The sequence below is a fragment of the Silene latifolia genome, chromosome 11, assembly GCF_048544455.1.
Source record: "Silene latifolia isolate original U9 population chromosome 11, ASM4854445v1, whole genome shotgun sequence".
NCBI lineage: Eukaryota > Viridiplantae > Streptophyta > Magnoliopsida > Caryophyllales > Caryophyllaceae > Silene > Silene latifolia.
Genome location: NC_133536.1, coordinates 200,411,240 through 200,483,328, shown reverse-complemented (window position 1 = coordinate 200,483,328; position 72,089 = coordinate 200,411,240). Strand labels below are relative to the sequence as shown.

The 72,089-nt window shown below is 37.5% G+C and overlaps 2 protein-coding genes and 1 non-coding gene across 3 annotated transcripts; all 3 read left to right on the top strand.

Annotated features, from left to right (window-relative positions):
- The first annotated feature begins 8,235 nt into the window (after positions 1-8,235).
- LOC141616674 (small nucleolar RNA R71) lies at positions 8,236-8,342 on the top strand. Its single transcript, XR_012531007.1, has one exon. It is a non-coding gene; the product is annotated as a small nucleolar RNA R71 (small nucleolar RNA).
- Positions 8,343-33,362: 25,020 nt separating this feature from the next.
- Positions 33,363-35,064, top strand: LOC141612308 (peroxidase 4-like). Its single transcript, XM_074431050.1, has 4 exons — positions 33,363-33,639; positions 33,852-34,043; positions 34,163-34,328; positions 34,492-35,064. Exons 1-4 carry the CDS (start codon positions 33,406-33,408, stop codon positions 34,881-34,883), a joined length of 984 nt encoding a protein of 327 aa, XP_074287151.1. The 5' UTR covers positions 33,363-33,405; the 3' UTR covers positions 34,884-35,064.
- Positions 35,065-38,275: 3,211 nt separating this feature from the next.
- LOC141614663 (uncharacterized) lies at positions 38,276-59,947 on the top strand. Its single transcript, XM_074433409.1, has 5 exons — positions 38,276-38,627; positions 57,730-57,896; positions 57,985-58,213; positions 58,652-58,963; positions 59,196-59,947. Exons 1-5 carry the CDS (start codon positions 38,276-38,278, stop codon positions 59,945-59,947), a joined length of 1,812 nt encoding a protein of 603 aa, XP_074289510.1.
- Positions 59,948-72,089: the final 12,142 nt, after the last annotated feature.

Sequence of the window (72,089 nt, the reverse complement as noted above, 5' to 3'; positions counted from 1 at the left end):
CAAATATAAACAAATATTCACAAGAGTGGATATTTCCCTCCCCACACTTGAGATGTACATTGTCCTCAATGGACAAAAGCATAGGGAGTGAATAACAAAAAGAAATGAACATATTTTTTTGGTTTTTTTTATTTTTCAAAAGAAAAATGACATATTTTTGAGATTTTTGTTTTCGAAAAATTAAAAAGACATATTTTGGGGTTTTTGATATAAGAATTCCCTCCCTACACTTATTTATTTACATTACTTCCAAATGGAAATAAATGTGTGGAGGGGATTCAAATGAAAAGACATGTTTTTGTTTTTTTTTAGGCCCTCCCCACACTTATTTATAGACATGGGAGGGCATATTAGGGAAAGAAAGTAACATGTTTTTGGTGGTTTTAGTCATTTTTCAAATTTTTAGTTGTTTTTTTTTTTTGAAAATGCAATGCATGCTCTATTTTATATGCAATATTCAAATGACAATGCAATTTATGCTAAGTGAATGTAATTACTAAATGCAACAATATATTACAAATTGAAATCTAATGCAATCCTATATGAATGCAACTAAATGAGCTAGCAACTAAATGCATGCGGAAAATTAAACGTGAAAGAGAGAATTTGGATAAAAGGGAGAGATCGTACTTGTCATTTGGATTGAATATGGGGAGCATACCGAAGGCTTTGGATTGAAAAGGGAAGAAGAAGTGGAGCCCTCATTACTAGGCTCTACTCATACTCGTCATCACCATCACCGTCTCCATCACCATCTCCATCATCATCATTACCATCACCATCACCTTGAATCGCCCCGAACTCGGACTCACGGATGAAATCGTCCGTGTTCAAGTGGGCATCCGAGCTAAAATCCTCCATCCCCGAGCTCATGCCGACAAACATCTCCGGGTGCCCTCCGGCACCACTAGACCCGCCCTCGGTGAAGAAAGAAGGGGCACCCCCGAACCACCTCGTGTCATGTCCCTCCCCTTGAGTGGTAGGCGGGGTGGGAAAGACCGGGGCGCTAAAGTAGTCGGGCCGCAAATTAATATCTCCGTAACGGATGGTCCCATCTTCCGGATGTCCGCCATCCGGGAATAAATAGTAAGAGGGGTGAAGCTTGGAGGGGTGTTTGTATTGGTGCCTCATCATATCATCATAAACCGGGAATTGACCAAGGGAATGGTCATAGTAAATCCGGTCAAGCCGCTGTTGAAGCCCATGCCGCTCACTCGCGGCGCGTGCCATATTAAGTTTCATATCCTCCATGAAGGAAATGAGGTCGGCGTGGAGAGGGGGCGATTGTTGTTGTTGGTGACTAGAGGACCCCTCCCCTTGTTGGAAGGGCCCGGGAACGAAGGGAGTAGATGGTGTAGCATACCGCAAAGTAGACCTCGCGGGAATGATAGATCGGCCACGAGTATACCGAAGATTTGGGTTAATTTGTTGGGGAATAGAGGGGTCTTCAAGATTTTCAATTTCAAGCAAATAATAGTCCGAGTTAGGCACTACTTTCATCTTGTCGGGGTTGGGAAGAGGGATAGAATTTCTGTCAACATCATCCACCCGAATTTGCCAATAGTCAAGGCCATCATTCGGGTTGGTCTTCAACCAACCGAGGTTGTGGTGGATATAATTCTTGAACAACATCGTATCACCAATCATATACCGCATCCCACTCAAGTTGACTCTCCGATTGAGCCTCTTTATCAAATGGGTGATGAGTCCACGCACGACCACCGCCGTTGAAGAGGCCGGAGAGTTGCTAAGTCTTTGTAAAGTAAGGGCCAAGTGGTGGGCAATGTCAATTTTGAAGGTAGTGGGGTTGGAACGAAGATAAGAGCCGAGAATTTCCAACTCCTCCGTTCGGAAATTGTGATTTTCCTCACGGCCAAAAACAGTCCACCTCATAAACCGATGCCAAAACCGAATAGCCACGTTATGGACAGTGTTAGCGGCTCTCTTGACCCCCGGAACATCATCTAAACCCGTAATAGCCTTCCATAAGGCCCCATGGTCAAAGGTCTCGGGTGCCTTGTGAGGAGGGCTTGTGTCAAGCCCGAAATGGGAAGCAAAGGTCGCAAGGGTCAAGGAGTAGTCCTTGTTCATCAACCGGAAATGCAAAAAGGCAACCTTTTGGGATTGGCGATGCTTGTCAAGACGAAGGGAACTCAAAAACTCCCAAGTGAGACGGGCATAGGTTTTCTCATGTATCCCGTACATCAATTTCATTCCCACCCCCTCAAGCAAGTCAAGGGTAACTTGGTCTAGCCCTAACTCCCGCATGGATTGTCTATCAATAAATCGGGTGGGGGCAATGGGGCGTCTCTTGAATAAAAAAAATTTACCTTTCATTGTGATGGAAGTGAATTGGACATCCGGGAAGTCGGGATCGGTGCTCATGTCGGTCGCCGCCGCCGCTACCGCCTCCGCTTGTTGAAGTGCCAAATCCCCTTTCTTACTCTTTTCTTTGGGGCCATTTTTTGTGATTTGATGGAGGGTTAAAGGTAGGAAAGAGGTTGATTTGGGTTAGTGGGTGGTAGGGTGGTGGTAGGGGGTGGTGGGAGTGGTTCTTGGTGGGATTGAGGGATGGGGGTTAGGGTTAGAGTGAGAGAGGAGAGAAGAGGAGTGTCGAAAAAATGAGGAGGTTTTGGGTGATTTTGTGATAAAAACACGATCAGAATACTCCCAGCCGGTCAGGAGACCGGCCGCCGGTCACCCGGCTGGGAGGTCGGGTGATTTTCAAAATCCTTAAAAATGTATCAGAATACTCCCAGCCGGTCGGGAAGACCGCCGCCCGATCACCCCTACCGGGAGGTCACCCAATCTCCAATTTCTTCATATATGCATTCCCAGCCGGTGGGCCGGCTGCCGGCCTGCCGGCTGGGACTTCTCTCCCTTGTGAATTCGTCAAAATTCCTTTGATTTTACAGGAACTTCCCAGCCGGTCAGAAGACCGGCCGCCGGTCACCCGGCTGGGACTACGCTCCATCACATTTTCTCCAATATGCCCCTATTCCATTTCCCATCACCTATTGGCCTCGACTTCCGTGTTTTCGACTTTCAAACCCGACTCAAGATGTCGGATAAAGGCCAATAAATGGTCAAACGCTTGTTCATCATACAAAAACCCCAAATCTTCAACAATTGTGGCCGACACCAACCAAAATGACAAGTAGCATCCGTCCAAAATTCCTCAATTTCTACCTAAATGCATGATATTTACAAAGTTGCATGGGTTGCCTCTCATGTAGCGCCCTTGTTTTATGTCGTAGGCTCGACGGAGTTAAGAATCACAATCAATAATTTGGAAGATAGGTGGCGATGGAGCTCACATTCTTGATGATAGGGGTTCCGGCAACGTAGTGCTTGAGCCTTTGCCCGTTCACCTTGAAGGATTGATCTCCATCGGATATTTCAATCGCGCCATGTGGAAAGACTCGGACCACGGTGAAGGGTCCCGACCACTTAGACTTGAGCTTCCCCGCAAACAACTTGAACCTTGAGTTAAAGAGGAGAACCAACTCTCCCTCCTTGAACTCTCTCCGAATTATGGCCTTGTCATGGAATCTTTTGGTCCTCTCCTTATACAATCTAGAGCTCTCATAAGCCTCTAGTCTAAATTCTTCAAGTTCATTGATGTCAAGTAGCCGCTTCTCTCCGGCGCTCTTCAAGTCAAAGTTAAGGAGCCGGATTGCCCAATGCGCCTTGTGCTCCAACTCGACCGGCAAATGACAAGGCTTCCCGTACACCAACCGGAACGGTGAAGTTCCTATTGGTGTTTTGAAAGCGGTCCGGTAAGCCCACAATGCATCATTGAGCTTGGTTGACCAATCTTTCCTTGACCGGCTCACGGTCTTCTGAAGGATCATTTTGATCTCGCGGTTAGAGATTTCGGCTTGGCCGTTAGCTTGTGGGTGGTAGGCAAGACTCCGCCTATGTTGCACCCCATGTTTCTTAAGTAGAGCATCAAGAGTCCTTTCCCGGAAATGAGTTCCACGATCACTAATCACAATTCGTGGAACCCCAAACCTTGGGAATATGATCGTCTCCATAAGTTTGGTCACCGATTTTGCGTCACAAGTCTTTGTTGGGATGGCTTCAACCCATTTGCTCACGTAGTCCACCGCAACAAGGATATATTCATTCCCATTTGATGAGGGAAAAGGACCTTGATAGTCAATGCCCCATACATCGAATACCTCCACTTCAAGTATGTAGTTCATTGGCATTTCATGCCTCTTTGAAATGTTACCACTTCTTTGGCATTTGTCACACCCCTTGACGTAGGTTGCCACATCATGAAATAGGGAAGGCCAAAAGAAACCACATTGGAGTACCCTTGCGGCTGTTTTTCGTGAACTACCATGCCCTCCACTTGGCATGTCATGGCAATGAGAGATTATGGGTTTTACCTCTTCATTCGGGATGCATATTCTAATTATCCCATCCGCACAAGACTTGTAAAGGCATGGTTCCTCCCAAAAATATTGCTTTAGATCGTGAAAGAATTTCTTCTTTTTATGGGAGTCATAACCATGTGGGATGACCCCGGATACCAAGTAATTGACATAATCCGCGTACCAAGGGACATCCATCAAAGCAAGCGCGAATAATTGATCATCCGGCAAGGAGTCATCAATTGGCAATCCATCCTTACCCTTCACATGTAATAGCCGAGAAAGATGATCGGCTACCACATTTTCCACACCCTTCTTGTCTCTAATTTCAATATCAAACTCTTGTAGCAAAAGTATCCACCGAATCAAGCATGGTTTTGACTCCTTCTTGATTAGCAAGTGCCTCAAAGCCGTGTGGTCGGTGTGCAAAATTACCTTAGAGCCCACCAAGTAAGAACGAAACTTGTTCATGGCATATATGACCGCCAAAAGCTCCTTTTCGGTGGTAGTGTAGTGTGATTGAGCTTCATCCAAGGTCTTGCTTGCATAATATATGGCATGAAGTTTACCATTCTTCCTTTGTCCAAGCACCGCTCCCACCGCTACATCACTAGCATCGCACATCAACTCAAAAGGTTCTCCCCAAGTGGGAGGTTGCATAATTGGAGCGGTGATGAGAGCTTCCTTCAACCTATTGAAAGCATCCAAACACTCATTAGTAAATTCAAATGGCACATCTTTTCCAAGCAACAATGTTAAGGGTCGGGCAATCAAAGAAAAATCCTTGATAAATCTCCGGTAAAAACCGGCATGCCCAAGAAAACTTCTAATTCCTTTAACATTAGTGGGAGGGGGTAAAGTTTTAATCACTTCTATCTTGGCTTTATCAACTTCCAAGCCTTTACTTGACACTACATGACCCAAAACAACCCCGGATGTCACCATGAAGTGACATTTCTCCCAATTCAAGACTAGACCGCTCTCTTGACACCTTTTCAAGACCTTACTAAAATTGGCTAGACATCCATCAAATGAGGTGCCTACGACGGAGAAATCGTCCATAAACACCTCCATGATATTCTCAACATATTCGGAAAATATAGCTAGCATGCATCTTTGAAATGTGGCCGGCGCATTGCAAAGCCCAAAGGGCATGCGCCTATAAGCAAAGGTGCCAAACGGGCACGTGAAGGTGGTCTTTTCTTGGTCATTAGGGTGAATCGGGATTTGGAAAAATCCCGAAAACCCATCAAGGTAGCAAAAATGAGAGTGTTGGGCAAGTCTTTCCAACATTTGGTCAAGGAAAGGGAGGGGGAAATGGTCTTTCCTAGTTGCCTTGTTGAGGCGTCTATAGTCTATACACATTCTCCACCCGGTTGTGACTCTTGTTGGAATTAGCTCATTCTTGTCATTGGTGACTACCGTGACCCCGCCCTTCTTTGGCACAACATGCACCGGGCTCACCCATGCACTATCGGAGATAGGGTAAATTATGCTTGCATCATAGAGCTTCAACACCTCCTTCCTAACCACTTCTTTCATAGCGGGGTTAAGGCGGCAATGAGGCTCAATGGAAGATGCACTCTCATCCTCCAAATGAATGCGATGGGTGCAAAAAGAAGGGCTAATCCCCTTGATATCATCAATTGAGTACCCAATGACATCCTTGTATTTTCTCACAACATCAAGTAGCTTTTGAAATTCGGTGTCATTGAGTGCACTATTGACAATAATAGGGTAAGTGTCATTAGGGCCAAGGAAAGCATGTTTAAGAGTAGAGGGAAGAGGTTTCAACTCCACTTGAGGAGGCGTGGATCTCTCCTCCTTTTTACCATCTCCTCTCAAGCTTTCAAGTTCTTTGTCCGGGTCTTCTTCAATTGTTGCTTCCATGGCTAAAGCATACTCCCGGTGTTCCTTGCAATCCTTTACCTTGCCCTCAAGGAACCCTTGCAAACCCTTGTCTTCATCAAATTTCTTCATATCAACCCATTCTTCTACCACATCAATCATATAACAAGACTTTTCTTCCGAAGGCTCTTTCATAGCCTTGTTCAAGGAGAATTCAACCTTATCTTCACCCACTTGCAAAGAAAGATTCCCATTCTTCACATCAATCATGGCACCCCCCGTAGCAAGGCATGGGCGCCCCAATATGATGGGAATATTTGAGTCTTCGGGGATGTCCATAACATAGAAATCACATGGGAATGCAAGTTTCCCCACCTTGAGTGGGACATCCTCCACAAGACCAATTGGGTATCTTACCGACCTATCCGCAAGTTGGAGAGAAACCCTTGTTGGTGAAAGCTCATAACCTTTCAATTTCTTGAAAATTTTGAGGGGCATAAGACTAATGCTTGCCCCCAAATCACACAAGGCCCTCTCAATATGCACGGTCCCAATCTTACAAGGTATGGAAAAGCTCCCCGGGTCTTCAAGCTTTTGAGGAGCCTCATTCATGAGAATTGCACTACACTCCTTGGATAAGTTCACCGTAGTTGTCGGGCTCAAGGAGTTTTTGTTTGAGATGAGCTCCTTCAAGAACTTTCCATAGCTTGAAATCTCCTTTACGGCATCAATGAAAGGCATGGTAATGTTGATACCCTTCATCATATACATGAACTTTCCATACTTTTGTTCAAGTTTGGCTCTTGCCAACCTTTGTGGAAAAGGGATTGGTGGCACATAAGTTCTTATAACTTGTTGTTGAGGCTCTTCAACCACCCTAGTTGGTTCATCAATCACTCTTGGAGTTTCCACAACAACTTCCACAAGCTCATCTTCTCCCTCCTTTTCTTCAATTACCTTAGGAGGTTCAACCACAATTTGAGGTTCAACGACATCACCCGGTCTACTACTCTTCCTCTTCTTGACAAATTCCCGGTCTTCCAAATCTCTACCACTCCTCAAGTGGATAACATTCATGGTTTTCGGATTTTCCTCGGTTTTACCCGGGAATTTCCCTTGGGAGGCTTGTAGTTGGCTCATTTGAGTAGCCAATTGGGAGATTTGGTTGTCCGTCATTCGTTGAGAAGCTTGCATTTGGGTTCTTAGTTGGTTTATGGATGTGGTTGTCTCTTCTTGTTTTTGAGTGGTGTGGTTGATGAATAGCGTTTGAGATGTCATCATTTGTTCCATCATGAGTTCCATGTTTGACTTTGGTTGGGTGGGTTGTTGGAATGGTTGGAAATTTTGTTGGAAGGGTTGGGTGGTTGGTGGGTTAAGTGGTTGAAATTGTTGTCTTGGTTGGAAGGTTCTTCCTTGGAAACCCGGTGGACCTTGGTTGAATGTAGTGTTTTGTTTTTGAGTTTGAAAGTTTGGTTGTTGTGACTTTTGTTGGAAGGTTGGGTTTTGGACATTTTGAGAGCCATAGGAGAAGTTTGGGTGGGCTCTCATTCCGGGGTGATATTGGTTGTTGTTAAATGCTTGCTTGGCCGGACTAGACTCCCATATCCCGTTTACTTGCTCCATACAATTGCCATCTCCAACCACCAAAGGACACTCATTGGGTGGGTGTCCTTGGTCTCCACAAAGCTCACAATTATAGACTTGGTTCCTCATAGAAGAATTGCTATATGTTTTGCTTGAGCTCATCAAAGCAACTTGTTGCTTAAGCTCTTCTATCATCTCTTTTACCTCCACATTGTTGGCCGATTCGACCGTTGACTTCCCTTTCCTCTTGTGCCTATCATTGTTCCAATGAAAGGTACTAGAAGCCATTTCTTTAATAAGCTCTTTCGCCGTCTTGTGATCTATCTTATCCAAAGCTCCCTTCCCCGAGCCGGAATCAAGGTTCATCTTCATCTCATTGTTTAACCCTTCATAGAAATTGTTGATGAGTTCATCATCCCCAATACCGTGGTGAGGACATAGCCTTTGGAGGCCCTTGTACCTCTCCCATGCTTCATAAAGGGTCTCATCTTCTTGTTGGGTGAAGCCTTGGAGCTCACTCTTGATTCTTGCGGTTCGTTGGGGTGGGAAATACTTGTTTAGGAAATCCTTAGAGACATCGTCCCAAGTCCGAAGAGAGTCGGTTTCACAACTTTTAAGCCATTCCTTGGCACTTCCCCTCAAAGAGTAAGGGAAAAGCCTAAGGCGTACGGCATCCTCCGTCACCCCATTGGCCTTGAACATGTCACAACTATCCAAGAACTCGTTGAGATGCTCGTTGGGGTTTTCGGTGGCTCCCCCTCCGAATTGGTTCCCTTGGACAAGTTGAAGCAAGGTGGCTTTCACATCAAAATTGTTGGCTTGAATAGGTGGCTTGACAATACTCGTATTCACCACCTTTTTCGGAGCCAAGTTATCTCGCATAGGAACCGCGGCCATTGTTACTTCCGCTTCCGGTGTTGCAAAGGGATTCTCGAAAGTTTCAAAAACACGTGGTTCTTCTCGAAGGTCCTCAATCACTAAATTTTCTTGAGGAATTGGTGTTTCTATAAGCCCTCTTCTACGGAGTGAATTTAGTCTTCTCGCGGTTGCTTCGATCTCGAGGTCAATCGGACGAATTGGTTGACCTCTTCGAGCTCTCCTAACCATGCAAAAAGTCCTACACACTTAAGAGAGGGATTAGTAACAAAAGACTTAGTCTAAACAAGAACGAAAACAATTAATATCTAGCCGAACTCCCCGGCAACGGCGCCAAAAACTTGATGGTATCAAGCTATACCTCGCAAGTGCACGATTTTATCGTTGTACACTATTAAGGGTCGATCCCACAAGGAGTTGAAAAGATTACTAATTATTCTAATCCTATCGTTTAGCTAAGTCGGCAACAAGGGATGAAATGGTTATACTAGAACTACCAACAACAAGAGAAATCAAACTAAATAAGGAATAGGTGAAAGAGCAAGGTAAAATGAAAAGTTGTAAATCAAATAGATTAAAAACCTAAGACTCGGTTCTTCCCAAACAATTCGTAACTCCACACAACTAAATCTCTAGGCCAATCATAAGGGTAGCTAGGTGATGAGGTGACGGCTCTAATTCGCCTAAGACCCCCCTCTCGGGTTCGAAATAGGACACTAGCACTACCCACCAACCCCCCTCTCGGGTTCGAAGGTCGGAATCCCTAACTCAATACCCGACTACCCCAAAAACATGCATTTTCCCAAGGTAGTCCAATAATTGCTAAGGTCATTAAGCCCCATCAATTCCCGGGTCATCCCACTTCCTCTCTCGAGGGTCGATTTCAAACGCTAGTTTAGAGGTGTCCTACCCCGGTTCTCCCTTTCGGTCTCAACCAAGGTTAACAATAGGGTCAAATCTCGGGTATCCAAATCACAACCTAACCAACTCTTGTTGGTGGACAAGGGTCGCAAGTCGACACTACCCGAAAATCAATCCATAAACCCAAATCATTCCTCCAAACTACCCTCACCAATTTCCCCAAATAGTTAGCCTTTATGAGATTCAATTAGTGAATTTACTCATGTTGGGTCAAACCGAGCCCTAGTGAAAGACTACTCACTAATCATGGTCCTAATTGCAAAATAAACAATAAAGATGGAAACTTTGGTCATAAACATGGTGAGGAGATGAATTTTACTACTAAACATGCAACAATCCAACAATAGTTGTAAAGAAAGGTGATTTAATCTAATAACAAGGTTGATTAAACTAAAAGACACAATTTTTAACCCAATCAACTCAAAGATTAAGTCTTTGAGGACAACTAGCACAAGATGAACAAAGGAAAGAGAATCAAAGAAAAGTTGAACAATGAAAAGATGAACAATGATGAAAATAACAACAACAAACCAACAACAACAACAATTTTAACATAAACAATCAAACAAACTTGAAGGAAGAACAAAATGTAAACAAATGAAAATAGGGAGAGAATTAATACCAACTCAATAGCAAGAGAGGAATTTGGATAGAAATAATAAAGAAGGAGAACCTTCAATCTTCTTACAAACCCAAATTCAATTACTAATTAATTGAAGAACTTCTCTAATTAAGGAAAGATTAACAAAGAGATTAACAAAGTTTTAAACTTGAAAGGAGAAATATACTGGATCTAGGGTTGTGTGTACAAAAGGGTTTAAGAGGGGGTATTTATATTTTCCACACGGATTAGGATAGAATTGGAATGGGCTTTTGAAACACGTACTCGCACTCCCGGACGGTCAACCGGCCGCCGGTCCTCTGGCCGGCTGGGAGATCTCTGGAAGTTTGAACAAACTTTGGAAGTCATCAGGTAGGCACGGCCGGTCAACCGGCTGCCCGTCCCTGACCGGCTGGGACGCCTTTGACTTTGGACTTGACTTTTAGCCTTTGGGGGACTCCCAGCCGGCTACCCGGTCATTTGACCGGCTGAGAGATTCCTGTAACTTCCTTGATTTCTTGTGTTTTTCAGCTCATGCGTTTTCCCAGCCGGCTAGCCGGCCGCCGGGCCACCGGCTGGGGATACTCCTTCCTTGCTTCTTCCTTCATTTCCATGTATATACGTACTCCCAAGCGTCTGGCCGGCTGCCGGCCTACCGGCTGGGAATACTTCTCAGCATCATTTCCTTCATCTTTCATGCGTAGCTTAGTAATCCCGTCTTCCTAGCTTCATTTCGCCTGTTCCCGCCTCAATTTCTGCAAGGGGGCCACAATGTCATAGTAAAAGGAATCGGGACAAGAAATTAGAGAAAGGGAGTACAAAACCGACTCAAATGGAGTCGAATATGCACGAAAATAGAGGGAAAAAGGGTGCAAAAGGGTCCTATATCAAGAATATAAATTGCAAACTACATTATAAGAAATGCTAAACATGGTTGTACGAATGATAGAATCTAAGTGATGAAACATAAAACAAGACTAATGATAAAATGATATGATGATCGAGCTAATGATAAATTATACGATAACTAAAGTATAAAAGTAAAATAATAAACTAGAAGTAGAAATACCGTAAAGAAATGGACTTGCAAGGAAGAACAAATAACCAAATTAACGTGAATAAGAGAAGCTTGAACAATAACTTTAGTGTAGAACAAAATGTTGAAGGATTAAACTAACACTACTACAAATCCAGGGAACTACAACGCCCCGTTAACAACGTTTATGCACGAAAATCACAATAGACGTTGTAGAATGTATGGCGCGATTTTTACTAAACATAATTACAACGGGTATGGTTATATAACCGTTGTTATAAGTTTTAACAACGGGTCAAATTTTCACAACCGTTGTTAATAATTTGGCGCAAAATTAGCGCAAAGTTAGTGAAAAGTAATCACAACGGGTATTTTTAAACCCGTTGTTAAAACTTATTTGACAACGGTTGTTGTTTAACAACCGTTGTCAATACTTTCCATACTATAAACCACACAAACACAGATCAGCTACAACCACAAAACACATACATAACCTAACACAAACACAAACACAAACACAAACACAAACACAGACAAACACAAACACAAACACAGCAAACACACTTTCTCATCGTCGCTTTATCATCTCGCCGTCACTGTTGGTTTCATCATCTCTTACTTTCTCTAATTATCAGGTAAATCTCGCCGTCACTGTTGGTTTCATCGTCTTTCATCGTCATTGTTTTCTTTTTTTAATTATTTCATTTGCATGTATATATGATGGGTTTTTATCGATCATTATTATGTTATTATTCGCTTAATTAGCTCGTAAAACAAATTAAATAAAATAAAACAAAGAAGAAGCAAGATGATAGAGAGGAATGCATGATAAACTTAATTAATAATTCATTAATATATATATATATATATATATATATATATATATATATATATAGGCCGGATCCGGTGAGGCCGTTAATTATGGCGAGGCGGCCGGCCTCACCAAATTGTTACATTGGACTGATTTCCAATTGTTCACTGGGCTGGAAATTTGGGGTCTTTCATAATCTTTTCATTTAGGCCAAAATACTTCCTCTCTCTAAACTAAAACAGGGCCAAATTCTTTACCTTCTTTAGTTTACACAAATTACCAGATTCTCTCACTACAAAAACAACAAAACAATTTCGCGCAAAGTTCCCCAAATTTTTCGTTTTCGGAGAATCAAAGCAGCGATTTTAATCAAAACAACATCGAATTAAGCAATTTCAGAAGAAGATTTCATCAAATTAAGCAATTTCAGCAAAAGATTTCGAGCAATTTTGAGGTAATTTCATAATTTTTATCAAAACTGAGCATATTCATATAATTTTGTTTGTTAATTCAATAATAAATTAATGATATAAGGCTCGATTGATCGAAAAATTCAATAATAAATTGATGATATAAGGCTCAATTGATCGAACTTGAACGATTTCGAAAAAACAAGCCAGTCTAAACTAGCAGCTGAATTGTAGACTTTTACGAATTTGTACTGCAAATTACAAATCTCACCATTGATTTCACATTTTCACGAGGTAGAAAAAGTACTCCCGCTGGTTGTTAAACCAAAACCGCAATGGTTCAAAACCTCAAGGATACTTGCCAAGTTTACAAACTTGGAAGAAAGTACGAAGTACTTGGTAGTGAACTAGTTTAAATGAACCTTGAAGTGGTAGCATTCTACTGGTCATCTTTGTCAGCTGATTGAAGCTCGGATCAACGTCTGAAAGATTAAAGGCTTAAAGCTGAGGACATGTGCATGTGCATCTGCGGGTTTATATTTTTATAGGTTGTGCTAAATGGTGGGTCAAATGTTTATATTCCCTATTCCAAAAGTTTGGAGGTATTGTATTTCCAGTAGGATGCTTTTGTAATAATGTCCATCCTTAACCCTCTCAAAGAATTCTTTAATTGGTAGAATATTATTGATGAAGTTGTGTGTTTAAAACACGATGCGGGTACTTAATGATTTCATCTTAACATTTGAGCTCATCCTAATACTAATAGTGTTGATACAATGTGAGTTAAATAAATACAGCCTCCTGATTGTAGACTTTTACGAAGAATGCATTTGAAACCTTTACCATATCAAGCCAGTCTAAACTAGCAGCTGAATTCAGTATGCGAAAATATTTCAAATGTTATCAATTGAGAATCTGTTGTGGTGGAAACTGGAAATAATCTAAGTTCAGCTGAGTCACCTGAAAGCCTTTGGTTGAACTTTCACATAATCACATAGCTTGGTTTTGTGACCTGACGTGCTACAGTTGAGAGAGTTTGGGAATGTGGCTAAACTTCAGTGTGATATTTTGTTAGCCTTTGTGTGTGCTTTAACTTTATAAAGTAAAATATGGAAGGTACGGATCTTGAAGTCGATAGTTGATTCTCCATCACTTTTAACAGTTGTCTAACATTCTCATAGGAGTTGTACTTTGTAAAAATTTGTGCTCAATTTTGCGGATTATATGTTTTGATATTGTGAACCTTGAAGGTGATTTTTTGAATCATAGAGCGTGTTTTGTGAATTTATATGGTAATTTTGTGAGACTTGGTCATAAATGGTTGAAATCAGCTATTTTGCTCTTTTGTCGGCAATTACATGATTCAATCAGAAATTCATGAAGTACTAGATACGAATCTTATTTTGCTCTTTTTCTTATTTTGTGAATCTTAGGCCTTATTTTGTGAAACTGGAAGCCAATATTGTAAAAATTCTTCACAAGTGGTTGAAATTTCCTATTTTTTTTTTTTTTTTTTGGTGAATCTCAGACCTTGTTTTGTGAATCTTAGAGCTTGTTTTGTGAACCTGTAAGTTAATATTCTGAAACTTGGTCGTAAATGGTTGAAATCACCTATTTTGCTCTTTTCCTTATTTTGTGAATCTTAGACCTTATTTTGTGAATCTCAGAGCTTATTTTGTGAACCTAGAAAATAACTTTTTTGTCGGCAATTACATGATTCAATCAGAAATTCATGAAGTACTAGATACGAATCTTATTTTGCTCTTTTTCTTATTTTGTGAATCTTAGGCCTTATTTTGTGAATTTTACAGCTTGTTTTGTGAAACTGGAAGCCAATATTGTAAAAATTCTTCCCAAGTGGTTGAAATTACCTATTTTGCTTTTTTTTTTTTTTGGTGAATCTCAGGCCTTGTTTTGTGAATGTTAGAGCTTGTTTTGTGAACCTGTAAGTTAATATTCTGAAACTTGGTCGTAAATGGTTGAAATCACTTATTTTGATCTTTTCCTTATTTTGTGAATCTTAGACCTTATTTTGTGAATCTCAGAGCTTATTTTGTGAACCTTGAAGATAATATTCTGAAACTTGGTCATAAGTGGTTTAAATCACCTATTTTGCTCTTTTTCTTATTTTGTGAATCATAGGCCTTGTTTTGTGAATTTTACAGCTTGTTTAGTGATACTAGAAGGCAATATTGTAAAAATTATTCATAAATGGTTGAAATTATGTATTTTGCTCTTTTTTTGTGAATCTTAAACCTTGTTTTGTGAATCTTAGAGCTAGTTTTGTGAACCTAGAAGACAATATTCCGAAACTTGGTCATAAGTGGTTGAAATTACCTAATTGCTCTTTTTCTTATTTTGTGAATCTCAGACATTGTTTTGTGAATCCTAGAGCTTGTTTTGTGAAACTAGAAGATAATATTCACAAGAAGGTTTAACTCTTCACATGGGATACATCGGAAGAAGAGGCAGAAGTGGAAGAAGTAGAAAATAAAGAATGATTTACCTGTGAGGATGATGACGATCGAAGACACGCAAGTTTTAAATATGTTTTATTCTTTTCTACGTTTGATTTATTTTGTTTTTTTTTGTTGTAAACTTAAGCATTTGGTCAGTTGGTTTTGTTTAGCGAAGGAATTTACGCAATTGTGTGAACTTTGAAGGTCATTTTTAATGAAACTTGGACCTTAATGTGTGTGAAATCTCGTTTACTTACGAAGTTTTTTTGTTTCTTATTTTGTGAATCCTACACCTTAATTTGTGAAACTAGAAGGTGTTTTCGTGAAGCTTGGACTTAAATAAGTGCAATTGTTTACTTACAAAGTTTTTAATTTCTTATTTTGTGAAGCGTACACCTTAATTTGTGAAACTTAGACCTTATTTTGTGAATCTTAGACCTTAATTTGTGAAACTGGAAGATGATTTCGTGAAACCTAGACTTAAATGTGTGAAATCGTTTACTTTGAACAAGGGTCTGAATTTTTGCCTTAATACAAAGATGTAGGATTCACAAATTGTGAATCTTACACCCGTTTTTTTGTAAATCCTACATATTACTTAACATCTGGTATCCGCCATTAACAAGCTATAAATGTCACTTCCTTTTCCCGTTATAAAGATGGCACGAGACAGAAAAAGTATATCCATAACTAGCTGTACTTAATTTTGTGAACCCTGGTCTTAATTTTGTTAATACATTGGACATATATTAACATTGATAAATATATTATAATCGTATATTTATATTTGTTCATCTATGTGGGAGTCGAACCCACACCTTGCGCAATAGCACAATGCTCTACCTTTTGAGCTAATAGATGATAAGTACAAATAATGCACCGACAAATAATAAACACATGAAACATGATACATCAACCTCATATAATTATTTCTTACCAAAGTCAAGTTTAGATTTCACAAAGTCAAGCTTAAGTTTGACAAAATCCAGTTTCACAATATAAGGCCTAGAATTCACGAAACAAGGTCTATGATTCACAAAATAAGAAAAAAAGCAAAATAGGTGATTTCGACCATTTTGTGACCAAATTTCACAATATTACCTTCTAGTTTCACAAAACAAGCTCTAAAATTCACAAAATAAGGTATATGATTCACAAAATAAGAAAAAGATAAAAATAGGCGATTTTGACCATTTATGACCAAGTTTCACAATATAAGGCATAGGATTCACGAAATAAGGTCTATGATTCACAAAATAATAAAAAGAGCAAAATAGGTGATTTCGACAATTTTGTGACCAAATTTCACAATATTACCTTTTATTTTCACAAAACAAGCTCTAAGATTCACAAAATAAGGTATATGATTCACAAAATAAGAAAAATAGGAAAATAAGCAATCCAAGAATAGTTATAATGACCTACCTTAGAGGTATTGAGGGCCGCAGGAAGTGGCAATTTTGCATGTAAGGCTCGACAGAACCGATCACTGACAACCTTATTTTTTTTTTAAGTGTTCCAAGAGCCATAAACTGTAAATGTATACCTTGAGATTTCCAGTGACATTCTTGACACGATCCCGTATGACAGACGGTCGTTTAGTTAGGTCAATCTTGGAGACGAGCAACAGAAAACAAAGAGGTGTGTTGCACCTGTATGCATCATAAATAAAAATGGGTCTGAGAGGGAGTATTTGAAGCCATAGTGAAGTAGATATGTTCGCAATTCTGTATACCACACTCAATGGTGGTTTGCACAAATTCAAAGAACAAATGCATTTGCCAATTGCCATTATTCGCCATTCAGTCAATTTGAGCTCTACTCAGAGCCAACGATGATAACTTTTTCAACCCATCATAGGTTGACATCAAATATTCACAATATTACCTTCTAGTTTCACAAAATAAGCTCTAAGATTCACAAAATAAGGTATATGATTCACAAAATAAGAAAAAGAGAAAAATAGGCGATTTTGACCATTTATGACCAAGTTTCACAATATAAAGCCTAAGATTCACGAAACAAGGTCTATGATTCACAAAATAAGAAAAAGAGCAAAATAGGTGATTTCGACCATTTTATGACCAAATTTCAAAATATTACCTCTAAGTTTCACAATATAAGGCCTAGGATTCACGAAACAAGGTCTATGATTCACAAAATAATAAAAAGAGCAAAACAGGTGATTTCGACCATTTTATGACCAAATTTCACAATATTACCCTCTAGTTTCACAAAACAAGCTCTAAAATTCAAAAAATAAGGTCTATGATTCACAAAATAAGAAAAAGAGGAAAATAGGCGATTTTGACCATTTATGACCTAGTATTCACGAAACAAGGCCTAGGATTCATGAAACAAGGTCTATGATTCACAAAATAAGAAAAAGAGCAAAATAGGTGATTTCAACCATTTTATGACCAAATTTCACAATATTACCTTCTAGTTTCACAAAACAAGCTCTAAAATTCACAAAATAAGGTATATGATTCACAAAATAAGAAAAAGAGGAAAATAGGCGATTTTGACCATTTATGACCAAGTTTCACAATATAAGGCCTAAGATTCACGAAACAAGGTCTATGATTCACAAAATAAGAAAAAGAGCAAAATAAGTGATTTCGACCATTTTGTGACTAAATTTCACAATATTACCTTCTAGTTTCACAAAACAAGCTCTAAGATTCACAAAATAAGGTATATGATTCACAAAATAAGAAAAGGAGAAAAATAGGCGATTTTGACCATTTATGACCAAGTTTCACAATATAAGGCCTAGGATTCACGAAACAAGGTTTATGATTCACAAAATAATAAAAAGAGCAAAATAGGTGATTTCGACAATTTTGTGACCAAATTTCACAATATTACCTTCTATTTTCACAAAACAAGCTCTAAGATTCACAAAATAAGGTATATGATTCACAAAATAAGAAAAAGAGGAAAATAGACAATCCAAGAATAGTTATAATGACCTACCTTAGAGGTATTGAGGGCCGCAATAAGTAGCAATTTTGCATGTAAGGCTCGACAGAACAACCTTATTTTTTTTTAAGAGTTCCAAGAGCCATAAACTGTAAATGTATACCTTGAGATTTCCAGTGACATTCTTGACACGATCCCGTATGACAGACGGTCGTTTAGTTAGGCCAATCTTGGAGACGAGAAACAGAAAACAAAGAGGTGTGTTGCACCTGTATGCATCGTAAATAAAAATGGGTCTGACAGGGAGTATTTGAAGCCGTAGTGAAGTAGATATGTTCGCAATTCTGTATACCACACTCAATGGCTGGCTGCACAAATTCAGCAGCAAATGCATTTGCCAATTGCCATTATTCGCCATTCAGTCAATTTGAGCTCTACTCAGAGCCAACGATGATAACTTTTTCAACACATCATAGGTTGACATCAAATATCACTGTTTTTTTCTTAATCTAATCAATCAACACAGAATTATTAACCACGCCTTAAAGTAAAGAGAAGGGAGCACAAGATGGAACACAAAATGGGACAGAGAATCCGCTCCATCTTTAACCTCTTGATTTGGTGCAGTCAGCAGCAAATGAATTTTTAACAGCTAAAGAGAATCAATTCCTTAAATTTACCCCCTTGATTAGCATGATACAACTAGAATAACAACATAAAACCAATCCTCCGACTCAATCATTTGTTCACTTTTGATTAAAATACTCCTCACAAATAGATAAACTATAAATAAATGAATGGGACAGAAGGATATAAAGCTAGCAACATTATCCCAGTGCCTCAAGGGCTCCCGCAGATTGCGAGGTAAGGGATGTCAGGTATACACAGTCTTACCCTTGTCGGTAACTAAACAAAAATTAAACACAAGCCAAGAAGAAACAAAAAGAGCACTAACCAAACGATTAAGATAGGATTCAAAATCAGAAGATTGAAAAGGAGAAGACCCATCAACCAAATTCTCTTGTTCAAGAACCCTAATATTATCCGCAAATAACTGTTCCAAATATGTATTTCATCATCGAGAAATAGTTTGTTTGTTTTTTCACAAATGCTGATAAATGAAAAACTGTAAACAATGTTCCTAACTAACCTGTTGTAGCAGGTGTAAATGGCTTAATTGTCTACACAAACAGTGAACTTAAAATCTAAATCCATGGACAGTCACACTGACCAAAACAGCAATGAGAATTATCAAAGTGCCAGTTACATATCTAACAGGTCATTTATCAGATTCGACTCATTCGAGTCCAATGACTAGTAGTTCAGTAAAGCTTAAGTTGTCAAAAACTTCGTGGTCGAAAAGGGTGGAATTTTCTATTGTGGTCAATTTTCGACTGGCTCACTTAGAGAAGGAGATAAGTCATTAGACATGTGCGGATAGCCGGATACTAATCAAATAGTAAGCACATAAACTGGTAAACAAAAGTACACACACATAAGTTAACAATTTAATGGTAAGTGGGGTTACTAAAGTTTATCTCTATTAGATGACCAAGAAGTCATCTAGAAAAGTCATGGACATATAATAGTCGGAAAGTTGGAATACCAATGTCGCAAATTTTGTACCACCAATTTCGCAAGCACATAGATAATGTAGGGTATTGCACTTCTTCCTCAGATCAATAAACATATAATGAATATTAGTATACTGGTTTTGTATACTGTATGCAAATAATGCAATTATGCATCTGTAAATGTGATGACAGTAGAAGTACTCATAGTTTACAGCGGGTCGAGCATTAATTGTGGGAAGATCCTGCAAGAAGACAATCTCAACCAAAAACTTAAGTTGATAATTGAAACCCAACTAACTGTTTTATATCCTAAAATTAACTACTGAACGAACGAACTATGAACAATCAAAATGTACCTTCATACTGAAGATCCGGCGGCTTCAGTCATACTGCAATTATTTGCACCTGAACATATTTAGCAGCTTCAATTAGGTCCAATTACTCTATTAGCACGTGTATCGTAGACGTAGACGAGTTAAGTACAATTAAAAATGCACCTTCAAATAGCAAGGAGAGACTATTATTAACCAATATCACAAATGCTCTTTTCCTACTGCATTTTTGTTAACATTCCACTCCAACATATAATCATGACAGTATCTGCGGATCGAGATCTCGAGTTTATTCCGCCTTCGTAAGATTACATCCTTTGATTTCCATCTTTTCAACAGTAGTTTTATGGTTTAAGTAATTTCGTCAAACGGTTGGTGTGCATTATCGTCCCACGCCATTTTAACTAAATGTACAAAAGCATTTTCAGAGCTGATTACCAGTAACGGCGATCAAACCGCGCAGTTCAAACTTTGATAAATACACCAGATTCATTAGCTCCGACTCTCTAGCAGCAAGCGCGGCCTCAATTTCTTCACACTTTACAATTTTGGACTCAATTTGCCTTGTAATCTGAATATTCGCTTCAATTTCATCATTAACCTAAAAAAAAGAGGAATTTCGATCATGTTTTCGAAATGATAAAATTCGGCATTAACACCGTAGGTCTTTAGCAATCAAATAAAGTTAAAATTTTGAATAATTTCTTCGATTTCATCATCTAGCAATAATGAAATAGAAACTTCGTTATTCGTTTCGATTTCATCGTTAACCTAAAACGAATTAAATGTTCGATTATTTGCAATAATTTAAGACATTCAACAACATAGGAATCGAATGAGATGAAAAATAGAGTAAACCTTGTCAAGCATATCCTTGAGACTTGAGAGTCGAAATTTGGATAAGAATTGAGCTTGAGTCGTCCATGGCGATGGTGCGCGGCAATACCTCCTGATTTCTCCTTTACTTCAAACTTCGAATCACTGGAGCTGAGTTGAAGAGAGAGAAGGAAACGCAGTAAAATGAGTAATTTGAGGTTTAATTTAGCAAATTAAATAAGTCGATCGAAAATTAATTTGATGGATACGGATGAAAGCAGGATGAATCGAAATGAAGATTAGTTGATTGAAATTACCTAAGTTCAGGATACAAATGGCGGTCGGAAAGCTCAGATATTGGCGGTCGGAAAGCTCACTGATAATGGCGAACATGGAGCTCAGTTGAAGATGAATTGTAGAGAGAGAAAGTGGACGAAGTAAATGAATTGAGAACGAAAATGTGTGCGTTAATTAATTAGAATTATATAGGGGACACGTGGCATCATCTGGTGAGTCTATAATTTTTAGATCTAATGGTTTAGGATGGGTACAGCTGCCTCACCCTAAGAAGGGTGCCTCACATGATTCGATTTCTATATATATATATATATATATATATATATATATATATATATATATATATATATATATATATATATATATATATATAAATACATAAATTAAAAAAAGAATTACATTTCTAAAAATGCAATTCTTATATTTTCATAGAGAGTCTTATTCTCTTCTATGATATCCCTTCTCTCCTCCTTAGCTATTTGGAGGTTTCGTTCAGCAGTTGTTATATCGTCATATAGCTGCAACAACTGCTGCTCTGTCAAGCCATTTCTTTTGGCGTCCTTGAGTGTGGCTTGAGCATCCACAAGATAGCTCCTAAAACTGTCCTCGATGTGGAGCAACCGGCGGATGAAGCTGTTGTTGTTCTCGGTCATAGTAAGAGTTTTAAGGATGTAATCGTTCATTTTGTTGATGAACTTTGGAGTTGTTTGAAAGATTAATTAGGGTTTGGAGATTGTTTTAGCAGTTAGGGTTTGAAGATAGTGAGATAATGGAATGGTGGTTGAGATAATGTATGTATTTATACTAAGTAATGTGTCCTTTGAGTTGTTTTTTAATTAATATAATATATGCATGTTTAGGAAGTTGTGCCATAATCATCATATCTCCCTGCTTCAAATCTTAAGTAAACTCTTCTCATTCCATATATTGTCCATTCATATGCACAGTACAGGGATGGCAGTAATAATGCATGCATCGGAATTATAACGGGCCCCGTAATTATGCATGCATCTAGTAATATTTAATTTAATTTTTTTTTTATTTTGTAAAAACAAACAACAACGGTTATGTAGAAACAACCCGTTGTCTTTAGTTATAACAACGGTTCTTTGTAAATTAACCGTTGTTATAACTTTCCCACCAAAATTGAGTCACACTTTCCACAACGGGTTTTGATACTTAAAACCGTTGTTAATAGTTTTAACAACGGGTTGCTTAAGAAAACCAACCGTTGTTAAAACCTTTTACAACGGACGCTTTAACAACGTCCGCTATTTTATATAACAACAGTTTTTAGCCGTTGTTATAGCACAATATCTGTAGTAGTGTAAGGAAAGCTTAACAATTTATAAACTAAAATGAGAAAACTAATGAGAGAAATATAATGTTTAAAGTTATTGTAAAGTAAAGTGAGACATAAAAATTGGATGCCTAAAGCCTCGGAATGCCTCTCCTATTTATAGGAGAGGGAGGAGAAACGTAAGAATTCAAGAGGGGTGCAACCCCGATCGGGGACCGGCCACCCCGATCGGGGTCGTGTGATTCCGGGTATTTTGGCTTCAATTCTTGTTTAATGCTCGAGGGAATCCAAAGTTTGCGATAAATGATCCTTAATGCACCCGGTTAATGCTTCATAAATCCTTCTAAGAGCATCCAAATGAGCATCCTAAGCTTTGATATTTTCCACATGATTTTGGACTTCTTATTGGGCTCTTTGTAGGATCATTTTGCATTTCTCACACACTCTTGCTTGGGTGTGGAAATACCTTTCATTGTCATGCTTGGTCCATCTTGTTTCCACTTAGCTTAGTGAACTTGGTGTACGCTAATGTGATAGGAAAAAGCCTCTAAATGCTTAGATTCCTACAAAAGGTAACAAAAACAAACAATACACCTAGAACACAAGATTAGCTCACAATATACTAATTAAACTATGATAAACAATAAAACACGAGCTAAAATGAGGGATAAAAGTATATATAAAATGAACATATCAGCGGGTTTCATGAATTGCTAGTTAGATCCATATAATATCGGAAAGGTTAATGAGTAATTCGGCGGGCTAATAGGTGAGTAGCAGGTTAATGGTTAATTGTAATGGTAAAGAGGTGATTTAGTAGATCAATTAACAAATGAAAAGACAATCAATAAAGTCATGGTATAGACTAATGTTGTATAAAGTTCACAGGTATACTGTAGAATTTAGAAAAGACAGGGGTACTGTTGTGCGGAAGTGTCGATACCTCTTGTCGGGCCCCTGCTACATTGATGTCCACTATCTATAGTAATATGAATTGTCCCCTTTGGGCCAAACTCTCACGAATTTACTCTTAAACTCCTTCCCAAAAGGTCTTGTAGTATTCTCTTTGGTAGACACTTATAAAACTGCTCTTTCATGTTTACACCACCGATGTGGGACATAGGTTTGAACTCGAACAATCCTCCCCTAAAACCAAGGACCGTCATATAACTCGGACCTTGACCACTATGGATAACTCCCCCACACCCAGCAGCCCTAATTTCTAGACAGTCTTAGCATCAACGAGTCTTAATAACGCCTCTTAATAGACACACCATGTGTCATCGTGGTCCATGTCACTTCACAGGACTTTATGCTACACTTGCATACCAAACTCCTCTACCATTAATATACTATGGATTGGGTCGTATCCCGCTTTGGCGTGTCATCGGACCGCCTTTCAACTTACCTTGAACCGCTTTTTGTTGCCTCCATTAAGCCTCGGCCCACCACATTGAGGTTACTGGCGCTCTTCTCTTGAAATGCCCCGTCACATCCCCGTGACTCGTGAGACCACTACTACAAATTTAGGCAACTACAACGCCCCTTTAACAACGATTATTCACGAAAATCACAATAGACGTTGTAGAATGTATGGCGCGAATTTTACTAAAATCAATTACAACGGGTATAGTTATAAAAACCGTTGTTATTATTTTTAACAACGGGTCACACATGCGGAACCGTTGTTAATAATTTGGCGCAAAATTGGCGCAAAGTTAGTGAAAAGTAATCACAACGGTTACTTTTTAAACCCGTTGTTAAAACTTATTTAACAACGGGTGTTTTGTACAACCGTTGTTAAAACATATTTCACAACGGTTGTTGTTTAATAACCGTTGTCAATACCTTCCATACTATAAACCACACAAACAGAAGTCTGCTGCAGCCACAAAACACAACCCTTAATACACAAACACAAACACAGCAGACAAACAAACACAAAACACATACACACTCTCTTTCTCTCTTTCTCTATTTCTCTCTTTCTCATCGTCGCTTTATCTTCTCGCCGTCATTGTGATTTCATCGTCTATTACGTTCTGTATTTATCAGGTAAATCTCGCCGTCATCTTTGTCATCGTCATTATTTTCTTTTTCTATTTATTTCTTTTGCATATATGTGTTTTTATCGACCATTATGTTATTTGTTTAAGTATTGTTCGCATAATTAGTTACTAAAACAATGAAGAAGCAAGATGAAGAAGTAAGATAAACATAATTAATATATATATATATATATATTTATAAATACATAAATTAAAAAAAAAAATTACATATGTAAAAATGCAATTCTTATATTTTCATGGAGGATCTTATTGTGCTCTATCGTATCCATCCTCTCCTCCTTGGCTATTTGGAGGTTCCGTTCAGCAGTTGCTATATCGTCATATAGCCGCAATCTCGCCGCTCCGTCAAGCCATCTTCTTTGGCGTGCTTGATGCGGATCGAGCTTCCGCAAGGTAGCTCTGAAACTTTCCTCAATATGGAGGAACCGGCGGATGAAGTTGTTGTTGTTCTCGATCATGGTAAGAGTCTTTAGGATGAAATCATTCATTTTCTTAGAGTTTTTTGAGTTTGATTTGAAAGATTAAGTAGAGTTTGTTTTAACAGTTAGAGTTTGGAGATGAATATATGAGATAATGGAAATGTTAGTTGAGATATGCAATGTATTTATACTAAGCAATGTGTGGGTTGAGTTAATTGCTTTTTAATTAATATATATGTTAGGAAGTTGTGCCATAATCATCATCATCTCTCTCAATAATGCTGCTTCAAATCCTATTACTAACCCTTCTCATTCCATATTATCCGTTCATATGTACAGTGAATGTCAGTAATAATGCATGCATTGGAATTCTAACAGGCCGTAATTATGCATGCATCTAGTAATATTTAATTTATTTATTTTTTATTTTTTAAGAACAAACAACAACGGTTATTTTAAAACAACCCGTTGTCTTTAGTTATAACAACGGTTTTGTATATTACAACCCGTTGTTATAACTTTCCCCCCAAGCCATTTCTTTTGGCGTCCTTGAGTGTGGCTTGAGCATCCACAAGATAGCTCCTAAAACTGTCCTCGATGTGGAGCAACCGGCGGATGAAGCTGTTGTTGTTCTCGGTCATAGTAAGAGTTTTAAGGATGTAATCGTTCATTTTGTTGATGAACTTTGGAGTTGTTTGAAAGATTAATTAGGGTTTGGAGATTGTTTTAGCAGTTAGGGTTTGAAGATAGTGAGATAATGGAATGGTGGTTGAGATAATGTATGTATTTATACTAAGTAATGTGTCCTTTGAGTTGTTTTTTAATTAATATAATATATGCATGTTTAGGAAGTTGTGCCATAATCATCATATCTCCCTGCTTCAAATCTTAAGTAAACTCTTCTCATTCCATATATTGTCCATTCATATGCACAGTACAGGGATGGCAGTAATAATGCATGCATCGGAATTATAACGGGCCCCGTAATTATGCATGCATCTAGTAATATTTAATTTATTTTTTTTTTTATTTTGTAAAAACAAACAACAACGGTTATGTAGAAACAACCCGTTGTCTTTAGTTATAACAACGGTTCTTTGTAAATTAACCGTTGTTATAACTTTCCCACCAAAATTGAGTCACACTTTCCACAACGGGTTTTGATACTTAAAACCGTTATTAATAGTTTTAACAACGGGTTGCTTAAGAAAACCAACCGTTGTTAAAACCTTTTACAACGGACGCTTTAACAACGTCCGCTATTTTATATAACAACAGTTTTTAGCCGTTGTTATAGCCTGTATCTGTAGTAGTGTAAGGAAAGCTTAACAATTTATAAACTAAAATGAGAAAACTAATGAGAGAAATATAATGTTTAAAGTTATTGTAAAGTAAAGTGAGACATAAAAATTGGATGCCTAAAGCCTCGGAATGCCTCTCCTATTTATAGGAGAGGGAGGAGAAACGTAAGAATTCAAGAGGGGTGCAACCCCGATCGGGGACCGGCCACCCCGATCGGGGTCGTGTGATTCCGGGTATTTTGGCTTCAATTCTTGTTTAATGCTCGAGGGAATCCAAAGTTTGCGATAAATGATCCTTAATGCACCCGGTTAATGCTTCATAAATCCTTCTAAGAGCATCCAAATGAGCATCCTAAGCTTTGATATTTTCCACATGATTTTGGACTTCTTATTGGGCTCTTTGTAGGATCATTTTGCATTTCTCACACACTCTTGCTTGGGTGTGGAAATACCTTTCATTGTCATGCTTGGTCCATCTTGTTTCCACTTAGCTTAGTGAACTTGGTGTACGCTAATGTGATAGGAAAAAGCCTCTAAATGCTTAGATTCCTACAAAAGGTAACAAAAACAAACAATACACCTAGAACACAAGATTAGCTCACAATATACTAATTAAACTATGATAAACAATAAAACACGAGCTAAAATGAGGGATAAAAGTATATATAAAATGAACATATCAGCGGGTTTCATGAATTGCTAGTTAGATCCATATAATATCGGAAAGGTTAATGAGTAATTCGGCAGGCTAATAGGTGAGTAGCAGGTTAATGGTTAATTGTAATGGTAAAGAGGTGATTTAGTAGATCAATTAACAAATGAAAAGACAATCAATAAAGTCATGGTATAGACTAATGTTGTATAAAGTTCACAGGTATACTGTAGAATTTAGAAAAGACAGGGGTACTGTTGTGCGGAAGTGTCGATACCTCTTGTCGGGCCCCTGCTACATTGATGTCCACTATCTATAGTAATATGAATTGTCCCCTTTGGGCCAAACTCTCACGAATTTACTCTTAAACTCCTTCCCAAAAGGTCTTGTAGTATTCTCTTTGGTAGACACTTATAAAACTGCTCTTTCATGTTTACACCACCGATGTGGGACATAGGTTTGAACTCGAACAATCCTCCCCTAAAACCAAGGACCGTCATATAACTCGGACCTTGACCACTATGGATAACTCCCCCACACCCAGCAGCCCTAATTTCTAGACAGTCTTAGCATCAACGAGTCTTAATAACGCCTCTTAATAGACACACCATGTGTCATCAGGGTCCATGTCACTTCACAGGACTTTATGCTACACTTGCATACCAAACTCCTCTACCATTAATATACTATGGATTGGGTCTGTATCCAGTGCTTCAGCGTGTCATCGGACCGCCTTTCAACTTACCTTGAACCGCTTTTTGTTGCCTCCATTAAGCCTCGGCCCACCACATTGAGGTTACTGGCGCTCTTCTCTTGAAATGCCCCGTCACATCCCCGTGACTCGTGAGACCACTACTACAAATTTAGGCAACTACAACGCCCCTTTAACAACGATTATTCACGAAAATCACAATAGACGTTGTAGAATGTATGGCGCGAATTTTACTAAAATCAATTACAACGGGTATAGTTATAAAAACCGTTGTTATTATTTTTAACAACGGGTCACACATGCGGAACCGTTGTTAATAATTTGGCGCAAAATTGGCGCAAAGTTAGTGAAAAGTAATCACAACGGTTACTTTTTAAACCCGTTGTTAAAACTTATTTAACAACGGGTGTTTTGTACAACCGTTGTTAAAACATATTTCACAACGGTTGTTGTTTAATAACCGTTGTCAATACCTTCCATACTATAAACCACACAAACAGAAGTCTGCTGTGACCACAAAACACAACCCTTAATACACAAACACAAACACAAAAACAGCAGACAAACAAACACAAAACACATACACACTCTCTTTCTCTCTTTCTCTATTTCTCTCTTTCTCATCGTCGCTTTATCTTCTCGCCGTCATTGTGATTTCATCGTCTATTACGTTCTGTATTTATCAGGTAAATCTCGCCATCCTTTGTCATCGTCATTATTTTCTTTTTCTATTTATTTCTTTTGCATATATGTGTTTTTATCGACCATTATGTTATTTGTTTAAGTATTGTTCGCATAATTAGTTACTAAAACAATGAAGAAGCAAGATGAAGAAGTAAGATAAACATAATTAATATATATATATATATATTTATAAATACATAAATTAAAAAAAAAAATTACATATGTAAAAATGCAATTCTTATATTTTCATGGAGGATCTTATTGTGCTCTATCGTATCCATCCTCTCCTCCTTGGCTATTTGGAGGTTCCGTTCGGCCAGATTGCTATATCGTCATATAGCCGCAATCGCTCTCTTTGCTCCGTCAAGCCATCTTCTTTGGCGTGCTTCGGTGCGGATCGAGCATCCGCAAGGTAGCTCCTGAAACTTTCCTCAATATGGAGGCACCGGCGGATGAAGTTGTTGTTGTTCTCGATCATGGTAAGAGTCTTTAGGATGAAATCATTCATTTTCTTAGAGTTTTTGAGTTTGATTTGAAAGATTAAGTAGAGTTTGTTTTAACAGTTAGAGTTTGGAGATGAATATATGAGATAATGGAAATGTTAGTTGAGATATGCAATGTATTTATACTAAGCAATGTGTGGGTTGAGTTAATTGCTTTTTAATTAATATATATGTTAGGAAGTTGTGCCATAATCATCATCATCTCTCTCAATAATCTTTGCTTCAAATCCTATTACTAACCCTTCTCATTCCATATTATCCGTTCATATGTACAAAGTGAATGTCGGTAATAATGCATGCATTGGAATTCTAACAGCCGTAATTATGCATGCATCTAGTAATATTTAATTTATTTATTTTTTATTTTTTAAGAACAAACAACAACGGTTATTTTAAAACAACCCGTTGTCTTTAGTTATAACAACGGTTTTGTATATTACAACCCGTTGTTATAACTTTCCCCCCAAGCCATTTCTTTTGGCGTCCTTGAGTGTGGCTTGAGCATCCACAAGATAGCTCCTAAAACTGTCCTCGATGTGGAGCAACCGGCGGATGAAGCTGTTGTTGTTCTCGGTCATAGTAAGAGTTTTAAGGATGTAATCGTTCATTTTGTTGATGAACTTTGGAGTTGTTTGAAAGATTAATTAGGGTTTGGAGATTGTTTTAGAAGTTAGGGTTTGAAGATAGTGAGATAATGGAATGGTGGTTGAGATAATGTATGTATTTATACTAAGTAATGTGTCCTTTGAGTTGTTTTTTAATTAATATAATATATGCATGTTTAGGAAGTTGTGCCATAATCATCATATCTCCTTGCTTCAAATCTTATGTAAACCCTTCTCATTCCATATATTGTCCATTCATATGCACAGATACGAGGATGGCGGTAATAATGCATGCATCGGAATTATAACGGGCCCCGTAATTATGCATGCATCTAGTAATATTTAATTTATTTTTTTTTTATTTTGTAAAAACAAACAACAACGGTTATGTAGAAACAACCCGTTGTCTTTAGTTATAACAACGGTTCTTTGTAAATTAACCGTTGTTATAACTTTCCCACCAAAATTGAGTCACACTTTCCACAACGGGTTTTGATACTTAAAACCGTTGTTAATAGTTTTAACAACGGGTTGCTTAAGAAAACCAACCGTTGTTAAAACCTTTAACAACGGACGCTTTAACAACGTCCGCTTTTTTATATAACAACAGTTTTTAACCGTTGTTATAGCTTGTATCTGTAGTAGTGTAAGGAAAGCTTAACAATTTATAAACTAAAATGAGAAAACTAATGAGAGAAATATAATGTTTAAAGTTATTGTAAAGTAAAGTGAGACATAAAAATTGGATGCCTAAAGCCTCGGAATGCCTCTCCTATTTATAGGAGAGGGAGGAGAAACGTAAGAATTCAAGAGGGGTGCAACCCCGATCGGGACCGCCACCCCGATCGGGGTCGTGTGATTCCGGTATTTTGGCTTCAATTCTTGTTTAATGCTCGAGGGAATCCAAAGTTTGCGATAAATGATCCTTAATGCACCCGGTTAATGCTTCATAAATCCTTCTAAGAGCATCCAAATGAGCATCCTAAGCTTTGATATTTTCCACATGATTTTGGACTTCTTATTGGGCTCTTTGTAGGATCATTTTGCATTTCTCACACACTCTTGCTTGGGTGTGGAAATACCTTTCATTGTCATGCTTGGTCCATCTTGTTTCCACTTAGCTTAGTGAACTTGGTGTACGCTAATGTGATAGGAAAAAGCCTCTAAATGCTTAGATTCCTACAAAAGGTAACAAAAACAAACAATACACCTAGAACACAAGATTAGCTCACAATATACTAATTAAACTATGATAAACAATAAAACACGAGCTAAAATGAGGGATAAAAGTATATATAAAATGAACATATCAGCGGGTTTCATGAATTGCTAGTTAGATCCATATAATATCGGAAAGGTTAATGAGTAATTCGGCGGGCTAATAGGTGAGTAGCAGGTTAATGGTTAATTGTAATGGTAAAGAGGTGATTTAGTAGATCAATTAACAAATGAAAAGACAATCAATAAAGTCATGGTATAGACTAATGTTGTATAAAGTTCGGGTATCTTTGTAGAATTTAGAAAAGACAGGAATCTTGTTGTGCGGAAGTGTCGATACCTCTTGTCGGCCCCTGCTACATTGATGTCCACTATCTATAGTAATATGAATTGTCCCCTTTGGGCCAAACTCTCACGAATTTACTCTTAAACTCCTTCCCAAAAGGTCTTGTAGTATTCTCTTTGGTAGACACTTATAAAACTGCTCTTTCATGTTTACACCACCGATGTGGGACATAGGTTTGAACTCGAACAATCCTCCCCTAAAACCAAGGACCGTCATATAACTCGGACCTTGACCACTATGGATAACTCCCCACACCCAAAGCTGACCCTAATTTCTAGGCAGTCTTAGCATCAACGAGTCTTAATAACGCCTCTTAATAGACACACCATGTGTCATCAGGGTCCATGTCACTTCACAGGACTTTATGCTACACTTGCATACCAAACTCCTCTACCATTAATATACTATGGATTGGGTCTGTATCCAGTGCTTCAGCGTGTCATGTCGGACCGCCTTTCAACTTACCTTGAACCGCTTTTTGTTGCCTCCATTAAGCCTCGGCCCACCACATTGAGGTTACTGGCGCTCTTCTCTTGAAATGCCCCGTCACATCCCCGTGACTCGTGAGACGACCCATATCGCCTTTCGCGAACATATACTCTCCCTTGAGCTTTTAGGAGTTTCATGCCTTATATTGTACGTCACCTTCAAGTCTTGAACCCGATGCTTCTTCTTGTGCCTAGCCCGAGGAGAGAGAGAGAGAGAGAGAGAGAGAGAGAGAGAGAGAGAGAGAGAGAGAGAGAGAGAGAGAGAGAGAGAGAGAGAGGCTTCATGAGGAATTTTATCCCATCAAACTAACCAAAAAAAGGAGATTCGGGGTTGGATAAGGACCTTCCACAGCCAACAGAGGCACGATCCTGAGAAAGAAGGAAGGGCAGAGTCGGGGCTAAGAGAGGAATACGCGAGGTTTAGAGAAAACCCTTTAGAGGTGGCAAAGAAGGAGGCATGCATATTACCATCCATCTTTTACAATTAGTCTTGCTGAAGACGGGTCGAAGCAAGTGACGGATAATGCCAATCACAAAACGAATAGGGGGACAAGGTGGGGGCACCTCCATGTGCTTCCCTCTCTCCTCTATTTGGGTCATTTGTGAGGGAAAATGGTATCCGTCACTCCAAAGTGACGGATACGTGCCGTCACAAATGAGATTTTGTGCATCTTTTAAGACAAGTCGTTTTTTTTCCAATTACGTCTACTTATAAATTTTCTTATGTTAGTTGGATATCAAGTAGTACTTTAGCGGTCTCTAATGCCCCCTTATGTTGTACTATAAATGAACGCTTTGTATACTTACTTTATTTATCAAAGTTCATTGTTGTTAAAAAAAAAAGAGCAATTATACATTTTTACTTTTGTGTTTCATTTTATGTTCAAATTAACTGGACATACACGATATACATCTGATCCATACGATTGACGTGATTTTTTATATGAGAGCGAGATAATGCTTGAAATTACAATCCTAGGATGTAATATGAGACATATAAATAGGACACATGCTGCAACATTTAGTTACAACGTCCCTAGCAGAAAAAGTGCTTAAGCCCATACCAACATTTAGTTACCACTGTCCCAATTTTGACAAATAAGTGTATGCCACTCTACTCCTATCTAATCTTTGTCCAATATCCTGTTATTGTCATACTGTAATTGCTTAAATTGCTTTAAAATTAAGATTCTTAAGGACAAATTAGGTGCTTCTTTGACTTTTTCAGCTTCGTTTGGCTATATGTGCAGCGGACTAGTAGAGACAACTGAGACCAATCAGTTCACAAATCATGTGTAGTTTCATTCTAAAATCAATTGGTGATAAAAGGACTAATCAATCAATTTATAAACTAACCTGTTCACTTATAATCTATTGATGTGTTACTCCGCTCTATCTAACTAGAGGGGAGCTTTATGGCAGTTAGTCTATGACGGTGGTTAGTCCGTCCCATATGGATCACCATCACCACATCAAGCATTGCAGTCCCAAGCTGAACCGTCGGCTTTCATATCACTTGTTGAGTCCCAAGCAACGGGATAGTAGAGACAGCTGAGGCAAACCAGTCCATAAATCAAGTCCATAGATTTTTTTTTTTTTGGAATCAAATGAGGAGCAAAGCTATTACTCCCTCTGTCCCGGTCATTTGTTTATCTTGAATTACTTTTGGCATAAAGATTAAGGAAAAGAAAGGGACCATTTGAGGGTAGTGTTATCAAATGACAAGTGGATAATAATGAAATTAGATGATTAAGTAACCAATTAGAGACAAGGTAATTAAAGAAATGAATGAGACACCCTAAAATGAAAATGATAAACAAATGACTGAAATAGAGAGAGTAATATAAGAAGAAGATAATTAAAACCTGTGATGATCTATTCCCACGATAACCCTGTTTTAACCATTAGACTTGTTGTGCGAAAGCGTGAATATCCCGTGTTGGGCCTCTGCTGCATCTGTGTCCACAACTCATAATAGTACTATATTGTCCGCTTTGGGCCAAGCCCTCACGAATTTACTCTTAGACTCTTTCCCAAAAGACCTCGTACTATTATATTTTGTAAACGCATCATGGGTTTGCCCCCTAACAAGACTAAAACTTCTTTTTGGTAGTTAAGTCAATAGATAGGGCCATACAAAACCTCGATGAAACTTTACATGCAAAACTACTATAAATAGAATGCATTTTCTCATGTTTATTTCAAGCATAAGTCATACTCTAGCAAACTCTGAACTATGGCTGCTTCATTTTATTTTTCTTCCACCTCCATGGCCATCGTCTCGGAATTAATTTTCCTTGTAGTGGTTTCCGTGGGGATCACAAATGCCCAACTTAGCGCAGACTTTTACTCGAGTACTTGTCCAAACCTCATATCCACCGTTCAACCGGTGGTGCAATCAGCTATCAACGAAGAGGCACGCATGGGTGCTTCTCTTCTTCGATTGTTCTTCCATGATTGCTTTGTTAATGTAATTTCTCATATTTCTTACATTAATTTTCTTCTATTGCCCTTATGCGAAATGCCCTTTAAGGGCTTTGATGTGACGATAAGTAGTTTCAATACAGTTGTACTCATATTTAGTACGTCATTTATCCTGAATATAGAAGTTTATGACATGTGATGACGTGAACCCATTTTTTGTAATTAGTTTGAAATGTGACATGTATGTTAATTAAACAGGGTTGTGATGGATCAATCCTACTAGACAATACATCGAGTTTCACAGGTGAGAAAACAGCAAAACCAAATAATGGTTCATTAAGAGGATTTGAAGTGATCGACGAGATTAAAGCTTCTGTAGAGCAAGCGTGCCCTGGTGTCGTCTCATGTGCCGATATTATAGCCATTACTGCAAGAGACTCTGTTGTTGCTGTGAGTAATATATCTTTTTTTTTCTTTTCTGTTGGTATCAAAGATACACTTGTGTCGTGTGACCTATTATCGCAATACCTCTAATATAACCTTACTATATTTTGTTTCTGTTGTTGCAGCTTGGCGGACCAACATGGAACGTGTTGCTCGGTAGAAGAGACGCTAAGACGGCTAGCTTATCAGCTGCTAATAACGACATACCACCACCTAGTTCCAGCCTTAGTGCTCTCATCTCTAGCTTCCAAAATCATGGCCTTTCTACCACTGATTTGGTCGCTTTATCTGGTATGGAATTAAAATATACAGTACATTTTTTCGTTATAGAAAAGTCATATCATTTTCCATCAAATTGACTATTTTGGTCAATTTAGGGTGAATGATAACGTCAAAGAGTGAATGTATTCTGCTACTCGTTTTATAACATTATTATTGTTTGTGAAATAATTAGGAGGCCACACAATTGGACAAGCAAGGTGCACGTCATTCAAGCCACACATATACAACGACACCAACATTGACGATTCATTTGCGCAAACAAGGCGTTCGAATTGCCCTGCCACGACCGGGTCAGAGGACAACAACTTAGCCCCATTGGACCTTCAAACCCCAACTCATTTCGACAACAAATACTACAACAACCTTGTTAACACGAAGGGTCTCCTACATTCGGACCAACAATTGTTTAGTGGCGGTTCCACAAACGCTCTTGTTCAAACTTATAACTCGAATCCTAGCCAGTTTACCAAGGATTTCGTGGCGGGTATGATCAACATGGGAAACATTCAGCCACTCACTGGATCCAATGGCGAGATTAGGACCAATTGCAGGAAGACCAACTAGTTTTACTAGTGTTTTACGTCATTTTGTGATGTTAATTATCTTTACTTAATTACAGAAGTAGTATCTATGGTAATTTTCAAAGCTTTTACGTTCTCAATTCAAGAAGAAGGTAAATCAAAATCAAAATACATGTAGAATTGTTGTGCCTCTACTAAAATACAAATAATTTTGTTGCGAATCATTTGCAGATTTTTGGACGTAGATTGAACCTATAACTTGTATAAAATCGATCCACAAACATAAAAATCATAACCATTTAGATTAACTAAAAAACAACACAAAAATTAACCACAAATATTATTATACAATTGGTTGTACAAGAGCATTGTACAACCATAACCAATTTAATCGACCCTATTTGTATTTTTATCGAGCTTTCATAATTTTTTATTTATATTTAAATTTTTTAATGTCAAAAATTAAAATGTAGTTAGCTCATATATATTATCTTTGAGTTTCAATATAATTTTTTAAGTTTAGTATTTTTAATAAAATTCACAATCTATAGATTTATAGGTTTAAGCTCAAATAAACACATTATGAAACTCGGGTTCTATTTTATACAACCAAAACAATTGGTTGTATGGTCAGTCTACTTGTTAAAAGGAAGTACATGTAATTAGGCTCATATTGATTTTGGGCCTTGTATAAAGTAGGGTAACCTGATTTTAGGTATGACTTAACAACTTTTTAGGCTTGTATTGGAACAGTCCCATATATGGGCCGAACTCCGAAGTTGACTTTTTATTCTCGTTATGTCCAACAACTTGAAAAGACAATTAGGTCAATGCATTAGTTCAAAACCGGATCGGGCCGGATCAAGACCAGAATCGATAAAAATCCTAGACCTGATTACCAAATTTCAGCCCGCAAAAATTCTGGGACCAAACCGGAATTTATTTTTACATACCCACTTTTTTCAAATTGTGGTCTAAAAATTCGGTCCATTGAACCGAATCGGACCAGATTAAGTAAACCTCCAATGTTTCTTACAATAATATTTTAAGAAAAAAAATTAATCAACAATAATTCGATTTTTTTAGATCTGGACCGGAAAACCGTACACGGACCAGAAACCTGAATCTTAAAAATGTTGGGGCGAGAATCGGACCAACATTTTTAATCCCGGTAGGTTCTCATCCGGACAGACCATTTTTCCGGTCCAGACCTAATATTGCACACCCCGAAAGACAACATCATTATATCGCCCTCTCGTTTTTTAGACAAAACCCATCTACTCTCTTATATGTCTGACTTATATTATATGAGGACCCCTAAAGACAACATCATTATACCTATCGGCATATTTTCAAAGATATACTCCCTCATATTCTGGATAATTCTTTTTATTCATGGAGGGCATTAGAATTAAGGAAGGGAGTATAATATGGTAAAGTATTGTAGTGGCCGGGGGTAGGTGATTGGAGAGAGGGTGTTCTGATTTAGATTGTTAATTGGAAAATTAAGAAGTTAATTACTCCCTCCCTTTTTACATACCATTTTCATTTCCCTCCCTTTTCATAAACACATATCTGCTGCATTTTTTCCCCTTAACAGTTTCGATACACGGACGGTTTGGCGTAAAATTAAAATTTCATGAAGGTAAAATTATTACAAATTCTAAATCCTAATTAAATTACACAATAAAACTACACAGCCTCTTAAAATAAAATTATCTTGAACTCTAAATCGAAAATAAATTACACAGAAAGATGGACTTCAGATAAATTTACAGAAACTAAATTAGAAAATGAAGAACAAAACAGAAAGATGGACTTCAAATTAACCATTGGTTTCCTTCATCTTATCTTGATTGGCCCATTGGAGTTGAACCATAAGCTAAGTTAACACAAAAACTCAGTGAAATGTTAGATATCCTTCACACCAAGTCTAAAATTTGGCACCAAAATTCAAATATGGAGCCAAAATACAAACAGGTTTCATTTTTGCGCCTAAACCAATAGTTCAAAAGAGTGCAAAGTTCTTTGTTCTATAAATAGAAGGAATATTTATGAGGATTCATTTATAAGCAAGTGTCCAAAAATCACCTTTCACAAAAAAAATCACCTTTCACATAAACACCTTTCAAACAAAAAAAGTAGATTCATTCAATGAAGAATCTCACAAACTTAGGAAAATAAAAAATTCTTGAAACACTTTTAGAAAACCGCACTAATGGAACACCAGACTATGATATTATGTTATCACTGGCAACAAGGTACTCAGTTTGCAGGAAAACAATAACTAAGTTGTGGAATCTAGAAAAGTCACAGAGGAAGGAATGCATACCAGTGAATGTCAGCAACAAAAAGAAAGGTAGCAGGAACATGAGAAGAGTGCGTGGTCTTAGATAATGAGAAGCTCATGTCTATTGATTTACTCAATAGGACTTCACAACACTCACTTGCTGAAAACTTAGGGGTACGTCATGCAACAATTTCAAGATGGGAGGCATCAAAACAAATCAGATCGCACACAAATGCAATCAAACTAGGTTTGACTAATAAAAACAAATCAGATCACACACAAATGCAATCAAGCGGTATTTTTGGAATGATCCCCATTTGTTCCGTAAGTGTGGGGATGGGATGTTCCGGAGGTGCGTGTCGAGAGAAGAGGGCATGGAAATCGTTGATCGAATATACAATTTAGCCTATGGAGGACACTTGGCCACTTCAAGAACCATTGCCAAGATCCTCCAAGGCGGATTCTATTGGCCCTCTATGGTCAAAGATATTCACTACTTGGTAAAATCATGTGATGCGTGTCAACGCACCAGCAACATCGGAAAGAGGAATGAGATGCCCCTTAACAACATCCTTGAAATTGAGCTATTCGATTGTTGGGGTATAGACTTTATGGGACCATTTCCCAACTCATGCGGCAATGAATACATTTTGGTCGCCGTGTACTGTGTTTCAAAGTGGATAGACGCGGTTGCATCACCAACCAATGACTCCAAGGTTGTGATGAAGTTGTTCAAAAGCACAATCTTCCCCCGGTTCGGAACTCCACGAGTTGTGATTAGTGATGGTGGCTCTCATTTCCACAAGAGCACTTTCGAGGCGTTGCTAGAGTCACACGGAGTGCGGCATAAAACCGCCCTTGCCTACCACCCTCAAACTAGTGGGCAAGTGGAGGTTTCTAATCGCTAAATTAAAGCTATCTTGGAGAACGTGACTATCAAGAGCCGGAAGGATTGGTCCCAAAAGCTCCCTGATGTATTATGGGCATTGAGAACGACGTACAAAACATCTCTTGGCACCACACCCTACAAGCTTGTGTATGGCAAAGCATGTCATTTGCCCGTTGAGCTAGAGCACAAGGCTTGGTGGGCTCTTAAAGAAATGAATTTTGACTTTGATGCTGCCGGAGAAGCTTGATTCATTCTAATGAATGAACTAGAAGAATTGAGGTTGGAAGCTTATGAGAGCTCCAAAATTTACAAGGATCAAACGAAGAAATGGCATGATGCCAAAATTGTGAAGAAAGATACCGGTGTAGGAAACCTTGTTCTCCTTTTCAATTCCAAGGTGAAAGTGTTCCCGGGTAAGCTACGATCGAGGTGGTCAGGACCTTTTAAGGTGATGGATATATCTCCTTATGACACCTTTGAACTTTGGAGTGAGGAAGGAGGAACCTTCAAAGTTAATGAGCAACGAGTGAAGCGTTACTACGACGGAGATGACAAGGGTCTGATTGAAGTGTTCTACCTCAGGAAACCACTTCCCGAGGAAGAGTCAAGTTAAAAGAATTGGACAATGATTTGGTTTGGTGGAGTTCCACAAGAACCACCACTTGTAAATAACATGCATGTAGTTAGATAATGAGAGAATTTGGAAACATCGTGCTTGGCACATATTGGGTTGTGTGACGGGACCCTTCACTTAGCCCAATTCCCGACATGATGCGTCAGCATGAGAGTGGAAAACATGAGAAAATAGGTAAGTGAAGGAGTTGGATTTATTTTAAAAATGCGAAAGTGAAGAAGAAAGAAGAGAAAAAGGAAGGACAAGGGCTGAATTTCACAAATAGTGCTCCCGTGCCGGTGGACCGGCAACCGGTGACCCCATCGGCGGCGAGCGCTATTCAACTTGAGGAAACTTTGATTGATGAAATAACAAAATGGGGGGATCTCTGCGGTAGGCCGACAGTCGGGTCACCGGCAGGGAACATCCGCATATTGAAGAAACTGAAAAAAAATTCAAAGAGAAGAGATTCTTTGCCGGCAACTGGCCCACCGGCAAGGAATCCAGCTATTGAGGAAAAATGAAGAAAAAATTGAAGGACCATGATTCTCTGCCGACAGCCGGCTCACCGGCAGAGAATCCCATTATTGGAGAAATCACGAAGAAATGAAGGAATAAGTGTTCTCTTCCGGCAAGCCGGCAGCCGGCCTACCGACAGGGAACCTGGCATTGATGAACAAAAGAAGGAAAAGGAGAAGGAGAGGAGCTCCCTGCCGGTGGACCGGCAGCCGGTGCCCCCACCGGCAGCGAGACTTTATATTTCTGGAAAAAAATTGATTTTTTTGAATTCAAGGCAAAGAGCCCCCAACCGGTGGACCGGCAGCCGGTGCCCCCGCCGGCACAGAGCCCCGTAATACCCAAATAAGACTTGAAAATCACATATCAATTCCTCATTTTTTTAGAAAATTTCCATCTCTCTAAATATACTCTCTCTCTCTCTCTCTCTCTCTCTCTCTCTCTCTCTCTCTCTCTCTCTCTCTCTCTCTCTCTTTCTCTCTCTCTCTCTCTTACCACACCCATACTCTATTAAACCCCCTCCTTACCTTCAACATTCAACCAACCACCAACCCTACATCACCACTAACCTTCCAATCCTTCATCTATGACGGGAAAGAGGATAAGGGGGGATCTCGCAAGGGCACTATAACAACAACTAGTCTAGGTGGCGGCTAACGATACAATCCCAGATCCCGACTTTCCGGAGGTTGAGTTTCTCACACAAACTCAAAAAGGTAAATTTATACTCTTTAAGCAACGCCCCCTAACCCCGACTCGATTTATTTGCCGCCCCGCTATGCGGAACCTAGGTTTAGATAAGGAGACGGAGGCCTTGTTTATGGGAGTGGGTACGAAAGGAATGTATAACATGCATGAGAGAACTTACCTCCGTATTACTTGGGAATTATTGAGTAGTTTACATCTTTATAAGGATAGACAAACCAGGATGGTGGCCCAATTGCACTTCCGTCTCATGAATCGAGACCATACAATTACCTTGCCCGACTTGCCAATATTTTCGGGTTGTAAAATGTCTCTACCCACAAGGCATCCGACACCCTCCACTTTTCATGAGTGCGGAAGGCTATTTCAGGCTTAGATGACAAGAATGGTGTGAAAGGGTCGGCTACTTCATTTCATAATGCACCCATGAGGATTTGGCACCGATTTTTGGGGTGCACTATCTTTGCCGTCGATGAACCTTGGGTATTTAGGGTTATTGAGCTTGAAATTTTAGGCTCATATTTAATCATGAAACCTAAGCCCTACAAAATCAATGTGGCTCATCACATGGCCCTGCACTTAGCCAAATTGGCCAACTCTCCGGGGCAAAAGGTTCCACTACATGTGGGTGGCATCATCACCCGCATTGACAAAAGCATGGACCGGCAGGTGGACTTCTCCGGGATGCATTGGCTACCCTGAGAGACTTACATAACAAAAGACTACATGATGAAATCTCTTGAGTGGATCAAGACAAACCCTTTTAACGGCCTTGAGTATTGGCAAATCCAAAAGCGGAACTCCATCCCGCTCCCAAATGCCAACAAAATGAAAATCAAACCCGACCAAGAAGCCTAACTCCTTGAGATTGAAGCGGAGGAAGACCCGTCCCAACCTCCCCAAAATCCACCAATCATCTATGGGAGGGACAACCCGACGGAGACCACATCTAGTCTCCGGTTCATGATGCCGACTCCATCCGCCTTCCAATCCAATCCTTGGAACCCCCAATTTGGTGAAGAAGCCTCATAAAGACGCCCTCCTTAACCAACCCCGCTCCACTCCGACTTGGTATCATTTATGAACAACATGAGATTGAGATTGCAAATGGCCGCTAGTGAGAGCTCGGTTTGCAAAAACTGTTGGATAGGATATACTTTGACCAATCGGTGGGCCAATTCCCTATTAATGATGATTATCGAAGGAGGCAATATAACCACCCCTCCGGCCTTTACCCATCTTACTACCTTGAGCCGGATGGTGGGTACCCCAAGGACGGGAGCTTTGCCTACGCCGACATGAACATTCGGCCGGACTACTTTAGCGTTCCGGTTTTCCCCACCCCGCCCTCTACTAAAGGGGAGGGGCATGATACTCAGTGGTTTGGAGGGACCCCCTCCATATTCGGTGATGCCAGCTTTCCTAGCGGCTCAGGAGCGGGCCAGGAGGTCGACATTGACTTGACCACAGGAGTAGATGACTCGACCGTGGCCATGAACACAGATGACTTCATCCGGGAGTCCCAGTTCGGGACCGGAGATGATGATGATGAGGACGACGAGTCCTAGATGGCCTAACTCCATGGCCTAATTTTGCTCTCAATTCAATCCAAAGCCGAGTATGACTCCCTTGATCCAAACTCTCTCATTCATATTTACTTTCGTATGCATTTAGATTACTTGTAATATATTTAGCCTAGTAAATCACTTAGTTGTATTCATTTCGGCTTGCATTAGATTTAAATTTTGTAAAATATTATCACATGTAGGAATTGCGCATTTAGCGTAGTTTGCATCGTAATTTCAATATTGCATATAGGATAGTTCATGCATTGCATCCACATTTCAAAATACAAAAAAAAAAAAAAAAAAAAAAATGAAAAATCGAAAACATCACAAAAACATGCAATTTAGTTTGGAATCTCCTCCATACACTATATATATATATATATATATATATATATATATATATATATATATATATATATATATATATATATATATATATATATATATATATATAAATAAATAAGTGTGGGGAGGAGATTCCTTAAAATAAAAAAAGTAAAAAAAAAACCCCCAAAAATACGTTCTTCTATTTCAAAATTCGCCTCCTATCCACACTTTCTCCGTCACCGGATATTGTATATAATAAGTGTGGGGAGGAGGCCAAAAAAAAACAAAAATATGTTATTTGATTTTAAGAAAAATACAAAAACAACAAAAATATGTGTTTTATTTTCGAAAAATTGAAAAAAAAATTCTTATTTTTCCCTTTCACTCCCTATACTGTGTTCCATTGAGGATAATATAAAATTTCAAGTGTGGGGAGGGAAATATCCACTTTGTATATATTTGTATATATATTTATAAATTTGATATAAAAATTCCAAAAATGACTAAAAATTCAAAAAAAATCCAAAAATATTGCATTGTATATACATTTGTTTGGCTAACAAAGTGGCATAGGTACATTGACTATCCAAGGTAAAAAGGAGACTAGAAGACCGCTTGGTATAGACGTTCTTATCTCTTCCTCCTTTTTCGTTCTTTCTCTTTTATATTGTTGTATAATATGGAGGAGGATGAGATTTTTGTGCCTTGGATGTTCCTTTGGGGAACTTTGGATGGTTGATGTTGAACTGTCGCTAGGATTAGCCAACTTGTTGCACGTTTAAATTCATGTTTGTTTAATTTCCGCATGCATTTGTCAAATGTATATATGTGTTGTTTTTATATATAGTCTTGCACTTAGTTTGTATATAAATGTTTCGCTTGAAATATGATCAAGGGAGGGAAGTAAATACCCCACCGATGAACATCTTCCAATAGTGCCTCCCCCCTCCCCCTGGCTCGCACCCGTGACCATTTGGTTATTCATGGGAAAAGGAGTTTGTCTATTGAGTCTAGACCACCTTGTGAGACCAAAGACCGTAGGCTACAACTAGGCCTTGACCTAGCTACTCATATGTGAAGATTAGAGCCTCCTAATGTCGGTACACTCATACCCGACCCCCGCTTAGGATTGTGAGTAGGTCTCCTCGCGAGACGTGTTATGTCTAGACGTATAAGTGTGTCATTCCGTCCTTAGATCGAGAGTTATTTTCTTTTTATGCAAATTTTATGAAATAAACTTGTTTGCACATATTTGAACCTCACATTACCTAAACAAGCCTTGTTTTGACCGTTACATTAGTGCCTTTTTTTATGCACCCCTTTTGAGCCTTAGCCTATTTCATTTGGCATAACCACAATACAAGCTACATTCCATAATGACCTTCCTTCATCAAGAATGAGTCATACTTGTAATAGTGAGCTAGGAGGTGTGTTGAGTGCTATGTTAGTGTATGACATGTGCATTCACTTGGTCGGAATTTTGGTTTCAATTCGGCATTTGCATATAAGTAAGAGGTTTTGAAAAGGAAATGAAAAACAAAAGAGAAAATAAGAAAAGTTTTGAAAAATACAAAAAAAGAGAAGTCGTGATTGTAAATACTTGTTTTAGAAAAAGAGAAAGAGCAAGCAACACCCCTACTTATCATTTAAGGGGTAGAAAAAGCCGTTGCTAGGATAAAGGGTATTTGATGTTTTTTCGAAGTGAGTCAGGTTTAAACAATTTTTGCTTGATCTTGGGAAACCGGATTCTTATTAGGTTGTAGACGTTACTCATTTGTTGAAATAAGAGGAGGATTTTCATGTTTTTCCAATTTGAGTTGGGTTTATGCAATTTTTGCATAGTTTTGGTGATCAATTCTATGTTACGGCATAGACGTGTCTCATGTGTTGCAATAAGAAGTGGGAAAAGTGGTATGTTGACCATTCTTGATTTGAACCTCACATATCCTAACGTTGTTTGCAACAATCCCGTTTCGTCCTTCTCCCTAGCCCCGTTACAACCTTTGTTTCATACTATGTGGATTTTCCCATTTTTTTGCATCTCACTTGGTCATAGGATGGTCTTATACATTAGGTTGCGTACACGTTCTCACGAGTCGTAGTAGGAGAGTGTTTTGGTTACTTTTTGTACAGAAAACACCCGTTGTTAAAATGAGTGGCAAGTGAAAACCGTGAGGATGTCGTTGACTTAGGTCCTGTTAGTCATGGGTCTTCGGTTGAATCTGGAGTCGGTCTTACAAATCTTAGAGGACTAGCTTTATTTCCCCTTTCCCCGCTCTTGAATTTGTTTCTTGGGCTTTGGTGGTCACATTAGGGTTGCATGGGCGACCCTTAGGGGATTGGCACCTACGTTGGAACTCTGAGACGGTATTTCCCGACCAAGACCATGTTTTTGAGGCGAAAACTCGACCACTTAGATGAGGAAAGTGGACCATTTTTGTTAGATGCATTCCATTACTTCCTTACGTGCTTAAATGTTGGATGTGTCTTGATTTTGCGCAAGCCCCCACTTGCCTTGCAAAGGAGTGCATACCTCATTGTATTTCTTTGCGAGTTGAAGGGACGAACGAGGCTCATTAGTTGCCACTACAAAGAAAAGGTTCCATAGCGAGGGATAAATCCGTCGCAAATACCGATATACCGTCGCAAATATAGTATTTGCGACGGACCTGCGATGAAATTTGACCGTCGCAGATAATCGTCGCAAAATAAAATTTTGCGACGGAAATTCCGTAGCAAATGAAATTCTGCGACGGATAGAGGCGTCACAGAATTCCGTCACAAAATCTTATCCTGCAACGGAATTTCCATCGCAAGACACTGTAATGGGGTCCACACTACTGTCAGGATCAAACATATAGGCAACATTTGCGACGAAAATTCCGTCGCAATATACTGTTCATATAGGCCATGTGGCTGCTAAAGTCAAACCTGTAGTCAACATTTGCGACGGAATTTCCGTCGCAATATATTGTTCATACAGGCCACATGGGTTCTAAAGTCAAACATGTAGTCAACATTTGCGACGGAATTTCCGTCACAATATACTATTCATAAAGGCCACGTGGCTGCTAAAGTCAAAGCTATAGTCAACCGTTGCGACGGATTTTCCGTCACAAATTCCGTTCCAGGGGGTTTACAGCGTTCCCAGCTCCCCCAAATTTCTTAGAAATCAATTACATACAGTTTCCTGCAAACACACAGAAAATTCCAGCACTCAACAAATTCACAACTCGTTCAAGACGAGATTTCCAAACAACGTTTTCGCATAACCTTAAAATAAAAGGTTTACATAAGTTTAGTACACAACAAACTTAAACTAAATACGTGTTCAACAAACTTAAACTAAATACGTGTTCAACAAACTTAAACTAAATACGTGTTCAACAAACAAAGCTAAATAAGTCTAAAACTAACTAATGGCTACTAATCAATGCACGGGAGTGAATGAGGCAAAAGGAGTAGAATTAGGCCTAGCATTGTCGCCACCATAATCATCAAAGTCATTTCGACCTTGAAATACACCTCCGGGGTTAAAAGTTTGAGTAGTAAAACCTTGTTGGCTCAAGAACTCCTCTATTGCCGCAATCCTTTGAGATTGTTCGGCCTCTTTTTGCTTAAGTCGGGCATTCTGTTTTGCGACTCTACCAACAAAACCCGGAGTATGAGGTGTAGAAGTGGTGTTGCCAGTCGAGTGGTGGTGGTGCTCCCAAATGAGTGGTGCTTCTGGTCCCGCGCCATATACTCTACCTTTCTCATCAAATCCTCCATGTTCTTCAAGATAAATCTCATTATCATCGATGTTCTCGACCCCTTGACTCTGAAACTGAGCTTTCTTTCAGATGATATTACCCTATATCATTAAAAAGCAAAAGATTAGATACCATCTACTAAATAACCATGATTGAAAAAATGAGTTAAATTAAATAATTATAGTAACTTACAAAGAGTTGACTGCCTTTTTTGGTTAACCATCCTTTATTGATATGCTTCTTTGTCTTCCCCAGCAAGTGCAAAGCGGATGGAATTTCTCCAACCTCATCTTTATCAACCTACAATTTTGATACTTGTTAAATATAATTACTAACTTTAAATAAAGTTAAAGAAAAAAAAAGGTAATAAATTAAAAAAGCAAGTGAAGAAATTACCATTGAGTCCATATATTGCAATGTGTTTTTTCGACCCATTAGGTGAGTACCCAACGCCTTCCCCTTCTCTTCACATCCCAACTTCTGGTTAGCCGAATACTGCTCCGATCATTCCGTAAAAGTAGGTTCTTCAACTGGTCTTTTCTTCAATTTACGGTGCAACTCAACACTAATCTAATCCGGCTTTTCATGCTCTTCCTTATGATAAGTTCGATAAATCATTTGCCGTAAACGGGTCTTCATGGCATCTTCCCAAGCCTTCTTAACCCTTGCCTTGTCGCGGTGATGGTAACTAACATGCCATTGTTCAATAAACGATAAAGTTAGAAAATAAACTTCATTGTAAATAAATATAAAATAAATGAATAAAATACCTAATATTAAAATAATGACAATTGCTAATACCTCAAACCAATTACACCAAAGAGATTTGGTGGGAAAAACCTACAAACGGTTTCCTAAAGCTAAATTTTGACGGATCGAGAATAGAAGTAATAAAGCTGCTTTAGGATATTCTATAAGAGATCACAATGGTAAAGTCGTTTTGTTGGGAGCAATAAAGTGTGGATCCAATAGTATCCTTGTTGCGGAAGCACTTGCTTTAAACGAAGGAATTTTAGCAGCTAAATACTTAGGAATTTCAAAGTTAATTGTGGAGGGTGATAACTTATGTGTTATTAACTCGATTCGAGGTACTTGGCAAATTCCGTGGGAAATTTCTAATATTATCAAAGATGTGAAATTAGACCTTCAGTTTTTCGATGAAGTGATAATTAAATATTGCTTTCGTGAAGCCAACAAGGTTGCTGACTTCATGGCTTCTGTTGGACATTCATGTCCAACTCTTTCGAGGTGGTTTGATAGTCGGTGGTTTCAACTTACCTCCCTCATTCGAAAGGATGAGATAGGTTGGTCCTACCCTAGAGGATGAACCTAGTTTTCTTACCTAATAAAAAAAAAAAAAAATCCACCAATGCTTCTTTATAGTAGATGACGCCATTTTCCAATTAGGAGCATGTTTGGTGTAGTTGCATCCAATAGTGTCCGATATCAAGTTCACAACGGATGCATCACTGAACCTGAAAAAAAATGGCAATATAATAAATATATATATATATATATATATATATATATATATATATATATATATATATATATATATATATATATATATATATAGAGAGAGAGAGAGAGAGAGAGAGAGAGAGAGAAGAGATCAACTAAGGCCAACATATGTATTTGAGTCCATAAGTTCTATTAAGGGCCCTTGGATGGTGAAGATGGATGGCCAAGATCAACCTCCAAAAAGTGTGTTTATGGACTAATATCACTCATTCTCTCCTCCTTCACTAATCCTTCTAATTAATCACTAATTCACTATAACTTCTTTTCCTCTCATCCACTTCACTCACATATCACACAACCCATCTTCTCTCTAAAACCCCAAAAAATAAAAATCCAAATAAATAAAAAACCCCAAAACCCAAATAAATAAATAAAACCCAAAAAATCCAATTAAATAAAAAAACCCAAAAAATCCAAATAAATCAAAAAACCCAAATAAATCATTCATTCTTCTCTTCCTCATTCACCACCACCCACCACTATCCCACCCGACATTACCCACCGCCCACCGCCACCCACCTCCACCACCGCCGTCGGTAAATTCTATAAACTCGTTTTTTTTTCCAGATTTTGCGTCTCGGTTATTTTCGTCACTTTTTTTTTTTTTTTTTTTTTTTTTTTTTTTTTTTAGATTTTGTGTTAAATTTGTTGTTTGGGTCGGTTTATTTTATTTGTTAATTTTTGTTGGTTTTGTTGTTACTTATTCTTTTCAAATATCTTCTTGTTATACGTTTTTTTAAAAAAAATTCGGGTTTTTTTGGGGATATACTTTTTTATTTTTACAAATGTCGTTTCTTTAAAATTCGTCTTGTTATATAAATTACTAGATCTAAAAAGAAGATATTGTCTTTATTCACTGACATTATGTATAACTTTAATTTACATTATGTACAACTTCAATGATATTGTGTGCAACTTCACCGATATTATGTATAACTTCACTGAACATTATGTATAACTTCACTGACATTATGTATAACTCCACTGACATTATGTACAACTTTAACTTACATTATGTACAACAATGACATTGTGTTAGTTTCAAATCTTAATTACATTTAGACAAAAGTTATACTATTATGGATTAAAGTTACACGATTTTTGGACTAAAGTTATACAAAAAAGGACTAAAGTTATACAAAAAAGGATTAAAGTTATACAAAAAAGGACTAAAAGTTACACAATTTTGGACTAAAGATATACAAAAAATGACTAAAGTTATACTATTATAGACTAAAGTTATACAAAATATGACTAAAGTTATACTATTATAGACTAAATTTATACAAAATGTGTACAACTTCAAAGACATTTTGTACAACTTCAATCAACATTAAGTATAACTTCACTGACATTATATATAACTTCAATCCACATTGTGTGCAACTTCAATGACATTGTGTTCAACTTCACTGTTATTATGAATAACTTTAGTGCATATTTGTATAACTTTAGTCCAAATTTGTATAACTTTAGTCCATATTTGTATAACTTTAAGTCCAAATTACTCTAGTCCATAAAGTGACATTATTTAGTCCAAAATAGCGCAACTTTAGTCCAAAAATGAAGAGAAATGAGAAGAATAAGAGATTTAATATTTTAAGCGTATAACTTTAGTCCAAAATTGTATAACTTTAGTCCAAAATTGTATAACTTTAATGCACGCAGTGTATAACTTTAATAGACAAGATGTATAACTTTAATGCACTCAGTGTATAACTTTAATAGACAAGATGTAGAACTTTAGTCCAAAATTTGTGTAACTTCAATTTATACAATGTATAACTTTAGTAGTTAATAGTATAACTTTATTTCGATTATTGTATAACTTCAGCCCAAAATATGAAACTTGAAAAATAACAAATTAGAAATTAAAAACAACAAAGATCAAAAATTAGAAAATACAATACAATAATAAATAATCTAACAAAAAAATATAGTGGACTGAAAAAAGTAGATCTGAAAAAAAAAAAAAAAAAAAAACCAAACTTTAATAAAAGAAAAAACCAAAATCCAAACCAACAATACTAGAAAAACAAAAATCCTTATCTAAAAAAAGACCATAATATGTGAACACTGAAAAAAGGCCAAAGAAATTAATGAAAAAAAAACCGAAAGACATCCCACAAACCAAATTCTCAAAAAAAAAAATAATAGTCTAACCAAATTCTCAAAAAAATTATATATCGTGTGTATAACTTTAATGCACGCAGTGTATAACTTTAATGGACAATATGTATAACTTTAGTCATAAAAATTGTAACTTTAATGTTTCAAGGGTATAACTTTAGTCATAAAATGTATAACTTTAGTCATAAAATGTATAACTTTAGTCATAAAATGTATAACTTTTGTCGTAAATAGTATAACTTTAATGTTTAAAGGGTATAACTTTAGTCGTAAATTGTATAACTTTTATGTTTTAAGGGTATAACTTTAGTCGTAAATAGTATAACTTTAATGTTTTAAGTGTATAACTTTAGTCGTAAATAGTATAACTTTAATGTTTTAAGTGTATAACTTTAGTCGTAAATAGTATAACTTTTATAAAAACCAAATAAATATGAAAAATCGTAATTAATCAACAAATATTAAATCTGAAAAAAAAAAATAACAACCATCAATAACCAACAAAAAAATTAATAACCAACAAAAATTTAAAAACCAAATAACAATAACAAAATAAAGTAAATATGACAAAAACACAAAAAAACCAATAGATCTAAAAAAACCAACAACACACAAAATTAATACCAAATCTCAAATAATAATAAAAAAAACTAAACTAAAAAAAATGAAAACTAATAGCACAAACCATATGACCGACACCAATAACTATTGTCGTAAATAGTATAACTTTAATGTTTTAAGTGTATAACTTTAGTCATAAATAGTATAACTTTAATGTTTTAAGTGTATAACCAACAAAAAATTAATAACCAACAAAAATTAAAAACCAAATAACAATAACAAAATAAAGTAAATATGACAAAAACACAAAAAAACCAATAGATCTAAAAAAAAAACACCACACAAAATTAATACCAAATCTCAAATAATAATAAAAAAAACTAAACTAAAAAAAAATACAAAACAAAGAAAAAATACAAAAACAAAGGAACGACAAAAAAAAATCAGAAAAAGAAAGAAGAAGGTGAGGGAGACGGAATTGGTGGTGCAACAACACCCACCACACGACCCACCAGCCGACAACAATAACAGCCACCACACGACCCACCGAGACCAACACCAACACCCGCATCCACCGACACAAACACCAACCCCTTTAATTTTTTAAAAAAAAATGAATCTGAAAGGAGGACGGTTGGTGGTCGGCGTGAGCGGCGGCAATATCAGGTTGAGTGTGTGGCGTGGTGGCGGTTGTGGGGTCGCGGTGGCCATATCTGAAAGGAAAAAAAGGGAGTGGCGGGTGGTGGTAAAGACTGGTGGTGTCGTTTTGGTTGGTTGGCGACGGAGGTCGGGATTCTGGCGGGTTGTTGTTGTTGTCGGGCTATCGGTTGTGGGTGGTTGTGTGTGTGGTGGGGGTGGGGGGCGGTAGACGAGAGAGGGAGGGAGGGAGAGAGGGAAGGAGGTGTTTGAATATGGTGAATGGTGGTGGAGTAAAGGAGGGAGGACGATGAAGTTGTTATTGTTTTTTTTTTTGTTTGGTTTTTTTTTGTTGGTTTTTTTTTGTTGATTTGGTTTTTTTTTTGAGAGAATGAGAGAAAGATGAGAGAGAATGAGTGTATGAGAGAAGTGTGAATGAATGAATAATGAGGAAGTGGGTAGGGAGATTAGAATGGTGGAAGAGTTGTACAAAATTAGGAGGAGTTATACACAATTAGGGAGGGAGATTAAGGAGGTTCATTTGTGACCCTTAAATGAGATGTAATCTCATCCCTCCATTCCTTCCATCCTAAAGTCCTTATAAGGACTTAGGGACTCATAAGATGTAAGGACCTTATGAGAACCCTTCTATATATATATATATATATATATATACATATACATATATATATATATATACATATATATATATATATATATATATACATATATATATACATATACATATACATATACATATATATATACATATACATATATATACATATACATATATATACATATACATATATATACATATATATATATATATATATAGAGAGAGAGAGAGAGAGAAGAGATCATGTAAGGCCAAGATATATAATGAATCCATAAGTTCTATTAAGAGCCATTGGATGGTGAAAATGGATGGCCAAGATCAACCCCAAAAAAGTGTGTTTATTAGCTAATCTCACCATCTCTCTCCTCCTTCACTAATCCACTCTAATTAATCACTAATTTACTATATATTTGTTTTCCACTCATCCATTTCTCTTTCATCTTACACATTTCACTTCTCTTTTCTCTCAAACTCTCAAAAAAAAAACCCAAAAAATCCAAATAAATAAAAAACCCAAAAATCCAAATAAATAAAAAAACCCAAAACACCCAAAAAAATCAAAAACCCAAGAAATCAAAAATCCAAATAAATAAAAAAGTTCTCTTCCTCTACACCACCACCCCACCCGACACCACCCACCGTCTCACAACCGCCGCCGCCGCCGCCGGAACGTTTTTTTTTTTTTTTTTTTTTTTTTTTTTTTTTTTTTTTTTTCCGTTTTGGTGTTATTTTTTATGTTTTGAGTTGTTTTTTTCATTCGTTATTTTTGTTGTGTTTTTTTCATTCGTTATTTTTGTTGTCTTTTATTTTGTTTATTCTTGTCTTTTTATCTATTTTCTCAATTCTCGTTTTTGTTACATTTTTTTCTTAAGATTTTGGGTAAAATAAATCTCATATAATAAGTTAATTTTAATATTTTGAAAAAATAACTTTATTATCTCGTTTTGTGGTGGTAGTTTGGTGGACTAAAGTTATACAAAAATGGACTAAAGTTATACAAAAATGCACTAAAGTTATACCAAAATAGACTAAAGTTATACAAAAATTGCCTAAAGTTATATTGTTATGGACTAAAGTTATACAAAAATGGACAAAAGTTATACAAAAATTGCCTAAAGTTATACAAATATGGACTGAAGTTATACAAATAAGGACTAAAGTTATACAAAAACTGACTAAAGTTATACAAATATGGACTAAAGTTATACAAATAAGACTAAAGTTATACAAATATGAACTGAAGTTATACAAATAAGGACTAAAGTTATACAAAAACTGACTAAAGTTATACGAATATGGACTAAAGTTATACAAAAATGGACAAAAGTTATACAAAAATTGCCTAAAGTTATACAAATATGGACTGAAATTATACAAATAAGGACTAAAGTTATACAAAAACTGACTAAAGTTATACAAATAAGGACTAAAGTTATACAAAAACTGACTATATTTGTATAACTTTTGTATGAATTTAGTCCATATTTGTATAACTTTAGTCCATTTTTGTATAACTTTAATTAGTCCATATTTGTATAACTTTAGTCCATTTTTGTACAACTTTAGTCCATTTTTGTATAACTTTAGTCCTTATTTGTATAACTTTAGTCCATATTCGTATAACTTTAGTCAGTTTTTGTATAACTTTAGTCCATTTTTGTACAACTTTAGTCCATTTTTGTACAACTTTAGTCAATTTTTGTATAACTCTAGTCCTTATTTGTATAACTTTAGTCCATATTTGTATAACTTTAGTCCATTTTTGTACAACTTTAGTCCATTTTTGTATAACTTTAGTCCTTATTCGTATAACTTTAGTCAGTTTTTGTATAACTTTAGTCCATTTTTGTACAACTTTAGTCCATTTTTGTACAACTTTAGTCAATTTTTGTATAACTCTAGTCCTTATTTGTATAACTTTAGTCCATATTTGTATAACTTTAGTCCATATTTGTATAACTTTAGTCCATTTTTATATAACTTTAGTCCTTCATATGTATAACTTTAGTCCATATTTGTATAACTTTAAAAAATAAAATCAAAACATAACACAAATCATAATGTTTCAATGGTACAACTTTAGTCGTAAATAGTATAACTTTAATGTTTCGAAGGTATAACTTTAGTCGTAAATAGTATAACTTTAATGTTTTAAGTGTATAACTTTAGTCGTAAATAGTATAACTTTAGCAAGACAGATTTGAAAAAATATAAAACATGATATCTAAAATATACAAATAACATAAAATCAAACAAATAAAAAACTTGAATAACAATAATAAAAAACTAACCACTAAGTCAAAAAAACCAAATAACAAAAAAATAAAAAAATAAACCAAACAAATAAAAACCAAAAACCACAAATCTGAAATTTAAACAATAAAAATCAAAACAAACAAAAAAGTAACCAAATCACACAGGAAAACAAAAAAACCAAACAAACAAATAAACATCAAAAACAAAAAAAGAGAACGCATACAACGAGATTGAAAACAATAAACATCAAAAACAAAAAACATCGATCGAAAAAAAAAGCTGCAACAAAAAAAAGAGAAGGGTGGGAGGGATAGACTGGCGGCAGCACAACCACGACCCAGATCTGAATTTTTTTTCGGCGGTGGTTGGAGGTTGTAAGGTCGGTGGCAGGAGGTTGTGAGGTCGGAAATGGTGGTGGGCTGGGGGCTTGCAGATCCGAGAGAAGGAAAAAGAGGGAGGCGGCAGAAGGAGGTCGTGGTGGTTTTTGGTGGTGGGTGGCGGCATGGGTCACGATGTTGATGTCGGTGGTGATGTTGTTGTTGCTGGTTGTTGGCGTTGTTGTTGTTGTTGGTTGATGGAGGGAGGGAGGTGGGAAGGGAGGTCGGATGGTGGGATGTTGGGGTGGTGCGAGAAGGGAGGTCGGATGGTGGGCTGGGAAGAAGGGAGGGAGGTCGGGTGGTGGTGGGCCGGGAAGAAGGGAGGGAGGGTGGTGGTGTCGGCTGGTGAGGGTGATGGAGGTGGAGGTGGAGTGGTTTTTTTGGTTACTTTTTTGTTTGTTTTAGTTTGGGTTTTTTTTGTATGAGCTTGGTTTTTTTTTAGAGAGGGTGGGAAGAAAATGAGAGAGAAAGAGTGAATGTGAGAAATGAGAGAGGATGAGTGAATGAGGAAGTGAGTTGGGAGATTAGAATGGTGGAAGAGTTGTACAAAATTAGGTGGAGTTGTACAAAATTAGGGAGGGAGATTAGGGAGGTTCATTTGTGACCCTTGAATGAGATGTAATCTCATCCCTCCATCCCTTCCATCCTAAGGTCCTTATAAGGACTTAGGGACTTATTAGATGTAGTGGTCTTACTAGAACCCCTCTCTCTCTCTCTCTCTCTCTCTATATATATATATATATATATATATATATATATATATATATATATATATATATATATATATATATATATATATAAATCGTTATAAAAATAATTAATTACGAAAAAAATGACATACTTACCAGACGCCATCTTGCTCAAGAGGATCGAGATGAACTTTCTTAATTGGCGCATTTTGTTGTTGCTCTTGATGACCTGCTGATATTTCTTCATTCTCGTTTTCATTTCCTCGGTTTCCTACATTACTATTATTACCTCTTCTTCGTCCCCTCGTCGCCATACAAACCAACTAAATTCTTCAATATTGTTAGAAATCAAATAGTAGCAACAAAATAAAAAATCAAATAATAGCAACAAGTAAGAAATTAAATAGTAACAACTATGTACGAAATCAACAAAATAAGAAATCGAATAATCAAATAATAGCAACAAAGTAAGAAATTAACAAAGTAAGAAATCAAGTAATCAAATAATAGCAACAAAGTAAGAAATTAAATAGTACTCCCTCCTCTCGGTCAAGTAATCAAATAATAGCAACAAAGTAACAAATTAAATAGTACTCCCTCCGTCTCAGTCAAGTAATCAAATAATAGCAACAAAGTAAAAAAAAAAATAAGATTGAATGAAAAGTAAGATTGAATGAAAACAAACTAGATTTCATTAAAATTAAGCCATACGGCATCTACAACTAATAGTACCAACAAAGTAATAAGATTGAATGAAAAGGTACAAAACATCTACAACTAATATAAATCCTAGTCATCATCATCATCATCATCATCATCATCACCACTTAAATTAGTGTCTTGGTTGCCTTTAAAAAGCGAATCTAAAAAATCCCCCTCATCTTCTTCTTCTAAATACTTCTTCAAAGCCTCCTCCCTGATACCGTCGTTTTAGTATCAAAAATAAATACGTAAACGCTACTAACAGAAGTCAGCGGTAAGTAGGGTCGATTTCCACAGGGAGATGGAAAAATGTATGCTAAACTAAGTCCGTTTGAGTAACTATTTCTTGGAGGTTTTAATGATTGTTCTAATCTAAGAAGATCAAAAAGAGAGAATTAAAGCAAGAGAAATAAAGGAGAGAATTCGATGAAGGAATCAAGTAAGAGAAACAGCTAAGACAGTCGGTTCACCATGATTCTTAAGAAACGTAATCTAGGGTCTTAGGCAATACAAATTCGATCTACAGGGTAATGAAAAGGTCCTTCTGGTCCGCTATTCGCCCTAAGACAATTCTAACTTAACTTCCGCCCTCATTAGAATGCCATAATGTTCACTGCAAGTCTCACCTTTTCCAATCTTCCGATCCAGGACAAGGTTTACCAAAGTTAATTATCTAATTGTGTCGATTCAAATAGACAAGAATAATTATATGCAATGATTAACAACATAGATCTAATTCGCATCGGGTTCTAATCACCTATTCATAGTTCCCTTAAAATCATGGCTCCCCTATGTCTTAGCAAAGGAGATTAGCTATGCATGACTATTGAATGAACAATAACAATACACAAACTAGAAGAAATCAACATAATAAAAGTCAAGGAAGAGAATAACAACAATAGAGACTGATTGAAATAAAGCAATAGATTAAAGTAATTAATTAAGGATAACGAGCAGAAAGTACCGATTACAAAGAGGAAGAACAATTGAGAATTCGGGTTCCAAGCATAAAGTTCTAAAAGAGTAATAGAGAGAGTAGTCCAAAGAAGGAAAGAAAAAGAGAAGAAGGTATTATGACTGCCGTCATACTTATTTATCCTAATTACAAAAGGGCAAAACTCGAAATAAACTCAAGATCCGCATAAAACCCCTAGGCTCTCGATCGAGTGAAATTAAACAATTCGATTGAGAGGAACACTTGACAAACCATTCGATCGAGCAAACCAAACGTTCGATCGAAGACCTCATAGGATGGCTATCTCGATCGAGTAATAGCAGAGTTCGATCGAGTGATTCTTTGAGGATAAAGCATTCGATCGACCATGATGAGTAGCAAAATGGGTCGATCGAGCTATATAAGCGCGGGTAGACTTCTTGACACCTTCCGAGGCCACTTCACGTATCTCTAAGTGACAGATTCCAAGCTCCGACTTCTCGTTCTCCAACATGCATGAGATTAGGACAAGTTCAGGCTTGATTTTGCTCCTTTCTGGTTCATACCTGCAATTTATACAAGACAAACCAAAGTAGACTATTCGGGGGCATTTGTAGCTAGATGCCATGTAAATAACAAGGAAATGCATGTAAAAATGAGGTAAAAACCTTATATAAAATACACGCATCACTCCCCCAACTCTTCCTCATCTTCCTCCTCTTGCATATCATCATTCTGTACTTGCATTTCATCTCCTTGCATTTCTTCTTGTTCCTCCACATTTTCATTCTCATCTTCTATTTCAATTATTGCCAATGTTGTATCACCAATATTAACATCTTCTTGAAAGATAGATTCATCAGTAGGAGCATCAACTTGTGACCTGGCCTTTGTTTTAAATACTGCTGACCACTGATCTTTATCTCTTTTGATATTTGGATAAGGAGCATAGCAAACTTGTTCCACTTGATATGCTAACACAAATGGGCCATATTTTGGAAATTTTTTGCTCCGATTAACATCCACAAGTTTATATTCCTTATGTACTTGCATTCCTCTTTCTGAGTTATCTATCCAATTACATTTGAATAAAATAACGTTGTAAGTATTTTTCTCGCCAGTACAAGACAACTCAACAATTTCATTTAGGGTTCCATAGTAGTCAGCTCCTTCAGTCGAAATCACACATACTCCATTGTTAATTGTCGACTTTTCAAAATCTTTCCCATCTGTGAAAGCTCGAAATTTGTAACCAATGATGGAATAACGCTTCCATGTTTTTACCTTTCTTGAAGGTCCATTTGTTAAGGCAATTAAAACTAGATCTTTTAAATTATTTACCTAGTATTAATGATAATGAACCAATTATTGACCAAATAATAATATAATTTAAATAAGCTTTATAGAATATATATTATTTACTTACTTGATCTCTAAACCAGTCAGGGAATTTTGTTTCAAATTTGTTCCAAATATCCTCGACCATAGAAAACTCAGGATATTCTCTTTTGATATAGTCCTCAAACAACCTATTCAAAAATGCCAAATTAAGTTTTGAATTAATTTTTGCATGTTTTACTTTTGAAACAACATTTAAAATTAATTTTTTTTTCCACTTACCTTTCCTTACATTTCAACTCATCAGAATCACAATTAGATAAAACATAGAGGTGCAAAGCTCACCACAGTTTCCTTAGTCAGAAGTCCAAGGTGGATTGGATACAACATGGTGATGAAAATTCCAGTTATTTTTATAGCAAAATCAAAGCCAGACAAATTCAAAATAAGATTCTGCAAATTCAAGGGATTGATGGAAACACTTACACTGAGCCTAAGGATATTCAGCAGGCCTTCTTGAATTATTATATGCAGCTTCTTGGAAAAATTAAGCCAATAAGTAAAGTTCATGGACCAACTGTTAGAACTGGTAAACTGATTGAGGAGCATCATTGTAGAGCATTATTGAAACCTGTTACTCCTGCTGAAGTTAAGGATTTATCTTTTCTATCCCTGCTACAAAGTCTCCTCGCCCTGATGGTTTTACAAGCCACTTTTACAGGGACTCTTGGGACCTGGTAGGGGGGATATCACTGCTGCTGTTATTGACTTCTTCCACTCTAGTCAACTTCTGAAGCAACTCAATACTACAACTATTACTTTGATACCAAAATTCAGAAGCCCTACTAGTGTTACCGAGTTCCGTCCTATTACTTGCTGCAACATTCTCTATAAGTGTATCACTAAAATCTTGTGTAATAGACTGGGAGAGGTATTGCCTGAGTTGATCTGTAGCAATTAAGGGGCATTTGTGAAAGGGAGGAATAATGTGGAGAATGTCTTAATTTGTCAAGACCTAGTGAGGCAATACAATAGAAAATGTGTCTCCCCTAGGTTTCTCATTAAGATAGATCTGAGGAAAGCCTATAATACTGTGGAATGGAGCTTTCTTCTTCAGATGATGAGAGCAATGAAGTTTCCCACTAAATTTATTGATCTGGTGATGATGTGTATAACTACCCCCTCTTACTCTCTGAGTGTTAATGGGAGTGGGTTTGGTTTCTTCCACGAGAAAAGGGGTCTTAGGCAAGGGGACCCCTTATATCCTCTCCTCTTCACTTTATGCATGGAATACTTATCTAGGGTGTTACATGTGGTAGCACAGTAACCTAATTTCAGATTTCACCCTCTTTGTGGTCCTTTAAGATTGAATCACATGTTATTTGCAGATGATTTACTTCTTTTCAGCAAGGGTACTGATACTTCTATCATGTGGATGCTTAGAGGTTTTGCTACCTTCTCTGCAACCACTGGTCTGCAGCTCAACAGAGACAAGTCTGACATCTATTTCAATGGGGTTTCAACTGAAGTCATGGGTAACATTATGCAAATTTCTGGGTTCAGGAAGGGGACCTTACCCTTCAAATATTTGGGAGTACCCATCTCTTCTAAAAAACTGACCAAGAATGAGGGCAATAAGCTAACTGATAGGCTTGTTGCTAGAACCAGAGCTTGGGGTTCAAGGCATCTCTCTTATGCAGGTAAACTGGTACTGGTCAACTCAGTACTGTCTACTTTGCATTCTTACTGGGCAACCATTTTTCTTATTCCCAATAGTTTTATGAATAAAATCAATTCTATCTGCAGGAATTACCTTTGGGGGGGGGGGCAAAGATTCTTATTTGAAAGCTCCTAGTATAAACTGGGATACTTGTTGCTCTCCTAAGGAGTAAGGAGGCTTGGGCATTAAATCTGCTAAACTTTGGAATACAGCGTTGTTAGGCAAATACACTTTGTGGCTAGCTGCTAAAAAAGATCATTTATGGGTCCGGTGGATCAATCATGTTTATATGAAAGATGGAGACTGGCAGAACTATAAAGCTCCCAATGATAGTAGCTGGTCATGGAAGAAGATTGTTCAGATCAAGGACACCCTTAAGAAAGCTTATAGTGGTGACCTTTGGCTTAATGGTACCACTAACTATACCACAACAGAGGGATGCAAGTGGCTGAGAACTCATAAGACTAAGGTGCCATGGAGACATTTATGTTGGAAAAGCTTAAATGTCCCCAGGTGTTCCTTCATTTTCTGGGCTTGTGTTCAGGGAAAACTACTTACTAGAGATAGGCTCCTCAGAATGGGGTTTGGTCAAGGAGATGATTGTTACTTGTGTGGCGGTTGTGCTGAATCACATAACCATCTCTTTTATCAGTGCCCTTATAGTAATCAGTGCATGAGGATTCTGAAGCACATGTTACATTGCTCTTTCCCAGTACAGAGGATGATGCAATGGTACTCATCTGGTAGAGGGAGGAGCAAGCTCCAAAGTAAATGGATTGCAGCTTGTTTTGTTGGTTTGACGTATGCTATATGGAGAGAAAGGAACCTAGCTTGGCAGCAGCAGGTTAGAGTACCTAAGTTGATTGTGATACAGAGTATGCAGGAAGTTAAAGCACGGTGGAAGAAAATGAATTCATCCACACTTAAGCAGAAAGATAGAGCTTGGATTGACCTTATTAGCTAGTGTTAGTTTATGCTGATCCGGTTTTCTTGTACATGGTATACGAACACACTCTGATGTAATATTGAGTCTTTTGATTAATATAATTCTTACCCTTCACCAAAAAAAACATAGAGGTGTGCACGTTCATATTCGTTATCTTCCAAAAATCTTTCACGACATTTTCCAGAAGTAGTGCCCTCGTGATCTTGAAATAGCTCAGGCAAGGTAGAATGCTCCGGCTTTTTCTGACCTATGTCAAGTTCTTTTGCCTTCGTGTCTATATGTTCTTCAAAGTAAAAAGAACAAAAATTTGCTATTTCTTCAAGCAAATATGCGTTGCATAATGACCCTTAAACACGAGCTTTATTTCCAATTTTTTGTTTCAAATGATTCAAGAACCTACAAAAAATTCGGTTAAGAATGAATGACATTCAAGTAATAACCTTAAAAGGTTTCGTAAAAGATATTGATATTACCTCTCAAAAGGATACATCCACCTATATTGCACAGGACCACCCACTTTCACTTCGTATGGCAAATGAATTGGCAGATGTTCCATTGAGTTTAAAAAGGAAGGTGGAAGTATTTTTTCCAATTTGCAGATTATCTCGGCAATATTTTTCTCGAGACTTGTTATTTTTTCAGTTTGTATCGATGAAGTGCAAAAATCTCTGAAAAATTGACTAATCTCAATAATGGCATTCCACTCATTTTTTAGGAGAAGGTCCTGCCTTAAAGCAACTGGCAGTAAACGCTCCATAAACACATGGCAGTCATGGCTTTTCAAGTCATGTAGCTTCAACTCATTCATATCGACACATCTTCTCAAATCTGAAGCATAGCCGTCTGGAAACTTTAAATTACATATCCAATCACACAACACTTTCTCCTGCTCCTTTTTCAAAATGACTGAATCCACCTTTCGCTTACTTGAACAAAGTTGTAACATGTCTTTTTGTGCATTTGAGTGCAAGGTTGTCTTGTCTTTTCTATCCATCACCGTGTGAATTAGTTGTTCGAAAAAAAATTTCTCAATATGCATGACATCAAGGTTATGTCGAATTAGTAGTGTGCTCCAATATGGAAGCTCCCAAAAAATGCTTTGTTTCCACCACCCAATTCGTTTCGTTTTAACCGTTCTCAATTCATAGTCAGATGCATCCACAATTTTTGGTAAATGTTTCACACATTCCCACACTTGTTCGCCCAATAACCTCATTCCAGCAACATCGTTCTCTATTCTTCCTTTTCGAAAGTGGACTTTATCCTTGCGAAAAATATGATCAGTGTCTAAATATTGTCTATGACAATCAAACCAACTCCATTTTCTGCTATGCTGAAGCCAAATCGATTTAGTCTCTTTTTTCGTACAACATGGACATGCATTCTCACCAGCAGTTGACCAACTAGATAACATGCCATAAGCAGGAAAGTCGTTTATTATCTATAGGAGTGCGTCTCTTAAGTCAAAGTTTTATGTCCTAGACACGTCATATGTAAACAATCCCGTGTCCCACAATTGCTTCAACTCGTGAATTAGAGGCTGTAAATAGACGTCAAGGTTTTGTTTGGGACTCTTTGGTCCGGGAATAATTAATGTTAAGAACATAAATTGTCTTTTCATGAATAGCCAGGGTGGTAAATTGTAAGGAGTAAGCATCACCGGCCGGCCTGAATACAACTTCCCGAATGGACCAAAAGCTGAGAAACCATCGGTGCAAAATCCAAGTCTAACATTTCGAGGCTCAGATGCAAAAGAAGGATGAAGGTGATCAAAATGTTTCCAAGCCTCACTGTCACGTGGATGAGACATTGTCCCACTAACACGGGGGTTTTCATAATGCCAACGCATTTGTTCCGCGAGGTGTTTTGTGGCATAAATTCGTTGCAAACGTGGCCCTATTGGTAAATAGAAATTTTCGGGGACCCTTTTGCCATTTGCATTCTTTGCACTTTTGTACCTAGCTCTACCATATTTTCTACACTTGTCAAGAAGAGCGCCGTCCATCCAAAAAAGCATACATCCATTAAAACATGCATCTATCTTTTCATGAGGAAGTTGAAGAGCTTTGAGAACATTTTTGGTTTCATAGAAGTTACGCATCAAAATATGATTTTGAGGAAGAAGGTCTCCCATGAGTGACGTGAAACCATCTACACACATCTATGGGCTAAGTTGAATTCACATTTCAGAGTGGCAAGCCTTGCAGCTGACTGTATCAATGAGAGTCGACATCCCTCGTAGACAGGTGCTTGACACGTTTTAACATTTGAAAAAAAGGCTAATACATTGGGATTTGGAGATTCATCAACCACCTTGGCATTAAGAGCTTCTTCCCTAATTTGATCAATGCTATCGCGCAACGCATCCTCTACCATATCCCTATAAGGATTGTCAGAGGGCATTGCCATTTCCTCTTCCTCAATGGGGGATTTCTCTCTGTGACACACCCAATCATAATAGTTGTCACAAAAACCCTTTAGACCAAGTTGTTTTCGTACTTCTTGTTCAACTAAATATTTTTTATTTTTGCACTTAGTACATGGACACCTAATTTCCTTACTTCTAATGAATTCGTCTTGTTGCTTAACATAATCAATGAATTTATCAACCCCTATGACGAATTCCTTCCTTATTTTTTTATTGAAATCCAACATTTCATACATCCAGTTTCGTTCTAATGTCTTCATTGCAAATCTACATATATATTGGTAAATAACAATTATTAATAAAAATGGTAACAACATTCATATCCATATTCTTAGGACTACAACAACAACACCGCCACCCACCACCATCACCACCACCACCACCACCACCACCACCAACAACAACAACAACAACAACCTGCAAAAAAAATACATTATGTATTGGGGTCCTTATCTCTCCAACCTAAACCCATCTTTGAATCTTTCATACCATTAGTAAATACCCATTTTTTTCTTGATTGTATTGAGACAAAAATTCGGCAGCACTTCCTTACAGTTCTCCAAATACATTATTTAAAATGAATTCTCACTCTACATATGTATTCAGAGAACATTAAAGGAAATGTCAACCAAATTTTGTCTCAGAACAATCAAGAAAAAAATGAGTATTTACCACCTAAGTGGCATAAAAGATTCAAAGACAGTCCCAAAACGGGGACTATTCAAGAATTACACCTAATGTGTACTCCCTGAATGGGCACTAGGTCAAAAATATATTAACAATCACAGATACAAAATATTATGATTTCACAGCAACACAACCATAGGATGAATTAATATTTGTAAAAAAATACATATGACACAATTTAATTCATAAGTAAATATACACAACTTATCAAAACAAACTTAATGCTTCCTAATAAACCATATAAAACTAAGCAAAAGTAGAGTAAGCATACTAAAAATGGTTAAAATATCCTAAATTGGCTTTTAGCTAAACTAAACTACCCTAATAATCCTAAACATCCTAAATTGGATTTTATTTAAACTAAATTATTTTAACAATCCTAAACTTAATTAAACAAATCATCCTAAAATTGATTTAAACATCCTAAATTGGCTTTTAACTAAACTAAACTACCCTAATAATATTAAACATCCTAAATTGGATTTTAATTAAATTAAATTATTTTAACAATCCTAAATTTAATTAAACAAATCATCCTAAAATTGATTTAAACATCCTAAATTGGCTTTTATCTAAACTACACTACCCTAATAATATTAAACATCCTAAATTGGATTTTAATTAAACTAAATTATTCTAATAATCCTAAACTTAATTAAACTAAGCATCCTAAACAATTCTAAGTATTCTAAACTAACCATAATTAATCAAATAATAACCATAAAACAACCCTAACTAATCAAAATAATAAAATAAAGTAAAGAAACCTTGAATTAATTGAGACAAGGAAGTAAGAATAGGGTGAAGGGGAGCGGCAGCGGCTACCGGCGGCGGCGGCAAAGGGAGAAAAGGGAAAGGGGAAAGGGAAAGGGAAAGGGAAATAAGAAAGGAGAGGGGAGAGAGGTGGTCGGAGTGGGTGGTGGTCGGAGTGGGGGTGGTGATCGAAGTGGTGTCGGAGATTTATGGGGGATTTTGAAAATCTTTGGGTAAAAATAATTGAAGAGAGATAGGGAGAGACGGGTGAAAACCCGTGTATAAAACAAAGCTGCGACGGAAATTCCGTCGCAAGGTTAAAAAAATATTTTATTTGATGAGCTGTAAAGTCTGGCATTAAAAAAAGCATGTGACGGAATTTCCGTCGCAAAAAATAATATTTTATTGTAGCGATGGAATTTCCGTCTCAAACTTTAATATTATTTTATTATTGCGACGGAATTTCCGTTGCAGGCCTTCCCGCCATGTCAGAAAAATTGGCGGTCTGGGATATTTGGCTGCTACGGAATTTCCGTCGCAAGTCCGTCGCAGACTTAGTGAACCATCATAAGGTCCGTCGCAGGATTTCATTTGCTACGGGTTAAGTGTCCGTCGCAATATCTCCGTCGCATTGAAACCTTTTTTTTGTAGTGTGCCTACCATCGGATATTATTAGTTTTTTTTGGTGGAATGTTAGTAATATTGAGAGCACAGTCCCAAAAAGGACACCATTACACCAGCTAGAAGCACTGTTTTTTGTAACTACTTACAGCATTAACTTAACACATACAAAATACATTCAACTAATGCCAACCATCAAACACCAATTCCTATCAACCTCCTTCATATCACCTTGGAATACTCCTAACATGCGTCTCTTGCAGTCATCTTTAATCCGCTAGACTAACTGACTAGGCTGCTGAACATATCCTTCAATTCTACTGATATTCCTGCAATGCCATATACCATAGATCACTCCTACCACTGTAGCCCACACCACTTGTCTGGCCAACTTAGATTTACACTTTAATTTCAGTAGGGTTTCCCATCTTAGAATATCCACCATCCTCACCTGTAACCAATTGGCAGTCAGCTCATAGCACTTCAAGGCAAAGGCACACTCCCTGAAAAGATGATCATGTGTCTCAGGAGCCAAGCCACAGACATAACAAGTTACAGGTACATCAAGTCCCATTTTTTTCAACCTATCAAGAGTGAGGAGTCTACTATGTTGCTGCAACCACATAGTGAAACACCATTTAGGCACATTAAATCTGTTCCAAACTATTCTGGACCAAGGAACTGGCAAGGGTGGCCCTTGCTGTAGCCATTGATACCCATCTGCAATAGTATAATCAGCATCTGTACCTCTCCATTTGCCAGTAATATACCCATTCTTCAGAGCATTTTCACTTCACAAATCTTTCTCCAAGCCCAGGAACTGTAGCTAGTTGATTCATAAGAAAACCAGGGAGTAAATTTCAAGTATATATTGTCAATCCGGTGGATCCAGAGATGATCTTGTTTTGTAGCAATCCACCAGACTAACTTCCCAATGGCAACTACATTCCATAATTTGCAGTCAATCAAGCCCAAACCTCCAGCCTCCTTTGCCTGGCATAAGATTGACCAAGCAACCAGAGGAGCTTTAGAATACTTGTCACTGCCTTCCCAGAGAAAGTTTCTACACAAAGCTTGAATTCTGTCCATTACTCCAACAGGTAAGATAAAAATTTGGGACCAATAATTATGGATGGTGGACAAAACTGATTTAACAAGGACAAGCCTACTAGAATACGAAATCTTCCTACTATTCCACCCTTTAATTCTGCTAATCATCCTATCCACCAGCACATTAAAATCAATTTTGCTTAACCTCTTATGAGAAATTCTAACTCCCAAGTACTTTAAAGGCAATTCCCCTTTTTTAAAGCCAGTGCCAAGCAGGACCTTATTCACCAGCTCAGGGTTCATCCCATTACAGTAGAAGTCAGATTTCTCAGAGTTAATAGTTAAACCAGATGCACTTGAAAATCTCTTAAACATTTCCATGATGATACAGATCGATTTAACATCCCCTTTGCAAAATAAGAGCAGATCATCTGCAAACATCAGATGAGTCAACTTTAACTTCTTGCATAAAGGATGAAAGTGAAATCCACCAATACCACTGCCCACCTCAAGAAGCCTACTCAGATACTCCATACAAATAGTAAAAAGCAAGGGGGAGATGGGTCACCTTGCCTTAATCCTCTACGTCCATGGAAATACCCATGAGTTTGACCATTCAGATTGATGGAATAAGTGGGGGAACTTATACATTGCATAATAAGCCTAATGAGGTGGGGAGGGAAATGAAGAGCATCCAACATCTGCTCCACAAAGACCCATTCAATTGAGTCATAGGCTTTCCTAAGATCCACCTTCATTAAACATCTAGCACATACACTCTTCCTTGTATAAAGCCTGACCAGATCCTGGCTAATCAGGATATTACCCAAGATGCTTCTTCCTTTTATAAAAGCACATTGGGCAGGATTAATGAGCATAGGCAGGTACCCACTGAGTCTAGCACAAATGATCTTAGAAATGACTTTATAGAGGGTGTTACAGCACGCAATAGGCCTGAACTCCTTGACAGACTTAGGATTCTCAGTCTTAGGGATCAAAGTGAGCACTGTGCTGTTGAGCTGTTTCAATAATTTGCCATGCCTGAAGAAGTCCTGAATAGCACATCATATATCACCTTTAACAATATTCCAGCTAGCCTTAAAAAAACAACTGGTATAGCCATCAGGGCCTAGGCTCTTATCATTAGGGATATCAAATAATGCAACTTTGATTTCCTCTTCAGAAGGGATCCTGCACATATCTTCCCAATCATGTTCATCTAGTGTCTGACCTTGTTGCACAATATGTTTATAAAATTGAGAAGTAGCAGCATTAGTCCCCAGTAGGTCCTCATAATATTCAACAAAAGCTTATAAAATATCATCTGGATCCTGACACTCAACCCATATTTTGATTTGAATCTGAATCACCTTGTTATGGATTTGCCTTTGCTTGATAGCATGGTGAAACATATGAGTATTGGCATCTCCATCTTTAACCCAGGAAAACTTAACTTTCTGCTTTAAAAAATCCTTCCTGGCTTCATCCAGCAATTGAAAAGACTCTCTGACTTGTCTTTCCTTGTCCATCAAAGAAGTATTAGTTAGGTCTAATTGGAGCTGCAGTTGACATTCAAGGAGCAGGTTATAGGCCACATCAGCATTCCTTTCCACATCTGAAAATAGTTCCTTATTTAGGCATTTAAGGCTAGGCTTCAACAACTTAAGCTTCCTGACCACTCTAAACATAGGAGTACCAGTGACCTGCATCTGCCAATGTTCAGCCACTAGTACATTAAAATCCTCCACTTTGGTCCACATGTTAAAGAACTTAAAAGGTTTCTTCTTCCCTCTAGACAACTCTCCATAAGAAACAACATAAGGACAATGATCAAATTCCCCTTCAGGTTGAAAATGAGCCACCCAATCAGGCCATAAGTGCAACCAATCACCATTAATCAATACTCTATCAATCCTACTGAAGACCCTAGTAGCACTAGGCTGCTTATTATTCCAGGTAAAGAATGCTCCAGTAGTTTTCATATCATGGAGATCACAATTATTGACAGTGGATTGAAAAGGGAACATCTCATCATCTTTCACAATACACCCCAATCTCTCATTGGAAAACATGACATTATTAAAATCCCCCAATACAATCTAAGGTCCAGTAACACAGTTCCTAAGCAAAGCATTCCAAAGAGGCACCTTATCTTCAATTTTATTATAAGCATAAACAAAAGTTGTAATAAAGCTATGCCCAGTCAGTAGCACTTTTATTTTAGCATGAATAAACTGGTCAGCCATTTCCAGAACTTCTACATCCACCTTATTATTTTTTCACAAGATCCATATTCTACCTCCAGAGTGCATAATAGTATTAGTAACAAAATCCCAGCCATAGCAAACATTATTAGTTACTTTGTTTAGAGAACCAGGTTTTACCCTAGTCTCAAGGAGCCCAAATAGATCCACATCATTTTGATGTAGGAACCACTTAATATCTTTCTGTTTAGTGTCACTATTAAGGCCCCTCACATTCCATACTCCCATCTTAATCATTGGGGGATACAACAGCCCCCCCTCCACCACCTTTATCAACCAATTCAGTATCATCAGAGGCCTTAGCCACAACAACAGAGGCCTTAGCTAATTCCGTATTAAAGGTAGCAGAGAACTCCTTATCCTTACCAGCAACCCTCTAGGACTCATGCCTAGTCATCTTAGAACATGACTGACATGAGCTGGAGTAATAACTGGAGTAGAGATTGTAATTGGCCCAGGTATACCCTCAGTAGTATTGGAGCCCGCTGTCTGAACAGGTCTTAATGGTGGATATTCCTTGGGATCCACATTAGACACAACCCCTCCCAGTTTAGGCTTCCAGACTTGTTTCACAGGTTGAGGGGCAAAACGTCTATTCCTTAATGCCTTTTTCCTACAGTTAGAGGTATTGTGTCCAATTCCTTTGCACTTTTGGCAAGTGATAGGCAACTAGTCATATTCAACAGAAACCCTGACTTCAGTTCCTAATTCATCCTCAAAAACAATTTGGTTAGGGAAGACCTGATCAATTTTCACTTCAATCATGAGCCTAGCAAACCCTAGCAAAGATTTTTCAATGGTAGTATCATCAATTTTGATAAACCTACCAACTAATCCTGCCAGTTTCTTCGGGCACTTAGCCCCCCAAAATTTAAGATCCAGACCTACCAATTTAACCCAAATAGGGACCTTTTTAACAGACACTTTAGAGATTTTAACAGAAGGATCCCATGGTTTAACAATTATAGGTTTCCCATCAAAAATGAACATTCCATTTGCCAAAACTAATTTGTGATGTTCAGGTTTGGCAAATCTTACCACAAACAAGCCATTAGGAAGGAACGAGACCTGGGTAATCTCATATGCTGACCACATATGCCTCAGAAAATTATCAAGCACATCTCTCGGAGGATTCACACCCATGACATATCCATAGACCCCCAATTTCCAGTATTCAATTTCCTCAGTAAGATCCTCAGCAATCAATTTCAGTCGTGGGCTTGAACATTCCCCAGTCTCACACTTAGCTTCAACAATTGGTTCTAGACGAGTCACAGGAGGTGATGGTGCCTTTGAAACAGTTCTCCAATCCTGTGGATCATCAGATAACACTAGGCCTTCTACCAGGACCGTCTCAGCAGCTTGCTGGACCACATCATCAACCTGCTTCCTCGCCGACTCAAGTTCTTCATCAATCGTTTCCACTTGAGGAGTTGGAACAGAATTTTTATTAGTACTAGAAATAATTTTTGTAGGAGTATTAGATTTATTACTACTATTATTGTGATTAATACTTGATGAATTATTATTTTTAGATGGATTTTTGGTTGAATTAGTTTTAGGATGATGAGCAGCAGTAAGTTTCCTCGCCATTGTTCAGAAACCGTTATCTAAAATTCAGAGAATTTTCTCTCTCATCATTTCTTTTTTGATATTATTAGTTTAGATTAGTATTAGTTGAATAAGGGTCTCGTTTTTGCCCACTTACTTACTCAGGGACGAGTAATCCTTAAGCGTGGGGAGCTTTGATATGTGATTTATTTAGATCGGTTCCCCTCTTTATTCTCGTGATTTTTGCCCCCATTTGACACAGTGTTAGCCCTAATTCGCTTATATTTTACCCCTTTCACTACAAAGAAAAGGTTCCATAGCGACGGAAAACTCCGTCGCAAATATGCCAATCCCGTCGCAAATACAGAACTTGCGACGGAATTGCGACGGATTTATTCCGTCGCTTTATTTCGTCGCAAAATTTAGTTTTGCGACGGGAATTCCATTGCAAAGTAAAATCTACGACAGATCAAAGCGTCGCAGTATCCCGTCGCAAAAGATGGACTTGTGACGGATTTTCCGTCGCAGTTCACTGTTCATGGGAGGCCACGTAGGCACAATGGTCAACCAGAAAGTCAAAATATGCGACGGATTTTCCGTCTCAATTCACTGTTCATACAGGCCACGTAGGCACATTAGTCAACCATAAAGTCAAAATATGCGACGGATTTTCCGTCTCAGTTCACTGTTCATACAGGCCACGTAGGCACATTAGTCAACCAGAAAGTCAACATATGCGACGAATATTCCGTCGCAGAACACTGTTCATAAAAGGCCACGTGTCCCCAAAGTCAACCCATTAGTCAAACCTTGCGACGGAAAATCCGACGCAAATTCCGTCGCAGGGCAGAATGAACCAGGGGGTTTACAGCGCTTTTCAAGCTCCCCAATTGCTTTGAAAGCAATTACATATACTCCCGGTTTCCTACAAACATACAGAAAATCCAGCAATTGACAAATTCACAACTCGTTCAAGACGAGATTTCCAAACAACGTTTTCGCATTAACTTAAAATAAAAGGTTTACATAAGTTTAGTACAATAATTGTTCAACAAAGAAAGCTAAATAAGTCCATAAACCGGGAGTAGGAGTGATAACTACTAATCAACTAACAACTACTAAACAATACACGGGAGTAGGAGTAGGCCTAGCATTGTCGCCACCATCATCATCAAAGTCATTTCTAGCTTGAGATACACCTCCGGGGTTACAAGTTTGAGTAGTAAAACTTTGTTGGCTCAAGAACTCCTCTATTTCCGCAAGCCTTTGAGATTGTTCGGCCTCGACTTGCTTAAGTCGGGCATTCTCTTTTGCGACTCTACCAACAAAACCCGGAGTATGAGGAGTAGAAAAGAGGTTACCAGTCGAGCGGCGGTGGTGCTCCCAAATTTGTGGTGCTGCATTTCCCGCGCCAAGTACTCTACCTTTCTTATCAAATCCTCCATGTTCTTCAATATAAATCTCATTATCATCGATGTTCTCGACCCCTTGACTCTGAAGCTGAGTTTTCTTTGAGATGATCTTACCCTATATCAATAAAAAACGAAAGATTAGATACCATCTACTAAATAATTATGATTGAAAAAATGAGTTAAAAATTAAATAATTATAGTAACTTACGAAGAGTTGACTGCCTTTTTTGGATAACCATCCTTTTGTGTTATGCTTCCTTGTCTTCTCCAACAACTGCAAAGCGGACGGAATTTCTCCTTTCCCATCTTTATCAACCTACAATTTTGATACTTGTTAAATATAATTACTAACTTTAAATAAAGTTAAAGAAAAAAAAAGTAATAAATTAAAAAAGGAAGTGAAGAAATTACCATTGAGTCCATATATTGCAATGTGTTTTTTCGACCCATTAGGTGAGTACCCAATGCCTTCCCTTTCTCGTCACTTCCCGACTTACGGTTGGCCGAATTCTGTTCCGATCTTTCCGTGAAACTAGGATCTTCAAGTGGTCTATTCTTTAATCTACGGTGCAACTCAACACTAATCCAATCCGGATTTTCATGCTCTTCCTTATGATAAGCTCGATAAATCATTTGCCGTAAACGGGTCTTCATGGCATCTTCCCAAGCCTTCTTAACCCTTACCTTGTCGCGGGGATCGTAACTAACACGCCACTGTTCAATAAACAATAAAGTTAGAAAATAAACTTCATTGTAAATAAATATAAAATAAATGAATAAAATACCTAATATTAAATTAAATAACAATTGCTAATACCTCAAACCAATTCCACCAATCCTTCTTTAGAGTAGATGACGCCGATTTCCAATTAGGAGCATGTTCTTTGTAGTTGCATCCAATATTATTCGATATCAAGTTCACAACGGATTCATCACTGAACCTGAAAAAAAAATGACAATATAATATATATATATATATATATATATATATATATATATATATATATATATATATATATATATATATATATATATATATATATATAAATCGTTATAAAAATAATTAATTACGAAAAAATAACATACTTACCAAACGCCATCTTGCTCAAGAGAATCGAGATGAATTTTCTCAATTGGCACATTTTGTTGTTCTTGTTGATGACCTCTTTGGTATTTCTTCATTCTCGTTTTCATGTCCTTGGTTTCCTGCATTACTATTACTACAATGTCTTCGTCTCCTCGACGCCATAGAAACCAACTAAATTCTTCAACATTGTTAGAAATCAAATAATAGCAACAAAATAAAATATTAAATAATAGCAACAAAGTAAGAAATTGGCAAAGTAAGAAATCAAATAATCAAATAATAGCAACAAAATAAGAAATTGGCAAAG

Bases quoted from the DNA above. Each gene is read 5' to 3' on its own strand.
- LOC141614663 (XM_074433409.1), top strand. From the start codon at position 38,276: ATGAATGAACTAGAAGAATTGAGGTTGGAAGCTTATGAGAGCTCCAAA. The intron at 38,628-57,729 runs GTTAAAAGAATT...TGCAAATTCAAG, and splicing joins ACTTCCCGAGGAAGAGTCAA to GGATTGATGGAAACACTTAC. The intron at 57,897-57,984 runs GTTACTCCTGCT...CCACTTTTACAG, and splicing joins GTAGAGCATTATTGAAACCT to GGACTCTTGGGACCTGGTAG.
- LOC141612308 (XM_074431050.1), top strand. From the start codon at position 33,406: ATGGCTGCTTCATTTTATTTTTCTTCCACCTCCATGGCCATCGTCTCG. The intron at 33,640-33,851 runs GTAATTTCTCAT...TTAATTAAACAG, and splicing joins TCCATGATTGCTTTGTTAAT to GGTTGTGATGGATCAATCCT. The intron at 34,044-34,162 runs GTGAGTAATATA...CTGTTGTTGCAG, and splicing joins CAAGAGACTCTGTTGTTGCT to CTTGGCGGACCAACATGGAA.